Below are 62,493 nucleotides of genomic sequence, written 5' to 3'. Positions count from 1 at the left end.
AAAATTTTATGTATTAACTATTCAAATTTAGAAGATTGGATTTAATATTATTTCAATATTATTTTAATCAACTATCACTTATCCTTTTGAGTTTTTTTAATCTATATTATAATGGAGATTCCTTGTTTTGATGTATTTGTTTTTTAATTTTATATTTTAGATAACTGTTTTTTTTTTTTAATTTTAACTGACTTCTTCGATTTGATATTTTCTAAAATCAACCATTTTTCTAATTATAAAACTACCTACAAAATAAATAAATAAAAGTTATTTATAATAAAATGACACAAAATATTTATATTTAATCTATACTTCTATACTTATATATAAATTCTATACTTAAGAGAATTTTTTATTTTAGTGTCCACAATTGTTTCTTAATTTAGCCTTTTAAATAATTTTTTTAAAATTAAAATAATTATTTTATCAATTTAAGTAACTATTTTTTTTAAAGTTAACTGAATTCTTCGGTTTGATCCATCTTTTAAACTCAACCATTTTTCTAATTGCCTATCTACCTACATAATAAATAAAAGTTATTTATAATAAAATCATACACAATATTTATATTTAATCTATACTTCTATACTTATATATAAAGAGATATTATCATACAAAATATTTATATTTAATCTATACTTCTATACTTATATATAAAGAGATATTCTCATTTTATTATCCACAACTGTTTTCCAATTTTGTCTGTTAAATATATATTTTTAAATTAAAATAATTATTTTACTAATTTTATCTTTCTAAGTAACTATTTATTAAACTCAACTCACTTCTTCTATTTGACCATTTTTAAATTACAAAGCTACCTACAAAAAAAAACTACTTATAATAAAATTATACAAAAATATTTATATTTAATTTTATAATAGTAATACTAATTTTGTTATTTATTATTATCTAAAAAAAAGTGAGCACAAATGCGTGTAACAATGTGTTTTCACTAATATTTTATAAAAAAAATAAAATATCATGAGTAAATGATTCTATATGTTTTGAACTAATTTCTTATTTTTAATTAAATTTACAATTTTTAACTATTTTTTAATTTTAATTTAATCCTTATTTTAAATTTTTTAATTTAATCCTAATATTTTTTTTTCAATCATATCGTAATTTTATTTAATTTATTTTTTTCCGTAACGTGATTTAAGTAGTTAATAATCGAAAAAAATTTAAATTTTTCAACCGGCCGAGCTTGAATCCGTGGTGATTCGGGTTGACTCACGTGTTTGAGCTCACTTTGACATGTCTAGTTTCCTTCGTGATGGCACAATAAAATAGAGAAAGACGAACCAATTGATGAAATTATATTAGTGCTTATAGTGAATGTCCATGAGACTATCAATTAGTTGCTTGATGTTTTAACCATATTGATGGTCTCCAAGAGCTTAGAAAAGAAATCACCTTAGAAGAAAACATCATGAAACTTCTAAATAATACCTCTTCCAAAAAAAGTATGAGTTAAAGAATTCAAATCATGTAGAAAGCATGTGATTTGAGTTTGTCATAAAGATGGACAAATTACTTCGGTCTCTCATGTTTTATAAAAGTTATGTTAATAAGAATACATCCATTTCCAAAGCATTTACTTCTTATTTTATTGATACAATGTTTTGTTACATTAACCATTATTTCTCCCTAAGCGTTGGTATGAAATATTTTTTTTTATTTCAATAAAGAAAACAAATCTATAAGAACCAATAAGGAGTTCATGTTTAGAGTTAAGATGAACAAATGAAGAATAAGAACCTTAAAGCAATGAAAGTGTAATTAAACAAGTATGCATAGATGGAAACTCCAAGAGAAACATGAGATGTTAAGATGGAAATTAATGACCAATGATATGAAAGGAATGCCTACTTATAATTGATATTCGATTTTAATAATGAAGGAAGAAGCAAAGGTTGAAGTGACCAACAAAAACACAAAGGAACAAAAGCGCCTAAATGATGCATTTTTGTCTTCAAAATTACAAAAATAGTATAATTTTGAAGTCGTGTTAGCTTGACATGACTTCAATTAAAATTAAAAATAAAAATTATAGTGAAATGAAGTCATACCCAATAAAAATTAAACTTACTTTGGTTAGCACTAGATTGTCCAAATAAAAAAGGAAAAAAATAACTCACTATATATAACAAATAATATATAATTGGGATAACTAATAAAAAATAACCAAATAAAATTTTCATACTCATTTCTAAAAAAAAAGTGTGGAAATAAAATAAAAATTCACATTTTATCAAGAAGCAAATCAAGAAATACCCTTATTTACATTATGTAGTAAAAAAAATCATATATTTTAATTCATGAAGTAAATCTCATTATTTCTAGATTATGAGTGAAAAGTGTAACACTAAGAGTCTTTTCTTAAAATTAAAATCTCGTAAAGTTTCATTCTTTGATGTTTAAGAAATCACCAAATTTAAGTCTTTTCTTAAAGTTTCATTTATGTATCTCGAAGAAAGCATCAAATTTTCATGATAGGTATTATTGATTAGGTCACTAAAGAAGTTTGACCCATTATATTATATTATTTGTTGTTCCTACCGCACCCAATTGTCTCATACTATTTAGAAGTCGAGGTTTAAGACAGTTTAAATACTCATTCTTCCTTCCACCCACTAAGACGTCTTTTAGGAACAAAATTGTGTCAGACAAGCTCCAAAAGAAAAATACATCGAATGTATTTTGATTGACATTGATTTTATCATCGGACTTGGGATCAAAACATTTGTCATTATGTATTCAAAATTTGCAAAACATTTAAACTTGATGATGGACACATAACCACTCAAATCACATAACCCAAAGACTTTGGAATCAAGTAAAAATAAGGCTTAAATACAACTTTGGTCCCTATTTTTATCTACTTTATTTAATTTGGTCCTTTTTTTAGATGTTCAATAAAGTCTCAATTTTCGTCAATTTTGTTTAATTTGGTCTTTTTTGGTAACGCGGTTTAAATCGCTAACGAAAGGTGAACAACATGTCACATGTCACTTCGTGGGTTTTCTTTAATATTTTTAATTTTAAAATTTTTTAATTAAAAAAAATGTTGTCTACATGTCTAGTCAATATTGTGCCATGTGATAGTGTTAGTGCCACTTGTTTAGTCAGTGTCAATGCCACATGTCAAGTCGCTATCAATGACACGTGGTAGTCAATATAAGTGTCACATGTCTTATATTCAATTTAGTCTCAATTCTCGTTAATTTTATTCAATTTAGTCTCAATTTTATTAATTTTGTTTAGTTCAGTCCCAAAATTGTCCATCTCCAAATTGAGACTAAATTTAATTTTTATATAGATGATATATTGAAATTTTTATTAAAATTCATATTTTTATTAAATATTGCTTTCATTATTTTTTAACCAATTCTAACTATATTACTGGAATATAATTATTAGATTTATTTTTAATTTTTACTATATGTAAAAAACAGGGTTAGAGTTAGTTTAGAAATAATGAAGAACTTTCCTTTTAATTTCTAAAATGATGAAGATTTTTTCTTCTAATTTTAAAAATAGTAAAGAATTTTTGTTCTAATTTTAAAAATAAAAATTCCTTCTAATTTTAAAAATAAATTAGAATTTTCCTTCTAATTTTAAAAGTAATGAAGAATTTTCTTCTAATTTTAAAAATAACTTGGAATTTTCCTTCTAAAATTAAAAATAATGAAAAAATTTTCCTTCCAATTTTAAAAATAAATTAGAATTGTCCTTCTAATTTTGAAAATAGTAAAGAATTTTCCTTCTAATTTGAAAAATAATGAAGAATTTTTCTTCTAATTTTAAAAATAATGACGATTTTTTCTTCTAATTTAAAAAGTAATTAAGAATTTTCCATCTAATTTAAAAAAATCCTTATAATTTAAAAAATAATGAAGAATTTTCCTTAAAAAATTCTAAGTGTAATTATCTTAAGAAGTGTTAAGAGGTTTAACAATAATTAAAGTATAATTATGACAATATTATTTTCTATCATATATAGTTTACCCAAATATACAATATCATTTTTGACAAACCTTTTTGACATGTCCTATGATCAAGAAAATAAAATACTTTGTATACTGAATTGTCTGTCTCTCATAAATATTCTCTACAAACAAAAAAAAAATGTTTCATAGAAGACTAGAAAAACAATTATTCAGTATCTATAATTATATATAAATGAAATTATTCTTTTTCGTGTAAACAGTTTCTTTCAAAATTTATTTTTTGAGTAATTGTTATTTTAAACTGAAATAATTACATTTCAATTTTTAACCTTTAAATGATCAATAATTTAAATTTATTTATTTTTTAAAATTAAAATAATTATTTTTATCATTTTATCCTTTTCAATAACTATTTATTTAAATTCAGTTATCTCATTTTAAATTAAAGTAATTGTCTACAATAAAAGAAAAGGACACACATGTGTGCATGTATTTTCACTAGAAAAAAAAATTACATTAAATTACTTTTATTACTGTCTTAACTTTATAGTGTGAAAGTAATATATAACTTTATAAACTCTAAAGACTAAAAAATGTTTTAATGAATAAAATTAGATGATTAATATTTTTTCCTTGAGAATAAATGTAATTTAAATATAATCCGTGTAAATTTATATTAAAATGAAATGTAAATTATTATTTAAAATATAAAAAGAAAAGTAAAAATTGATGAAATTATATTAAAATAAAAAGGATTCGTAGAAATAAAGTTGAGTTAAATTTTGTTAAGTAATAATTTGTATATTATTATTATTATTAATAGTATTATTATAACTATCATTATTATTATTTATTATTTGGTTAAATATGTTTTTAATCTTTGACTTTAAGTGAATATTGGAATTAGTCTCTCTTATAATCCAATTTAGTCATCTAACTCATCTAACTTTAAAAAATACGTAGATGTAGTCATTTTAATCAAAATTTGTTAAGTTTATTTGACGTTTCAAATGTCTTTTCTCAGCTAACATTGAAGCAAAAATGTATCAAACAATATAAATAACTCAAATTCTATAAATAAACGCGTTTGAAATGTCAAATAAACTTAATATGTTTTGGTTAAAAGAACTAAGTTTATGCATTTCTAAAGTTGGTGGGTTAAATTGTGCTTAAGTTTAGAAGAAAGACTAATTTTAATTTTCACTAAATGTTAAGGAACTAAAACCATATTTAACTCTTTATTATTGTTAATGTTATTTCAAAATAATGTTCTTATAATAAAATGTGAGTTTTTATCAAATTAAAAAAAGAATTTATGAAATTATATTTAATTAAAATAATATTGGTTTATATTAAGTTTTAATTAAATGCACGGGATAAGTTTAAACAAAAATAAGTACTAATATCAATTTATGAAATTATTTTAAATTTAAATGACGTAGGTCTAAGTTAATGTAAATTTATGAAATGTGGTAATTATTATTAATATTAATATTATTATTATTAATATTATTATTATTATTATTATTAATATTATTATTATTATTATTAATATTATTATTATTATTATTAATATTATATTATTATTATTATTATTATTATTATTATTATTATTATTATTATTATTATTATTATTATTATTATTATTATTATTATTATTATTCAGCTTCTTATTTCTCAAGATTGCTTCTTCTTCTTATTCTTCAACCTACTAATCACACATAACCAACCACCATAACACGATAAGCAGGGGCACCTCCACCACCTCAAGATCACCAACAACACAGGATCACTATGCCAACAATACCATAAGATCGAATGCATTACCATATCAGGGCACCAACAACTTGAGGTCACCACTATGGGAGATACACGACCTTCTGCACAGTGAAAATGACATGGACACGAGAATAACATTGAAATGATGTAAAATGGAGACGATAATTGATTCTAAAAAGATGAGAGTCTCTTATACTTAATAAACACACATGAGAGAATCAATTATCTTCAAAAAAATAGATAGATGATAATTGATTCTTTGAGAATACATAATTGATTTTAATGCGTTTGGTCAAGAATTTTGTTACCAATAAAATTGAGGAGAAATGAATAATTTTATATGTTATGAGGTAGCTTTCATCCTATTTTCTCCTCATTATAACGAGTGACATCTTTAAACATTCTTCCTAAATTCATGCTCTTTTTTCTTTTTAAATCATACAATTGTTTATCTTTATTTAAAATTGTAAATCATACAATTCCTCACACACTTTTTTATCTTTATTTTTTATCCTCGAGCACAATAAATTATGAGAGACAAATATAAGTTAAAGATCTTAAAAAATATTAGAATATTTTTTAGATAATTTTTATGAAGACCTTTATTACTTTGTAAAAACTATATTATTACTTTTTATCCAAACATATCTTTTACAAGTAGAAAAGATTAAGGTCAATCAAGTAGAAAAAAAATTATCCAAACATATCTTTTATAACCATCATATAATATTTTCATTCGTCTTTAATTTTTTCGTCATTTGATTGATTTATAAATTTTAAATTATCTATGATAATTAGAAAATGTTTAAAAAAGTTAATTAAAATAGTTTAGTATTATTATGAATTAAATTTTTAGCGATGGAGACGTGGGCCAAATGCAAATAATTCAAAATGTTTGTGTTCATCTCCCTTAGCCCACAGGAAAGAAACATAATAAAAAAAGAGTTTGGCACCAAACGAAAGAGAAGTAAGGTAATGTATAATGGTATTGGTCAGCCACAGGTATACACCCTGCAGCCATACCATACCAATACCATTACCATACTTCTTCTGTACACGACCTTCTAAATCCTAATTAACATCTCCAAAGCAAATCAAAGCAAATCAAATCAAATCAATTATATTAATCAAGGGTTTGGTTTTTCTTCTCGAATATCCTCAATCCTCATCCTCTCTGTACTATCCTCTCCTCCATTATCCACAACTTCCATCCAACCCTTAATCGATCAATCTCCATATCCATACCTCAGATCTACGTCGTTTCGATCTATCCCTTGCCGTTTCCCCTTACAGTAATTTAGATCCCCTGATGTTACATTAGAACCTAACCTCTACATCTCCCAAAGCCTAAGCAACAGAACAAGGAATCTTCCCAGATTCTTTTTCTGTGCTCATTAGCCTTTCAGGGATAAACGAAGAAATTCCTCTTCAGCTCATCTTATATAACCAATCTCCGATCGATCGCTTTACCTCAACCTCTTTGCTTCGGTCCACGCCCTCGCTTCGGATATGGATTTGGACGATTTCCGATCCATATTGGACACCTCGGGCGTCGACGTCTGGATGTTCATCGACGCCGCAATCGCCGTCGCCTCCGCGGACTGCGCCGCCGAATTGAAGCGCCGCCGCGACTCCATCGTGGAGAGCCTCTACTCCGCCACGGCCGCGCCTCCGCAGTGCCGCAATTGTGGCGACGGCCACCGCCTCAGGCCCAACGGCCACCAAGTCGCGAAGCAGAACAGCCCTAGCCCTAGCCCCGAACGGCAACCTCAGCGACGCGCCGCCGCCGCAGCTGCCAATTCCCCCGCTACGCCGCAGTCTCTGGAAAACGATGACGGCGGCGAGGAGTTGGATCCTTACGGTGGTTTGTTTGACGACGAACAGAAGAAGATTCTAGATATTAAAGAACAACTCGAAGAGCCTGACCAGGTATTGTTAATTATTCAGTTCAAGTATTTTTTTCTTTTCATATTGAGAGTACAAGTTAATTAATGTTTTCTTTTAATTTGGCTTGCTTTTTTTCTCCTTTGTAGTCTGAAGATTCATTGGTGGAGTTGCTGCAAAGCCTCGCGGACATGGATATTACATTCCAAGCTTTGAAGGTAAGTTAATTTTCTTTTGAAACTTTTTTATTTTTTAATTTTTTATGATTCATTTAACGGTGTTTGGATTTTGATTCCTGTAGGAAACTGACATAGGGAGACACGTGAATCGGTTACGGAAGCATCCTTCAAACGACGTTCGTCGATTGGTGAAGCTGCTTGTCAGGTTTAGGAAGAGATATAAAAATAATTTCATTTTTTTGCGGAATTTGATGTTGTCGTATTGCAAGAGTTTCAATCGATTGACTTGCTTTTTTTTTTTTTTTTTCTTTTTTTGTATTTGCAGGAAGTGGAAGGAAATTGTGGATGAGTGGGTGAAGTTGAATCCACAGGGAGGAAGCAACACTCTGATGGGTAATCTTGATTATGGATTAATTATTAATTATTAGGTTAATATTGAGGATTTTCTAAAGTGCATGTGAAATTATTAATGATAATTAATGATGATGTTGGTGGGGTATTGGCAGCTGATGGAGACTCGCCTGTGCAGAAAACCACCCAAAATGGGCATCATCATCAGGTTGAGGTCAAAGAAATCTTTTTCGCGTAGTGCTTTAATTTTTTTCTTGGAAAGTTGAGCTAATAATATTCATTCTTCTTCTATTCCTTTTGCAGATTCCTGATTTTGCATACTCGCCAAATCCACACAGTGAGTATAGTATAAGCATATTGGCATCTGATTCAAATCTTTTTGGATACTGTAGTTCACTTCTGATTGATATGGTCTATATGCTGACGCAGATGGGAGCTCAGGCTCTGACCGTAACAACTCAGAAGCAGAACACAAACCGAAGGTAATTCCGCGCAGTGAACCTCGGCGAAAACCCACGCCGGCACCGTCAGTTTCAACCCCTGCATCTGCTTCTCAAAACGTATGGATATGATTTCTCAACCATTTTGGTGTTCTCTAAAATATGAATGTGGTGGTGGTTTTATCTGTCAAGGTAAAAGGGGGTCTTAAGTGGTCCTCACATAGTGTTGAATGGTTGCAGAGACAAAGGGACAGCGGTTTTGACGCGGAGAGGCTTGCTTCTGCAAGAAGGCGGCTTCAAGAGAACTACAAAGAGGCTGAAAATGGTGGAATTTTCGTCTCTATAATTTTCATTTTCATGCTGTGATTTTTCTTTATCTCTCTATAACTGACGTGTAATTTGGTGTGTTTGTGCGGTGTATAGCCAAAAGGCAAAGAACTATTCAGGTTATGGACATCAATGAGTTACCAAAGTCAAAACCCAAGAATGCCTTCTTTGGGAAGAACAAAGGTGGTGGTGGTTCTCAGGGAAGGCACTGGTGATGATAGTGAAGCATGTATCCATTGTTGGTGGTGCCATTTTGCGTGTAAAAAAACACAGCCTTGTGGCGGTGCCGGATAAGTCCCAAACCCTGTTCATCATCCCTGTGGATTTTTCCTGCGCTCATAAACTTTTTTTTTTCCTTGTGGTTTTTATTTAAGTCAATAATAACCGAAGAAAAGAACTCCTCAATATTTTTTTCTTGAAAGGGGTACCCGTCGAACCCGCGTTTGTCGGTTTGTTGAGGAGCACGTGATTTCAGGAAACAGGATAGGGATGGTACGGGGGTAGGGCTAAAAGAGGGTTTTCCTTATGGTTACAAAACATCGTTTTTGAAGGTGAAGTTTGAATTCTGGTACATTAGGTTTTAGGGATGGTTTACTCCATTAATTGCAATTTTTTCTTGAAGAAAAACAAGAAACGGAAGTCAAGAAGTGATAACAGTATATGCATTTGTTCCGGGTGGGTGGGAATTAGTTGGGTAGATTAATGATGGGGTATTGAGTCTTAAGCTTTAGGATGTTGACACCTTCACAACCTGCTTAATGAGTTGGAATCCTTTGCCGTAAAAAATGTGTTTTATTTGGTGCAGCAAGCCATTTACGACCTTTGTCTAATAATTGAAACACCACAAATGGACAAAAAGCCTTGCGTTACGGGGTACTTCTGTCAATAGAAAATTCTTCTAATGACCTATTGTTTGTTAAGCTATACACAGTTAGGCACTTATTAGTTATACAAGTTACGTAACATGTTCCTTCTGTTACACAAATTCGGCTTCATGGTACTTTCATTTTATTCCATCAGATTTTGCACTTTTACTCGGAAAGTTGAATTTGGTGCACAGAGACATATTAGGTGGTAGGTAATTAGTATAACAAATAAATCATTTACTGCATTTAATATTTCACACTTACAACCAAAAATGTCTTGTGTGTCTTTTCAGTACGTCGTCACTTTTGGGCCTAGTACAATGATCATTTTGGGCTTTGTTATACATTACACCACTATCCCAGTTTCTTTTGGTGTCTCCCCCATCCTTCATGCAAATTCATAGATGTGAAAAAAAAAAATCAATTTTTTTCTTAAATTGCATAATTTAAAAATTTATTCTGAATTATAAAGTTGGAAAATCTATTTAGAACCATCCAGTCCAAAGCTTTATTAGAAAATTTAGTGTAGATTGTGTATACAATTAAAATACATTTTTGGATTCTTAATATTATAATTTAAAAGTTTGGAGTATATTAATGGATTAGAAAATGTATTTTAAGTTATGTAATATGAACTATATTTTAATATTGTGAAATTAGGAATATGTCTTCAAAATTTTCAATTTGAAAATGTAATGCATAGAATATTTTAGATTTTCCCAAATATCCCATGGAAATCCATGAGCATGAGGTGAAAAAGAAAAAAACCAATTGCACACACTTGCACTTATTTTCAGTCAGGCTTTTCATATTTAAAGCAAATGTTAGATATTATGCTTTATTTGGTGAATTTAGTTATTTTGAAACGGACCAATTCATTCCATATTTGTGTGATTCATTTTTGGTGAATGTCTTGTGAAAAATTTACTCTATCAATTGAGGTTTTCTAAAGCTTGTATTATATGATATGATTATCCTGACCCACTAATAACATTGTTTTTTCATTTTGATGTTTTTTCATTTTGAAAAATAATACATTAACGAAGGATAAAATGTTTTCCACTTTGTCATGCTTGAATGACTGCGAATAAATTTTCAGGTGATGAAATATTAAATGATACCATGTTCTGAAGTCACAACTAGTGCTATAGGAAGGTAAGATATGTTAAAACTCATTAAATTTGGTAGCTTTAAAAAAATCTTCTTTCTATTTTTTATTATTTTAAAGATAATTATCTGACTATGGGAACAGTTTTTGTAATGTCAACATCAAAAATATTTTGAGTCAAAGGATATGTAATAGTAATGATAGAAGACTTTTTTTTTTTTTCAAAAATTATCTCTAGAAGACAAGAGTCAAAAGTAAGTTTATAATAAATTCGGTTTTCTTTAGAAGACACAAGAAACACAAGTGTTATGTACATTAAAACTTAATTAATATCTTAAAGTACATGTAATATACTCTTCGAACAACTAAAGTTTTGATTAAGAAAAGTAATTAAGAAATGAAGATGAAAATAATAAAAAGTAAAAAAAAAATTCAATATTTAAAATATATAAAAAATAAAATAAAAATAAAATAAAAAGTAAATAAAAAGAATAAAATCTGTAGAAGCAAACATTTAAAAAAATATTTTTATTCAATGTCAATTCTTTAAAATGTTTTCATTTTAATAATATTCAGATATATAAGAGGTGCAAGTTGATGGCATACTTTATTTAATTGTACAGTTGTATATAATATATGTAATTTAAATAAATATACACTGGTTATAGAAAATAAAATGGCTAAACCAATTAGAATAAAAGAATTCTATTGAAGGATGGAATAAAAGTTAAAAAAGAATATTCATGCTTTTCAATTGCTTTATATCATATTAGGGAAAACAACCTCAATGGCCTATGTCACCACATAATTTAATTGTTGTAACAATTTTATTATGTTATATATTAATTTCATTTTAAAACATATTTATCTGTATAATTTGTTTCTTTAAATTTGACATATTATTTAAGAGATTTAAATTTAAGGATTTGAAGTCACGACATGAGTTTAAGAGAAAATTATTAGGAATTAAAGAGAGAAGATAATTTAGAAATTATAAAGAAGTTGTAGGTTGGACAAGGAGATATGACAAAAAAAGAAGAAGAAGCTAAATAAATTGATTTTCTAGAAATTAAAAAGTATATAAAAACAATGTGTACATAAGAAAAAGAAAGAATCTCTCTTCTGCATGTTTAAAGACAATGGAATAAAATTATAATTTAATCGAAATTCATTATTTAATGTAGTCCATGGAGAATGTTTTCAGAGGCACCAATTGGAGCTCAACCTTTTGGGGCTTCTCATCTACAACGCCAACGTGAAGCAGAGGCAAGGAGATAAAGGTGAAGGTGTTTGAAATGCTATTAAGGATATTAGAAATATTTGAAATGAACTAGATTGACACTGAACTTAATTAATTTATATAAAAGATAAATTTTTAAGAAATTACATAAATTATCATATTAATTTAGTTTTTAAAAATAGAATCATTCTTAAATATGACAACTTTAACATATCTTATTATACTAAAAAATAATTTTTAAAATAGAATGTTTGTTAACAATAATTCAAATAATTGAGATACTTAAAAAAAATTAAAATAATTCAATTTAATTAAAAATTATATGTTTATCTCAACCATTATATAATTTTGAAGAGTTTTTTTAAAGATTTTTCCTATTTATTTTTAAAGTTAAGTTTGATACTAGTTGAATTAAATATTACTCATAAAATATGTATAATCTGTGTTTGATTCCTATAAATCAACGCCAGAATGTGAGTGACCCGAGGAATACAGATAAAACTTTTAAGACTTACAAGGATGTAAACAAAATATAGTGATGGAAAAGCAATAAATAGTCATATAAACAATAAAATATATAATCTTAGTCAGATTTTTAAGGATTGAGAAAATTAAAATTTAAAATATTACATACAAGATATAATATATTTGTTTTCAATATAAAAATATATATTTAGAGGATTGATTACTTTTTTTTGGATGCACTTGTCTAGGAAATATCGACAACATAGCACAAATGCTACAATTTGTTTTACTATTTAAATTTAAATATAAGCTCCCCTAACTGTTTCTATATTCCTAGACAGCTATTTAAAAATTGATAGTGAAATTTTTTTTCTCCCTCTTACGAATAAGAACAAATTAAAAACCAAACAAATGAAAATTTAAGAGCGTAGAAAAACTACTTTCAAAAAGCTGTTTTTGAAAATGCATTATTAAACAGTTACATTATGGAAGACTATTTCGTTATCACAAAAGCAATACAAATTTTGTATTGTGTAAAAAAGAAAAAACGGCATCAACACAAAATTTTGAATTTTAAAGGGGTTTATTAAGAGAGATTAGAATAATCTTCGGTAATTTATTTATACACATAGTAGGAGTTTCTTACACCTTTGGTAAGTGTCAGAGGTTTTTTTAATGAATATCCACTTGGTTTTTTTATCAGTACCACGGTGATCATAAATGTTTCGATTCCAAGTATGATAATAGAATCTTTATTAATCAGTATGCATCCAAGGTATTGTCTGCTTTGGAGTGTGTTTCATCATGATTTTTTTTCTTAAAAGGTGCATCAAATAATGAAAGAAGTATTTAAGCTACCTTAAGTTTTGACTTTCTAAGCGATGTGAGACTATTAGGTAAAATAGAAACATCTTTCAATCTCAGTTAAAAAACTTTCCTTTGCCTTCTCTCAATCTCAGTATAAAATCTATCCTTTCTCTCTCTCAATCACAACTTCAATTTCTACGCATTTCTCTTTTCGAATCTTCATTTGTTAATTGCAGGTTCAAATTGATAATGGTTTTCTACTTATTCTCGTTGGCTTTCAATTTTTTTTTTCACTTTCCTGTTAATTTCTCACTTTCCCTCTTTATTGTTTGTTTATGTGGAGAAGTTTGTTCTCTGGTTCCACATTTTTCCATATATGTTGTCTAGACAGTTTGCTTTGCAAGTTCAATAGCTTTGGTTTATGCATTGTAGGTTCGATAGTTTGTGTTGCTTAACAACTATTTCATGTGTTTGTAGTTGCTTTTTAGGTTTGCTACTTGACCTAACTTTATGCTATTACAATAACTGAACAATAATTATTTTTACTTCATCGGCAAATAACTGTTGTGTCCATAGAATATTTGTACATGTAAAATTATATTCTTATTGTTATGATTTGTACCTCCATTATATACTTGTTTGTTCAATTTGAGTGATAAAAATATTGAACTTATTAAAATCAAATGTATTTGGCTTGTTTTAGTTTTTCAAATTATTTTTTTCTTTCAATAGATGTTACTGGTTTGGTTCGATTCATAGGTTTGTTTTCTTAAAAATTTGAAATTAGAGGTGATTAAAATATATATGGTGAAGTAACATTGATTTTATTAGGTTTTACTCGGGAACATATAAACTAAAGGAAACCAACTTAATTTGCTTGGTTTATTATGGTTTATTGGGTGAATCCAACCCCTTTGACAACCCTATCCTTTTCCCTTTTTTAATAACAGAATAAGCAAGTTTAAGCCATCTTACAATAGATTTAAAATGTATACAAGGATGTAAAAGGGTTTATTGTTTCTTATATAACAATAAGGCCACTGTACATAAGAAGAGTCATTTTGGGGTGAGGTAACTTGCACCTATATTTGTCTATTGAGAGTAGGAATATACTTTGCAATGTTTGTTTTAGGTTTTAAGTAAGTCCCATCCTTGAATGTGACTTCTTCATAGTTGGAAGGTGAAAGGGTATTGATTCTACCCTGAAAGACTTGTAGTAAATGGTTGGTTCACATGAGACTCTTAATTTATACATTTCAGTTTCAATTAGTTATGAACACTATTGATGAAATAGTTAAGTTTGATTATTTTGATGGTTTAGAATTATTGCACCTCAAATATTGAAATTTCTATAATATAAGAGTGGTCTGATTGTAGATAAAACATATTATTTTACAATACTAATGTTTATTATCACACTTGAACTTTGATTATGGCTCATATTTGTATTTTAGTAGCATATAACTAGCATTTGTTTATGGTAATACAAATGCCGAGAGAATGAAAAGCTTAGTAAGAGGAAGTGGGCTGAGTGGGGTTGTTGTTAGGTATATTGCAAAGGACTTGTTCAACACATGACAACTCTTAAAATCAACTCACAAGAATACTCAAATCTCATTCCTAGAGCCTTTGAGCCTATGATTACTCATCAAGTTTCAAACCCTTGAATCCTCATCAAGTGAAGTCATGCATTAATTTTAAGAGTCTAAAATTACTAATGATCCAAATGATCCAAGTTCTATTCTTAGATATAACCATCCATTAGGTATTAAATTTCAAGTCTATATTCTAAAGATATCTCTCAAAACCTCAAGAATTACAAATCAAGCATGTGAACAATCCACATCAAGAATTAAGCATGAAAATCAAGTACCCTTTGAGCATGTGGTCCTTCATTGAGGTTGTCAGAGCTGCATGGAAGGTTGTTGGTGGTGGCTCTTCGACTATGGATTTTGTGGTTGAAGTTCTCTACATATGAGGAACCCAAGTGCAATTTACAGGTTGGAACTTGAATGTTTGGCACATAATAAAGACTTTTGAAGATGAAATATTGGAACCTATTTTTCCTATTAGTTCAATGAAGACTTCAAATTGGGTGTGAACTTATCTCTCTGTGTTGTGATTTTGAAGTATTTGATAGTTAATTTTGTTATAAAAGCTTCTTCCATTCTTATCTTGTGCTTATCAAGGAGTTTGGTACTTATTAATGTGTTATCTTTGTTTTTGAAGGTTTATGGGTATAACAATTAACATAAGTGATTTGGATCTTGTTCAGTGGTCGAATTCTCATTGCATTCTTTCAAGGTGTGGAATAAAACATTGCATTATAGTTAAAGACTATATAGTAGTAATTACTAATTCACCATTATACTCCTTTATTAAATACATTACATAAATCCCTTCTACTATATTTAATTATAATATCTAATATTGTTTCATATAACTTGATATTTCTTTCTTATCAAACATAAGTTTTATTACAGTGTGTTTTGGTGTTCTGTGTTGTATCAATGTTTTTTATGTTTTTCCTGTTCAAAAGAGAAAATGAAAAATATTGAGATTGAATCCTATATTTTATTACCTAAATTTTGATTTTGATTTTCTTTTTCATTCTAGGGGTTACTAAAAACATATTAAGGGTGTTAACTTTTAAGCTTGCATTCCATTACTGGGAAGTGTTTGATGATTTAGGTGAGTAGTTCTTTTTTAAATTATGTTATTATTCCTTTTCTCCATTGAAAGTTTGTTCATTGTGAGAGTGTGCGCATTGTGAAAATGTGTTCATTGTTACAACTTATATATTAGAAAGGTCAAACAATTAATATTCTCTTTTAATAAATTAAATTTATAGATAGAAATTTTTAAAATAAATTGAACAATATGATTAGTAGTTATTGACTATGAATTCTATGTTACAATTATAATGGAGATGTGTAGTCAAGAATTGCCTCCAAGTTCAAATACTCCTTTCATGTTTGAAAATTTCAACAATGATTTTCCAATGTCAAAAAATGGGAGTACACGACAAGCTGACTAGCCAAACATAATGTCCCTTTTCCAACAATACAAAGAACAAAAATCAAAGCTAGTGATAAGAAAACAACTTCTTTTGTTTAGGAACACTTCACAAGATCTCTTGAATCTGTAAATTCAATTGTAACATGTAACAATTGTGGTAAGAGATTTAGATGTGTTTCTAAGACACATGCAACATCTAACCTTCTTAATCACCTCAAAAGGTTGTGTCCTAAATATCCATTTGCTATAATTAATGACCCTAACTAAATAACTATCCCCTTTAAAAGTAGTGACAATAACAATCTTCTTGCAACCACCCAAAAGTATAATTTTCAAAGATAATTGTTATCTTTGTTACTCTGGATAAACAATCATTTATGGTGGTGGAGGGTCAGGGTTTTAAGAACTTATGCCAACAATTACAACTTTTGTTTGTTATTTCATCAAGGTTAACAATAGCTAGAGATTGTTTTCTATAGCTATATATGGATGAGAAAGTTAGGTTAAATTCCTTTTTTAAGTCAAATTTTGTTAGAGTAGCACTCACTATCAATTGTTGGACATAAATTCAAAACTTCAACTACCTAACATGTACTACATATTTCAAAGACAATGATTAGAGGTATAAAAAAAAGATAATCAGTTTTTCAGCCATACCTAATCATAAAAAAAAAAACAATAGGAAAGAAAGTTGAAGAAGTTTTAAAGGAATGGGGAGTTAGGAATGTGTCCATACTCACAATTGATAATGAATAATCTAACAATGTGGTTGTTACATATTTAAAAAAAATGAAGAATGTGGGTAGATTAGTAAAGGATGAGGTGTTTTACTCATATACTAAACTTAGTTATGAGTGATGACTTAAAAGAGTTGCAAACTTCAATAACAAGTATTAGAATGCTATCAGATTTGTAAGCTCTTCACTACAAAGATTTACTAAGTTTAGAGAATGCATAGTGTTTTCGAAAATTAATTGCAAAAAACTATTGTGTCTTGACGTTCCCACAAGGTGGAATTCCATATTCCATATATATGATGTTAGATGCAACAACAAAATTTCAAGTTGCATTTGAAAAGTTTGACAATGAAGACTCTATCTCGATGTATTTTTTTGGTGATGAAGGTCCCCCGACTACTACTGATGAGAAACATGTCCAAGCTTTTGTTAAGTTTCTAAAAATTTTCTATGAAGCCACTAATTTTTTTTTCTATGTCATTGCGTGTGAGTATACATATTTCATTTCATCAAATGACTACTATTCATTTTGCATTTGACAAGATAACTATGAATCTGAATAGTATATTAGCCCTTGCTAGTTGTGACATGAGGCTGAAGTATCGTAAGTATTGGGGTAATGTTGATAACATCAATCACTTGTATTTTGGTGTCATTTTTTATCTCGTTACAAGTTTGAGTATGTGATTTGGAATTTTTAGGAAATGTATAAAGTGAATCAAACAAAGTTGTATAATTAACTAATTGTGTACAAGACAAACTGAATAAATGTATCATTAGTACAAATTAGTTCATGATGAACAACGACATATATCTGAGTAGCCAGATGTTGGTATAAATGTGTTTTCTTCTTAATCTGACATATCAACCATTGATGAATTCTTGAATATTTGGAGAAAGTTGATGCTTTTAAGAAGAATTTGAGAGAGAAAGACTCAATAGATAGAAAAAATGAGTTAGAAAGATATTTAAATGAGTCCATTGTTGATGGTGGTGACCTAATTGATATTTTAGTTTGGTGGAAAATAAATTCTTCATGATTCCCATTCTATCAAGAGTGGTTAGAGACGAATTGGCCACCCCTATTTCCATAGTTCCCTCTAAGAGTGCATTTAGTACTGGAGGTAGGAATTTAGATGCTTTTAAAAGATATTTAAATTCACCAATGGTTGAGGCACTTATCTGTGCTCAAAATTGGTTGAGGACCACTATAGCTCAATTTGATGGTATCAATGTGAATGAAGAGTTTGAGCGTTCTGAGAAGATTTTCATAGGTACAAGTTTGCTTTCTCTTTCTTCTAAAATTCTTTCGTAATTATGTTGTTGTGTATATTACTAATATTTTCTTTTCAAATAATTTTAGAATCTAATGGTTACATAATTGGAGGAGTTGAAGTAACATCGAGAGGAGTTGGGTCTGCAAACGAAGTTGGTTCTTTATCTCAATCACAATAACCAATGTCGTGACTCTTAATCCATCTAAGATGTTTGTCTTACTTTAATTATTAGGTTCAATTACTCATTTGGTCTCTATTTTTGTCCAAAAATGTCAAGTTGGTCCTCCACTTTTTTTTAGTCTCAATTTGGTCTTGATTTGTAAAAAATGATGCAATTTGGTCCTGATTTTTACAAAATTTATGCAATTTGATCATTTTCGTTAAACTTCTTAAAATAGATCATGGATTTTTCTTCAAATTTGACACTAGGACTATGTTAATTAGACCAATAAAACAAATCATCCTTTTTAACAACTTCAATTTTTATGAAAAATCCTTGACCCATTTCAAGAAATTTAACGAAAAGGACCAAACTGCAACAATTTTTCACAAAACAGGACTGAATTTATCAATTTGTACAAATTGAGACCAAATTGAGACTAAAATAAATTAGAGTACCAACTTGATATTTTGGAACAAAAATAGAAATCAAATGAATTAATTATTAATAGTAAATTTGCTTATTATTTTGTTAAGCTTTAATTGGTTTTCTTTTATGCATTTTGTGGTATTTTTTTGAAGACATTTGTTAGAAACAAGTGCAGGATTTTGTAGATACTAAAAGAGTTCAAGGCCAAGGAAGAGAGAGTGGGGGTTGAATTGGACTTGTAAAAACCAATGTTTAGTTAAAGATTATGAAAACTTTACAAAGAACTCCGATTGACCAAGAAATTTCTTGAAAGATAATCAAGAAATTACAAAATCCTTACAAACAAATTTCTCGAAAGATAACTACAAAACAAAATCTTCTTGACTCACACAAGAACCACACAACATAACAATAATACCTTTTTGCAAATCTGAAATCACACTAGAACCCCAAACAATACAATGAAAAATAGTAGTGATAAAACCTGAATGATTAGCTTTCTCTGGCGAAGATCTTCTTGAAAGACAAAGACCAAGATGGAGACAATTGCAGCTCCAAATCCTCACACACAATCAGAAATTGTAGCTCCACTAATATAGGTAACAACTCTTTCAAGCCCACTGCATTACTTAAAGGGTGATGTTCTATACAAAAAATAACTACTAACTATCTATAATTGTCTTGCGTTCATAGGTCAGAAATTTGTTTTCCAATTCGTAGGATTAGTATCGAAACTCAGTGAAGCTCAAAGATCTTTGATAGATAATGTGATGCGTGTGGAAGATCTTCCATCCTTACCTTATTTGGATTTTCACATTTAGGTCAACATAGGCTTCCATCATATTTTCCTGAAAGGTTAAGAGAACTTGATTGTGGCATTGGTGGTGCTGCTGGGTTTTGGCATTTCTTATATTGCAACATTTATCTAGATCAATATATATTCTCATAGTTCTTCTCATCACCTATTAATACTCCTACGCAGTAGAAAAGGTAGTATTTTGTGAAAACTTCTATGGTTTTTATGTAGTTGCCGCCTTTTTTAAGGCCTAACTATTAGTGCCAGCAATATAACCTTGTCTTCATTGTTGTAGATTGTATAGATCTTAGCAAAAGCTTTTTGTATCCAAACATGATAAAGGACTTGGGTCTCACAAAAAGCTACGAGACTACAAATGAAATCAAATAGCTAAGAGACTACAACTTTGATAATACTTTGATAATGAAGATTGCAATTGGATCACTGCTCTTTAAAAATTGGTATAAATACACATTTGGTACCCAAACTTTTTCGGAAAGTTCAATTTGGTACCCGAAATTTAGGAATGTTCAATTTGGTACCCCAATTTTCTAAAGAGATTCAATTTGGTCCTCTCTGTTAAGTTGGAGTTAACACCGTGTCCGTACAGGACACGTGTCAAGCCATGAAATTTTTATTTTTTTTTTATTTTTTTTTCAAAAAAATTATTTTTTTTTTCCAAAAATTTAAAAATTGCCATGTGTCAGTTTATCATCGTGCCACGTGGCAGCTTACAATCATGACATGTGGCAGTGTAATAGTTATTTTCAATTTAGTACCTAATTTAAATTTTTGGTTCAATTTAGTACCCAAATTTTTAAAATGATCCAATTTCGTCATTTCCTATTTGAGACCAAATTAGTAAATAAGTTTAATTATAACTTATATAAACATGTTAAAATAATTGTTTTGAATTTATACATCAAATCACTACACCTAAATATTCAAATTATTTTAATCATGACAAGTGTAAAAAATTTCATGTATAAAAAATTACAAAGGTTAAAATGTAAAAAATAAAATAATTTAAGTATTTAGGTGAAATGATTTGATGTATATATTAGAAAAAGTTATTGTAACATGTATATATAGGTTGTAATTAAACTTATTTATTAATTTGGTCTCAAATGGAAGATGACAAAATTGGATGATTTTAAAAAATTGGGTACTAAATTGAACCAAAAATTTAAATTGGGGTACTAAATTGAAAACAACTATTACACTGTCACGTGTCATGATTGTAAGCTGCCACGTGGCACGATGATAAACTGACACGTGGCAGTTTTTAAATTTTTTGAAAAAAAAATAAATTTTTTTTAAAAAAAATGAATTTTAAAAAAAAAATAAAAAAAAAAATTCATGACTTGACACGTGTCCTGTACGGACACAGTGTTAACTCCAACTTAACGGAGAAGACCAAATTGAATCTCTTTAGAAAATTGGGATACCAAATTGAACATTCCTAAAGTTCGGCTACCAAATTAAACTTTCCGAAAAAGTTTGGATACCAAATGTATATTTATACCTTAAAAATATATTTATTATACTCAATCTTTCATTCTATTTATAATTCTCTAAGCTTTCTTCAGTTATGTCCTTCCTACTTCTCGTTTATTTCCTTTTATATTCCGTATTATCATTCCAAAAAATGTGACTAAAACACTTAATCTCCTAGATGACTATAAACCATAATCATTGAAATGCAAACTCCTAACCATAATACAGTAAGAATTAGTTATTTTGCCACCTAGGCAGAAGACAGATGGTTGTAAATACGCTTGTGCCATTAAAATTGAGTCAAATAGCAAAATTCCAATATTAAATATTGATACTGTGTTTTTTGTGAAATTCAACAAAAGATTATATATTATGAAAGTTAAACCATTCTTTTACTTTCTTTCCAACCCTACCGTTGAAGGAAATTTGTACCAGTTAAAGAAATTTACACTGAATTTGTTGACTCCAATAATCAATTTGATATTGTAGCAAAATCCCTGAGAAAAGATCAAATTCAGTTCGTAAGTTTCAAGCTTAGAACATTCCATTTATATGCTCTAACTTTAAGGGAAAATGTTAGAATAATTTATATTATCTGTTTTGAATTGTATTTATCTCTAACCTAAAATCTTTGGAGAAACTTTTTTCTCTTTCGTTAAGCTTCTACAGGTTCATAATCAAAACTTTGAAGACTTTGGCTTTCTGACATAATTCTGACTCCAGATTTATCGGCTGGATTGATTGATAGAAACAAGACATAATTCTTCCAATTGAGATTTGATGCTATCATCTTTGGGGGGCTGAATCACATAATTCACTGAGTTTGAAACTGCACGAGCATGATAGGAAGTGGTTACTTGAGTTTTTGAGATTAAAAGTTTTCCCTTCAGAGGCACTAACTATAAGTGACTCTACTTTAACTTCTGGCATTATGCCAGCTTCTGTAAATCACGATGATAGCCGTACCTATCAACAAACAGCCTTGGGAAAGAACTGATACTATATCCATCAGGGTTTTCCCTCAATATCTCACCCACAGGTTACTAACAATCTTCTAATATATCCTTTATAGACATCCCCTTATATTTCGTTTCAGTATCAGTTGCAGAAACTCCAGATTTAGGAATACTCTTATGTTCAGATGATTTTTGCAACTTGGATTGTGACGATCTGCTCAGAAAGAGGGACCTCAAACCATTTGCAGCCTGAGATTGGCCCGTCAATGACTTCCCCTGAACTGGTTTAATTACCCTAAAAGGAAATATTTGGGACGGGATTTCCTCCAGCCACTTTTTCTCTGATATTAACAACTCCACCAATTGAAGAATATCTTCTTCAGTGAGAGATCTTAAAACTGGGGGTCCATCATTTAGCAATTTATACGCCATATCCTCCCTGATTCAAACAAATGGGCATGTTAGTAACTCTTTAAAGTGGTAGCTACATAATGATATCATATAATAAATATAAAAATGGTCACACAACTTTCAGCAGAAATTGCTATACAATTAATTTGTTGCGTTTTTTTCCTTTCTTTTGCAGTTATACCATAGCAAAAGAGAAATTTTTTTAAAAGATTTGTGCAAGATTATTGCGTAACCTGTTTTTCGACTGGGAAACAATAAATGATCCTTTGAGCGTGGAAACAAAAGTTTCTATGTCATCCCAAAAGCAACCGCTAGAAAATAACTCAGGCTGGTCCAGCTCTGATAAATTGGGTTCTTTAAAATCACTCACAACCTGAACTGTTTGCTCTACGAGCTCAGATGGGTTAGAATCCTTGAAATGACTAACCACCTTGTTATGACAATCAGCTGAAACATCAGATTCTGCATTTCCTTTCCAAAATTGCCACCAGTTTCTGATCCAGACAAAGAATGTTGGACCATTCCTATTAGTTTTATCACTTCCACTAGGTATTTTGTCAAGCAGAGAGTGATCAGCTTCTGTAGAATATGGGCAGTGACAAACTTCATCAACCTCTTTTCTAGTTGAATTCTCGTATTTGTTCATTGCTCTAACATTAGCAGATTCATAGGTTACAAAAACAATGTCTTCTTTTGCTGTCTGATTATTTCCAGCAGAGTGATTCCTTGAAGTTGTGTACTTTTCCTGAATTCTATAAATTGCATCCTCAGAGCCAACAGTGTCACAACCAGATAATGTTTTAGAACTTGAACTCAATTTTAAGGAATCTGGCTTAGTTTTGGAAAGTTGGTTGTGCCTGTGTTGTGGTTGAAACCCTGACAGTTGTTCAGTAGTCATATCAACAACCTTCCCACTATGCACTGAAAATTTCTGCAACGCATCTGGGCTTTCAACCGATAAAAGTGATGATTTTGAATCATCATCCATACTCCTTTCATGGGATGAGGCAGTTAAGGGTGTCCAATTTGCTTTTCTAACCTTGTTTTTATCCTCACCATTTAGCTTTGGAGTTGCTACAGATCCCTTCTCATCCATCTTTATACAAGATGATACTGATTCCACATCTTTGCCCTCAAAAGGTTTGGGGGATTCTGAGGAGATCAGACATACATGAAAATTACCAAAGCCTAAAGGCTCAAGCTCTACATGCAGTGTTGATAGTAGAAAGCGAGAAAATGTGCCACATCCATAAAACTTTTTACCAAAATTCACTTTACGTTTCTTCAACTCTATAAGAAGATCTCCAATTGAGATTCCTTTTGGATGTGATCTCAATATACGGCAAACCTGTATTACAACTTTTTTTGGAACAGTTTGCAAATCTAAGGAAGGTTTGTATATGTTCACTTTTTGTGAAGATGCAGACTTCTCAACATCTGAGAATGGTTTGTCAGGAATCACATTGTAATTTCCATACCAAGAACTAAACAAACCATCAGGAGGAAGGTTTAAATGTTTTCCAGAGAGATGTTCCCCCTTTATTAATGAAGACCATTGCCATATTATAGTTGCTGCACTACAGAGGACACCAGGAGCATTCCTTGTGCTAGCAAGTAATATATTGTAATTATGCATTCTTAACTGGTGTAACATTCTAGCAAAGTCTCCATCAGCAGATATCAAAAAGAGATGGGCAGGAGGAGGATTTTGAGAAACCCAGTCCATAAGATTCATGAGAATAAATCTATCGGCACTGTTCTTTCCACCTGCAACAAAAATACTTGAAGATATTATAATTTGAAAAGATAAAAGTGTAGATGAATAAAACAAGAAACTACCGAAGCCATATGGACGGCAAGCTGGATAACACGTCAAATTAAAAACTTCCTTCCCATTCATTTCTCACATATTTCCACTCTCTTCCACCAAATCAAAACAACTCAACCTTCCACTCTATTTCTCTTCCTTTCTTTCTTTTCTTCTATTCCCTCATTTTCAATTCACATGGCTAAAACTAGAATTCTTTTTCTTCATAAAAGAAGCAATTCCAATTAAAGTATCACCAACAACGACCAAATGTTTAATTTCAATAACTAGAAACCATCCTGAGATGAATTTTGAAGCCAGCAAAGTTAAATGAGGAGAGGAGTTAAAGAATAGGATTGAAGAGAAACCTGGAATGTGGGTGAAATCAATGCCGGTGTGAGAAAGTGCTTGCTGGTTGGATTTTGACAGCAACAGAACATCACCAAAAGCGTTGATTCGGAGAGGGCCCTTAATACCACTCGCTCTCACCGCCTTCGTGATCGCCGGCGCCACCTTCGAAGCGTCAACCCCCGCCGGCACCTGGCAGTTCTCGAAATCCCACCACACCGAAACCTTCACGTCTCGAGAGTCGTGCCATAACTGATGCCTCTGAACCCTAACCGCCAACAACTGCTTCGTTTGGAAAAGGGGTCTCATCACGGTTGCAAGTATCAAATCAAATGCTTTCAGTTTTGCAGTAAATTGGTTAGTTACCCCATATGGGGAGGGAAAGTTTTACGACTTCGCCAAATTGAAAATAAACCATACATTTTCTTAATCCTAAACCCTAAACTAATAACCAACTCTTCTTCTAACGCAAGAATAACCATTGAAAATTTTCAGACAAAGTTTGCATGTATAAATATAATTATTCATGATATAATAATGAAATGTAATTCAATGAGAGAATAAAATCCATCACGATCTGGCTTGAGTCGAATAAAATTGAATCACTCAATTTTAAATTATTTTTCTAAATAAAACATTTTAATAGTAAAAGTTTCTTATCATATAAATAATATATATTTTTATGAAAATGTATTGATGCATATATTTTTTGTATGAAACGCAGGTTATTTTAAATATTAAACCAAACACACGTTTAATCTTTAAGCAAATATTTAAATTGAAATGATCGGAAAATGCATACAATTTCAAATTATTAGTCCATAAGTACTTATTTTATAAAATTTTAAATATAAATAAAATTTTAATTTAATAATTTTGTAAATATAAACTTAGTTAAATATTTAATATATATTTAAATATATCTGAACAGTAATCTTAAATTATCGAATTAGGTGTTTTTTTTTACCTCAAGCAATATAAGTTAAGGATGAAGATCCAGAACTCGGTCAAACATAATAAATTTATTTAACATACATATATAAACTTTAATTTGTCATTTTTAAAATCAATAAAAAAAATAATATGTTCGCAAACAAAATAGCTTTTTAACAATTTAAGTTCTGTAAATAACCATTTTGAAAGATTCATAAGAACTAAATTCTTGGTAGAGATTAGAATAAATTGTTGTACTGTGAAAATTAAATTCAATATCCTTCAACCACGTTTAGGTTTGAATCTTAAAAGTAGAAAAATAATTGTTGAAAAAAATAGTATTAAAGAATATCAGCCTCTTTCTTTCTTTTTTTAAGAGATAATCCCTATCAAAATTTATAATAAATACTTTATAAAAAACGCTGATGAATTCAAATAATCTTAACAAATTGTTAGTGGAAAGGATCAATTTTGGTCATTTAATTATCGGTATATTTTGTCTCATAGTTGCAAAGTTACAAACTCCTTGGCACTACTCTTGACATGCGAAATTTTGATGGTGTGTTACTTGAAGATTTGATAAAGCTTTGTTAGAGTAATTTTGGAATCATGCCTACATTGATGAAGTTATGGAGATTTGGTATTGCTCAAGTTGATCAAGCCTTATATGCATGTCCTTCATATGGATCAATCATTAGGAAAACAAGCTTGAAGATCGTAATTCAATTTGTAGATGATTTAACATTTATTAGATGTGTAGGGTCTTTATTATGTCATTTAATCGGTTGAAATATTTTTCAACAAGTTAAAAAGTGTCTTTTAATCTGTTGAATGAATTTTTAACAGATTAAAAGGTTAACTGTAGTAGTCTTAATTTGTGACTTATTCAATTAGTTAGTTTATTTTTTAATCAACTGATTTCACTTAAATTAAGTGAAATCAACCGATTGATTTGAAAATCAACCATTTGAATTTCATAATAATTTAACTATAAATGCTTCATTTTTCGAAAAAGATGTCAAAAGACCATTTTTTAGCGCGAAACTATTCTAGAAACTTGAGAATTCTCTCTCTTTCGTGATCATACAAATTGCAACTGGTGAAGGTTGATCTTGGGTCAATTCTTGGAATATTTTGCTTTGTTTTGAAGCTTAGAGAAGGTGTTTGTGGTAGACAAGGTTGTGTTACCATTGATGTTTGATCTTTCTCAAGTTTTGTGTGTGTGCCTAATGATTTTTCAGATCTGCAAGAGGTGTCTTGCTGTGCTGGTGTGATTTTTGTGTGATTCAAGAGTCTTTTGTATGTTTTTTTGCTTATTTTGAAAGTGTAAGGGTGTAAACTTTGTAAATCTTTTGAAATAGTGCAAAGTCAGGCTCGAATTACCTTAACTAACTAGATGTAGCTTAGTTTTGAGTGAACGAGTATAAAAATCTTGTGCATTACAATTTTCTCTAACCCTTCTCTCTTGCATTGTCATTTAAAGTTTAAAGAATTGTGATCTAAACCATCTTTTTGATATTCTTAAGTGTTTTGGCATCATTTGCAGCATTGATCATGCTTGTATTGGAACCTGTCTTGACAGATCTTTTACATTGATCTTGCTTTAAACCACAAATCTGCATTTCTAGATTTTTTCCAATATTTTATTCAACTATTTTTGTGATTCAATCGATTGATTATATCAGTATTGCATTAGGTTAATAAAATCAATCGACTAACTCTGTTTTTGATTAGTTGAAAGTGTACAATCCAGAGGTGTTTGCATCCTTACTTGTTGGTTAGGTTGATTCAATTAAAGATTGTTTTTAGTCTTTAAAGGTTACCTAAATTTTTAACTAACCAATTCAACCTCCCCTTCTTAGCATTTCAACCATTTCAAAACTTACACTAGCAATACTCTAATTGTCTTTCTCCGCATCAAGTTCACTTGATTTTTTCAACTCAGACCGTGATGCTCTCTGCTCAGAAAGAGATATCTCAAGCCATTTGCACCACGAGATTGGACCATCAATGAGTTCTTCTGGAGTGGTTGAGTTTAAAAGGAAATTTTTGGGAGGGGCTTTCCTCCAACCACTTTTTCTCTGATATTAACAACTCTATCAATTGAAGAGTATCTTCTTCCCTGAGAGATCTAAAAACTGAGGGTTCATCTTTTGTAATTTATGTGCCACATCCTCCCTGATAAAAGAACGTGTACTGAATGTTATTAAGCAACTCTCTAAACAATAATCATAAACTATCAAAATGATCACACAACACATCTAGTAAAAATGTTGTCCGTAGTAAAAAGGATTTGCAAAAGTACTATTGTGAACTCTAACCTGTTCTTTGATTGGGAAACAAGAAATGATCCTTTGCTGGTGAAAAATAAAAAGATTCCATGTCATTCCCAAACCACAAGAAAACAACTCGGTTTTCCAGAACAAACAACATTCTGATCCAATTCTAATATATTGGGTTCTTCAAAATGACTAACAGTCTGGTCCAGTTCAGATGAAATAGAATCCTCCAAGAGACTAACCACATTGGCCTGATGAGCAGCCAAATCATCCAATTTTGCACTGCTCTCATCGATCTTAACAGCATACGCTATTGTTGTATAACACTGCTCTCAGAAGTTTAAGGGGATTCTGAAGGGCCCAAACATTCACAATATTCACCATCAACTAAAGGATGGAGCTGCACATCTGGTATTAATAATAGAAAGTGAGAAAATATTTTATATCCATAAAAGTTTTTACCCAAAACATATATTACGTTTAGTCAACTTTGCACAAAGATCTGAAATTGAGATTCATTTAGGATGTGATCTCTATATATATCTAATCTGTCTTATAACTGATTTTAGAAGTATACCTAAGGAAGGTTAACACATCACTGCTTGCTAACTAAATTTTGATTCCATATCACTCTGGTTGGAGTTCTTGATAGAAACAGACTCTAATTCCTCCAATGTCGATTATTATCTTTTTGCAATGTAACAGATAGTTCACCATCTGAGCTTAAGACTGCATGACTAGCATTGATCATCTGAGTTTTGCGGATAGAAGTCTCCCCATTAGAAGCACTAACGGCAGGACCACATGGAAAAATGTAAGTAGACTCCAATTTAACGCCAGGAATTACCTGTAGTAAGGATGACAATTTTTTATGACCAAGCTTCTGTATTTCAAGAGGATAACCAAATCTATCAACAAATAGTCCTCGAAAAGAAGAAATATTATATCCCTGTGAGTGGTCCCGCAATATCTCACTCACAAGTGTATGCAAGTCTTCTAATATATCATTTCTAGACCTCTCAGTATATTTCATTTCAGTGGAAGTAGCATCAATTCTTGTACGAGGAAAACTCTGCTTTTGCTTTTTCACATCATCTTCAAATGAATTCGAAAACTTGAACTGCGAAGCTCTGATCATAAAGACAGATCTCAAACCATTTGCACCATGGGAGGGGATCTCCACCAGCCACTTTTTCTCTGCTGTTAACAATTTCACCAATTGGATGATATCTTTTTGAGTGAGAGATCTAAGAACCAGGGGTCCATCATTTTGTAATTTATGTGCCATATCCTCCCTGATACAAGCAACGTTGCAAAATGATTTCAAGCTACACTTTCAACAACCATCTACATAAGGATCATCAATCCATCGGAAAAGGTCACACGATTTTAAACAGATTCCTTATTATATGATTAATTTGTTAGACTGGTTTCCTTTCTTTGGCAGATTTAGTTCAGATTAGAACAATGAATAACAAAGGTCAAAAGTTGGTTGTTATCGAATATCAATATCAAAAGGAATATTTTTTAAAGATTGGTACAAAACTATCATGCACACTAACCTGGTTTTTGACTGGGAAATAAGAAGTGATCCTTTGGGTGAGAAAATAAAAGATTTCAAGTCATTCCAAAAGGAACCACTAGAAAACAATTGAGGCTTCCGAGAATGAAGAACATTCTGGTCCAGTTCTGATAACTTGGGTTCTTCAAAATGACTAACAGTCTGGTTCATTTCAGATTTTGAATCCTCCAAGTGACTAACCACCTTGTTCTGATGAGCAGCCAAATCATCAGATTTTGCATTGCTTTTCCAAATTGGCCACCAACTTCTAATCCACCTAAAGAATGATGGCCTTGTCTTATAAGTTTCAGCAATTCTACCGAATGTTCTGCCAATCAGAGAGTACTTAACTGGTGAAGAAAATGGGCTGAAACAAACTCCATCAGCCTCCTTTCTAGTTGGACTCTCAAATTTGTTCATTGCTTTAAAATTTCCCAATTCATAATTTCCAGTACCATTTTTTTCCATGGTTGTGTGATCATTTCCAACATGGTAATTCCCTGAAGCAGTATGTTTTTCGACAGGTTTACAGCTTGCATACTCAGACTTCACACTGTCAATGTCAGATGACGTTTTAGATCTACTTTTTAAGGATCTTGTTTTAGTTTTGGAAATTTTGTTTTCAAGTGGCACCTCAAGATTTCTGTACCAAGAACCAAATGGACCATCAGGAGGATGGTTGAAATGTTACCAATAAGATTTTTGCCCTTGAGCAATGAAGGCCATTGCCACATTATAGTTGCTGCACTGAAGAGAACAGCAGGAGCCTTCCCTGGCGTAGCCAGCAAGATATTGTAATTATTCATTCTTAACCGATGTAATATGCAACCAAAATCTCCATCACCAGATATCAAAAAGAGATGTGCAGGTGGAGGATTTTTTTTTACCCAAAACATGATATCAACAAGAATGTTGACACTATTCGTTCCACCTGTAAGAAATTACTGCAAATATCATGATTTGAAGATAAAAAGCAGAGTAATGAAGCATAGAAGAAAGTACTACAGCTATATGGAAGCATGGATGGTGGTTAATAAACTGTAAATGATTTACTAGATGCAAATCCATTTCAAGATTATGAACCGATGAATTGTTTCTGGACTAATAAGAATCAAGCCTGCATCAAGCAAAGACACTACAGTTAAAACTGCAACAAGCATAATTTTTGTAGCAGACACGCAACAGAAGACAGTATCTTTGATCATACTCGTAACTGCTAGCAATTAGAAAACTACTATTCCATTACCTTTCAAATCAAAAAGTCGTCTTTAACTTTTTATGGAAACAGAATCCTAAAATATATAAAAAATAAGGGCATCTTTGATTCCCTTCTCTCTTTTTATTTTAAGAAATTGTCTTCTAAAATAATTCTACACTACTCATCAATCAATTTTTTTCATCCAAAATTTATTAAGTTTTGAAAATTGTTCCCAAAACAACTGCTTCTAAAACGCAGAAACCATGGGAAATGTACTGTTATGTTCTTGTTCTTCTTCTTATTTTATCTTGTTCAATCTCTCCTTCAAATCCACACTTTGTTCTGTGCCACATACCACACTCCAGCACCAATTATCTGAACAACTTGATTTAGTTGCACTTCAAAAACTAAAAACAGTTTTCTCTGGTTATTCGTAAAAACACAAAAATCATGTCTCACACACAAAGAAGAAAATAATAGATCACATTTCAACAATTTTTAGCGAAGAGGGAGAAAAAAACAAACCGCCAGGAATGTGGATGACTTGAATGCCAGAGGAAGCCAGTGCCTCCTGGTTGGGTTTCGGGAGCAAATGAGGGTTGCCGAAAGCGGTAATGTGAAGCGGACCTTTGATCCCATTGGCCCTCACGGCCTTCTCGATTGCGGGGGCAACCTTCGAAGCTTCTACGTCATCTGGCACGGCGCAGCTCTGGAAATCCCACCACACCGAAACCCTCACGTCTCGAGAGTGATTAGGAGCAGAAGTAGAAGAAGATGAAGAAGAAAAAGACGAATGAGATGATGAGAATTCGCACGCTTGAAGCCGAAGCAGAAGCGTGGGTGCTGGGGAACGTGAACGGAAGAGGTGGTCTCGGAGAAGGGCCCTCATCGGTTGGATAACAAGAAAGGAAAGAGTTGCAGTCGCAGTTACTCCATGTCTACAAGTGAAGAATAGAGTAATCACGGAACTAAAACCCTTACATTTTTTATTCTTCACCAATCACGTCATGGGAAAATTAGATCCTCACTATACACCAAAATCTGCATATCTAAAACTAAAATTTTCCTTTTCATCTTTTGAATATTAACCTTTGCTTGCATTCATTGTTCTCCCCTTAATTCAGAAAGAAGAATGTGGAAATTGAATACTGGTGTATGCGCATTTGGATTAAGTAATGTACAAAGAAGTGAAGAAAACGATGTAGAATTCATTGTCATCACTTTTCATCAAATAAAGGCTGGAAATACAAACTGACTTTGACAAATGACACCTTAGCTCCTTCCCTTTGTTGAATGTAGGGATGACAACGGGGCGGTGTGGGTACGGGTATCATGATCTCATCCTCATCCTCATAATAAAAATTCATCCTCATCCTCATCCTCAAACCTAACGTGTATACAACTTTTGACTCATTCCCATCCCCACCGGGTAACGGGTATTTTCTTATACCCATACCCATACCCATTTTTTTATTGTTCCATATATCAATTAAATATTTTTTATAAAAAAAATTTAAAAATCACACCAACGGAATCATGATACTATCAAAATATTCAATATTAAAATAACATACTCTTTTTGATTTTCATGATGTCAAATATTAAGAAAAATATTATAATAGTATAAATCTCAAATTAAAGTATCAAATAACAACTAAATAAAATTCAAATAATTATATAAAAGCTAAAAAATTACACATTACTAAAATTTTATAATAACCAAAATATTTATTAATTTTACAAATGATCAGTGGTTTCATTTGCATTCGATCCACCTACACATAGAAAAAAAAATAAAAAATTAGATATGATATAATAATTGAAATTGAAAATTTTAATTACTAGAATATAATGTACCTTCTTCATCAGATTCATTTTCACTCATGAGAACATCTTTTCCTTCTAATTTTTTAACACCTACATACACCAAATGTAGAATATTAGATGAGAATTCACAAAAAATACTAACAAAAAATATTAATAAATTTGAGTAACTTACCTAGATGGTTTGAGTTCCATATCCAACTTCTTGTACACATCAAAGCCTCTATAGTAATATGATGAAGTCGACTACGGTGAGAAGTTAATATCTGACCACCAGTACTAAAAGCAGATTCAGAAGCTACAGTTGTTATTGGAATAGCTAAAACATCCCTTGCAATTGCTTGAAGGGTTGGAAACTTTAACCCATTTGTTTTCCACCATGATAGGATATCAAATTCTTGTGTAACCGGCAAATTATCTTCTTCCAAGTAATAATCCAACTCTGTTTTCATAACTGTAGTTCTAGATTTTTTCTTTTTTGCCATAAACTCTAAAAATTCATTCGCATCATTATCAACATCCTTTCTCAACTCCAATGATGTAGCTCTATAAGAAGAAGTTTCATTCTTTTTTGATTGATATTCCAAAACCAAATCATAGCACATTTGACGAATCCTACTAAGTTTCAGATCAAAATCATTACCATACAATTTATAAAAATAATATTCTAACATGTCCATCTTGTACCTTGGATCTAAAACTGAAGCAATTGCCAATATGTTATATAACAAAAAACAAAGAGAATGAGAAATATGTTATATATATATATATATATATATATATATTATATTATATTATATTATATTATATTATATTATATATTACTATGTATATATATATATATATATTATATGTGTGGATATCTTATGTTTATATATATATATATATATATATAATTATTTATATATATTATATTATATTATATATTATATTATTATTACTATGTATATATATTATATGTGTGGATATCTTATGTTTATATATATATATATATATATATATATATTTATAGATATATATTTATTTTAAGTATATATTATATTATATTATATAATAATATAAATATAATAATATATATTATATTATTATGTATATATATTATATGTATATGCGTAGATATTTTATGCTTTTATATATATATATATATATATATATATATATATATATATATTTCTTTTAAATTTTTATAAATTTGTAATGTTATAAATTTGTTTATAAAAGATCTCACTAGTTAAATGATTAATTTGTTTTATACGTATATATTATATATATTATATTATATTATTATGTATATATATTATATGTATATTATATTATATTATATTATATTATATTATATTATATTACATGTATATGTGTAAATATATATATATATAAAAGTATATTTTATTTATATGTATATATACTATATTATATTATATTATATTATATTATATTTTATGTGTAAATATATTATTTATTTATATATATTTTTTAGATTATTTAATAAATTATAAATAGTTTAGTAATTTAAGCGGGGACGGGTATTTGGGCGGGTATATATATATATCCCCATCCCCATCCCCATCCCCAGTTGAAAATTTCGGGTATTACCCATACCCATACCCATACCCAGTCAAAGCGGGGATTCCCCGTCAAAACGGGGACGGGTTCGGGTGATACCCACGGGCACGAGTTTATTTGCCATCTCTAGTTGAATGCATGTAGATGAATTTATTTATTGTTTGCAATGGTGTAGCTGTTAAATTATATTAATGTTTTTTGTCCTTTAATTTTAAAATCAAAATTAGAATTAGTTTTTTTTTTAAATTTAAATCAATTTAGTTCATTCATTTTTTAAAATGTGTGAATTTAGTTATTTTAACAAAATTTTATTAAATTTATTTGACATTTTAAACGAATTTTTTGGCTACCATTGAAACGAAAATGTGTCAAATGATGAAAACAACTCATATGTTATCATGAATTTGAAACATTAAATAAACTTAATAAAATTTGGTTAAAGAAACTAAATTTACACATTTCTAAAGTTGAAATATTAAATTAGATCAAAGTTTTAAAGATCAACTAATTCTACTTTTCACTAAAATTTCGGTAACCAAAATTATATTTAATCCTTAAATTAATTCAATATTTGGTCAATGTAATTTATACCTATATATAAAGGGATAACTCATTTTGGTGTCTACATTACTATTCCACAACAGTTATTTCACTTAATCATAGTTATATCACGACTCCAACTTTTTCAACAACAGTCAAGATAAATTCCGTCATTATTTTTATAGTTTCCACAAAGGTTATTTATAAAACCATCATTTTGTGAGTTGTTTAACAGTATAACGACAGTTATTTATAAAATTGTCGTTATAAATTTCACGCTAATTACAAACATGCCACTGTGTTTGTTTTAACTACGTGTGCACTTAACATGTCGTTAAAGTGTGTTGTTGAACAGTAATTTTGCACTAGTGCATGTTATGCTTTTAGGGACTAAAAGACACTTCTTCTGTTCTTATTGTAATATCTTTTGTAACAAAGGCATGTGAGAGGAACAACAACTCCAAACCCTTCTGAGCAGAGTCATTGCCATAAGCAAATGAACTCTCTAGTTCAGTGTTGATGGGTTAATACTTACTTGTTTGAATGACTTGATCACTCATCTTATTTCACTAATTGGACTGAGTTGAAAAACTAATCTTAATTAAAGGTCTAATCAAATCATCTAATGTTGCTAGATGCTAGGAATAAATTTAACTGATTTTGCTTAATAAAAGTCATGTTTGTAGTGCAAGGAGTCTTTCGGTCAGGAATTGAGAAATCGTATTGAGTTTGAGTTCTGAAGTTAAGGAATTGATTTAGATACACCTTATTAGTGTCAAGAGCATTGAGTAACAGATTTTGTATGCAGTGAATTAGTAATAGTACAATAGATGAAGATTAGTGAAGTTCAACCCCAACACGCTTATCATTATCATTTTAATTTAATTCTTAATCAATCATGTTTTATTCTGTTATTTCCAAACCACTTTTCCATTACAAATTCAAATAGATTATAGGTTACTACATTGCATGAACAAAATTTATGGATATGACTTTGTTTGTGTTACAACTAAACAAGTTTTTGACATTATTGCTGGAAATTTGTACTAAGATAATCCAGTAGTTATAATTATGTTCTATGTACATATATTGCAATTTTAAATTTGGTAGTTGATCTTTATGCTCACTTGTTATTAAGTTGTTCTTGTATTGTAAAGAAGACAAATGAAAAGTATGTTATTTGATCCTAAATGTTAGAGATGTCAAAATGAGTTTCAACCCGTGAGTCAAACCGGCTCACCATGGGTTCGAGCTAGGTTGGGTTGAGAAAAATTCAGTTTTTTCAAAAGTGGGTTGAACTCAACCTGACTCACTTAACTCACAGGTTAAACAGGTTCGAGTCAGGTTGAAGGTGGGTTGACCCACTTAACCCACCAACATTTTTTTATATTTTTTTAATTTTTTTAATAATTATTTACTACTCTTAATTATATAGGTTCACAATTTCATATTTTTAAATGCTAGAATGTTGCTTAATAATATTTGAATAGTTTGAATGTTTAATTAATTTGATTATTAAGTTATATAGGTTGATACTTTAATCTTTAATTATAATCTTTATAGTAAATTACTCAAGCAACCGTCTTATAAACAAATTTTTCTAAATTATGATCAAAGTGTATAGTTTTTTTATTTATATTTTGTTGAATAGTATGACAAAATATGTGTAATATTAGTCATGTTTTCTTGGACTATATGACACTTTCTTGAAAATAATTCATCATATATTGGTGGTGAGCATGATGAAAACATTGATTCTTGATTTTACTATGATTGTCATCTCATGAGTTACTTAAAAAATAATTTAAATATTTAAATACTTAAAAATAAATAAATAAATAATTTTTTATGTGGGTTGGTGACCCTATCTACCTAACTTACCAACCCGTGAGGGTTGAACGGATTATAAAATTTCTAGTTCATCATAAAGTGAACCAGGTTAAATTCACTTATTTTTAACCCAACTTGAATCATTCTGTGTGAATATTTTGACTTACTTATGACATATACACCTTGACATGTACACCTTAAAGACATTAAAAAAAAAACACGTTCAATGCAGGATATATGTTAATTAATAAATTATCACGTACATACATATATGTCAATGTGATATTACTAAAATGTCATATTTTGAGAATCGAAAAGAAAAAGTCGTAAATATGAAACTCTTTTAAATAAACATAAATTTTTTATAGTATTTTTTTAATTTAAATTATTGTAACTTAACTTATGTTTAAATTTAAATGTTATCTTTTTTTTACTACTTAATTTCTTTTGAGACAAGATTATAGTTTTTACTCGAAATATGTCAATTTTTTATACGCATTGATTGTTTTTCTATCTATTTGTAAAATTATTTTTATTTTATTAAGGGTACCTTTATTTTATTAAAATTTACACTTACATAAATTTAAGTTTATAATTTACTTATTCAAGATAATATTAATTAATTTAAATTTTAGTGCAATTTATTTTTTTTCTGCCAACATTTTATAATGACTTTTTTGGTATAATTTTAATTTTATTTCAACTTTATTTTATATCCTTACAAATTAGTTTTTAAATTAAATTAAATTATTTTATACAATTAGTTATACTAACAGAATTAAAAATTATATTATTGTATAAGCTAAAATGACTCGTTTAACATATGACTTAAGTTGTAATTGTTTAAATATTGTTTTAATCTTTAATTAAAGTTCACTTTTAATAAAATAATACTTTAATTATTTTATGAATATGTCAATTTACATTTTTTTTTAATTTTATCACACTTATTCATAAATTTTTTATTATTTCTTTTTTATCTTTTATTCTCCCACTTTTCACTCCTTAGTATAAATAAAGGTTTAGGATAGTATCTATATTAAAAAAAAGGTTATATTTGGTATCTTATACTATTTCCACATTATTAAAAAAAATATTATTTTTACGTTTTTTATCAGCATATTTAATAATATAGGAAAATAATATTTTAACAATGATAAACTATTTATTTAAGTAAAAGAGTACTATTTCATCATTTTAATTAAAAAAAATTAATCTATTTTAATTATATTGATAGAAAATTTGTCAAGTTTGTCAAAAAAAAGTTTTGTGAGTAACTCATTTTCCTTTTGGTTATTCAATCTTGACATTTTATATTGCTATTATTTACTCATAACACCATTTTAAACTCGCACGATGATATTTTGATAATTTTATTTTACAATTTGACATGCTATTTTTTAAATGATTTCAGAATATAAAGAAATGAGAAAATAAAAAAATAGAATGTCACCTGTCACCTGAAATTATTAGAGAAAATTATCAAAATTTAGTTGTTAAAAAATTATTTTTCTTCTCAACAAAAATAATTTAAAAAAGTTGATATAATTTAAAATAAAAACTTATTAAATATAACGTAATCAATCACTCATTAGAAAGGAATACCAAAAATTTCCATAGCAAAGACTCCCTTTGAAAAGGTTGGCTTAGAAAGTTGCAAGTTGTTCCTACTAAATTATTATATTTTGGTAGAAAAACCGAAAGATGAGATTCTATAATAATGATTTGATCCAAGTGCTTGGAGAATAGATACACATTTCCAATCCAACTGTAAGTTCATTAGAGCATAATAAAACATGTCATCCACATTTTCTTCTGCACAATTTTCATTTGGGGGGAAAGGATCAATCAGTGAACAACCAGTTCCAAACTTTATATATATTTATAAGTGTGTGTATGTGCACTTGAGTAATGAAAATAAAGATGTGGAAAATGGGTGAACCAAAGCCATATTTGGCAATGTTTGTAGTGCAATTGATATATTCAGGGCTAACCTTGCTGTCCAAGGCTGTGTTCAACAGGGGAATGAATACCTTTGTGTTTATATTTTACAGACAGGTGATTGGTGCAGTTATTTTGGTTCCTCTGGCCTTCATACTTCAAAAGTAAGTGTGTAATTAAGGATCTGTTTTTCTTTCCTACTGTGTTTATGTAATTAATATATCACTGACATGTATTTTATTTATGATATGTTCCGGAAAAAGAGAAGTATCAGTGTCACTTTCCTTTTCAACCTTCTGTAAGATTTTTGTGTCTTCATTTTTCGGGTATGGTATTGTTATTTTTTCTATATGATTTTTCATAAAATGTTTTTACTCTGAGAGGGAACCTTATGCATATGACTTTAATATGTTGCTTTTCAGAGTAACTTTGAGTCTAAATATGCAAGCTATTGCCCTTGTTTACACATCTGCCACTCTGGCCGCTGCAATTGTCAATTCCCTCCCCGCATCTACGTTTTTCTTTGCTGTGTTGCTCAGGTAATATGTGTGATATGTATCAGTTTTTATCTCTTTTTCAGAATGGATGGAACATATACAAAAATCTTTGGTGTATATTACATGAGATTTCTCTTTGCCGATTCATGTGATGAGTGTTCATTGCATTCGAATCTTGCAGAATGGAGAAGGTGAATATAAGGACAAAATGTGGAGTTACAAAGATAGCAAGTGTATTTCTGTGTTTGGTTGGTGTAGCCACCCTTGCATTTTACAAGGGACCACAGTTAAGGATTGCTCATCATCATTACTACAATCATCATGAGGATCATTTTTCATCCACCAAAAGATGGGTATTGGGCTCTTTACTTTTGTTCTTAAGCGTCATCATCTGGAGCCTTTGGCTTGTAATTCAGGTACATCCACTCGTGTTGCATATATTTCTGATATTTCAACTTATGTTTTATAAGTTCATGTATACACACATAATTCTGTTTTTTGTGGTTGGTTCACTATATTTATGATCCCAAAAAGAGCAGGCTCAAATTCTTAAAAGCTACCCTGCAAAGCTGAAGTTCACGAGCCTTCAGTGTTTATCGAGTTCAATCCAGTCATTTTGTATTGCTATAGCTTTTGAAAGAGATATTGAGCAGTGGAAGTTGGGTTGGGACATGAAACTGCTTGCAGTTGTTTACTGTGTAAGTATCAAAAACTGTGATATATAATGTAGTTGTTGAATTCTACATTAATAAAAGTTTAGATGAGTAAAGTTTGAAATGGTGGTGCATCTTAAAGGGGACACTAGTGACTGGACTCATCTACTACTTGCAAGCTTGGGCCATCCAAAAGAGAGGACCAGTTTTTCCCGCGATGTGGAACCCACTGAGCTTTGTAATTGCTACCACAGGTTCCATATTTCTATTGGGCGAACCCCTGCGTTTGGGAAGGTGAGAAACAAGATTCATTATTACTATGATGTTTTCCACTCAAATTTATACATTACTTCATTTATGATCAAATGTACAACAGTAATATATATATATATATATATATATATATATATATATATATATTATACATGATATATGTAATAAACTAATACAAATGTTGAATTCTTAATCTGCAAAATGAAACAAAAATCATAGTGAGAAATAATCTTTTCACACATTAATGTGTTACCAATTTTTTCTTTTGTAGTAGTTATTATTGTTGGATTTAGAATAAATTTAAATGAATTAGTCGTTGGAATCTTAACAGTAGTTAATGAATTAATCATTATGAGTAGTTAATGAGTTAGTTGTTGTGAGTAATTAATGTATTAACCATTGTTGATAGTTAATGTACTAATCATTTATAGTAGTTGTGAGTACAACGGACAGAAAAATGAGTCTATAAATTGTATTATTCATTGTATGAAAACAATAAGAATAACACAAGAGTTAAATAAAGGTTTTTCACAAGTGAAGTTTGTTGTCTACAAAGTGGTATCAAGAGCTAGTTAGCTTAAGTGTCTGAGTGGGACAAAAAAGATAGAGCTTGAGTGTGTGGGTGTTTGAAAAAATGAGAGAGTAAGATGGTCACTCTTATAAACAGTGTGCCCCTGTCCAAGTTGACAAAGGCGGTCAACTATGACAATTGGAATCTCAAAATGAAGGCCCTTTTTGTCTCCCAAGATAATTGGGAGGTGGTTGAATATGATTTCGATGAACCAGTCAACACCACAAATTTTTCAAATGCCAATTGAAAGAGTTGAAAGAAACACATTTGAAGAACAAGGCAACTTTGTACATTCTTTACCAAGTTGTGGATGAGTATGACTTTGAGAAAATTGCAAGTGCCAAATCTTCAAAAGAAGTGTGGGATATTTAGGAGAAGGCGTATAAGGGGGATGACCAGGTGAAGTAAGTGTGGCTCCAAACACTTAAGGGCGAGTTGGAGAGCATGAAGATGAAGAGACAAAAGGAGTAGCCAAGTACATTACTCGAGTTGAAACCGTGACAAACCAACTTACTAGAAATGGAGAGGTTGTCTAGTAGCCGAGTTATGGAGAAAATTTTGAGGTCGATGACTTATGACTTCGTGAATGTGGTGTGTGCGATTGAGGAGTCTAAGGACCTATCAAAGCTCACAGTTAAAGAGCTTGCAGGATCTCTTGAAGAACATGAACAACGAAAAAAGAGGTGGGACCCACTTTATCAATTACTCCAAACGAAGATGTCAATTAAAGATGAGACAACTAAGAACATTCAAGGCAAAGGATGAGGCATAGAAAGCGGTCCTGGAAGTAGAAGTCAAGGACAAGAAGAAGAGAAAGAACAGTCTGATCAGGAAAATTGACATGGAAGAGGACGAGGTCCATGGAGAGGAGGTTGGTCGAGCACCTCAAATGTTGAGTGCTTCAAGTGTGGCAAGTGTGGCAAGTATGGCAAGTATGACCATTACACAAAGGATTGTTACTCTGACAAGTGTTTCAGTTGTGATAAGGTCAAACATTTTGCTAAAATTTTCCATCTAAAGTAAAATAATAGATGATCAACCTCACAAAAGAAGTAGAATTGTTGATGGTGGCATGTAGCTCAAGGACTGAGCATAAGGGAGTAGAGAACTTAGCAAGTAAACCAAGTAGGTTGGAGAGGTTGGTAAGATATGTAGATAGCCCAAATACCGCGATGGAGCATATAAAAAGCTTGAGTAGCTCGATGGAGTAAGTGAATATCTCAAAAAGCTCAGTGGGGAGCCTAGGTAGCTCAATAGATCATGTAGATAGCTCAAAATTTGAAGAGTTTGTAATCCAAAGGTCAGATATTGTAAAAAGTGATTTGCAACAAAGAGTTGAAAAGGAGGTTAGAGGTAATGCAATTTTATAAACAAGTTTAGAGAGAAGGAAGCAAGTTTTGCATAAGTGACACTTGGAACTTGAACGAGATGTCTCAAGTTTGCAAAAATAGTTGCAAGTAGATATGGCTCTGAGAGCTACATTGGAGGTGCAAGATGAAGAGTGGCGACTTGCAATGGTAAGCAGATAGATGTAATTGAGCGCAACAATACGTGAAAATTTTATGATCCCTCAAAAGGAGGTCAGCCTATTGATAAGAATTTGGTTGAGAACAAGTTGACTACTAAGATAAAATGCAAAAAATGAAAGAGTAGAGAACAAGTTGGCCACATTGAAAGAAAAGTACAAGTTGGCCCTAAACAAAGTGAAAGTGAAGTCAGTCATGAAGAAAGTGAAGAACTTGGCTATTCATGAAAGCGATAAGCACAATGTGAGACGAGTTATTGCATGTGGAAAGTCGGGATGAAGATTAGAGGAACCAAGATGAAGGATAAGAGAAACATTTAAGTTTACTGGAGAGTTTTGTTAGGTTTAGAATAAACTTAAATGAATTAGTCGTTGGAGTCTTAATAGTAATTAATAAGTTAACTGTTTTTGGTAATTAATGAATTAGTCGTTGTGGGTACTTAATGTACTAACCGTTGTTAGTAATTAGTGTACTAGCCGTTTATAGCCATTGTGAGTACAACGGACAGAAAAATGAGTCTTTAAATTATATTGTTCATTATATGAAAACAACAACAATAACACAAGAGTTGAATAAAGTTTTTTCACAAGTGAAGTTTGTTGTCTACCATTGTTAAGACACACTTTTAACATTAAAACACTTTTTAACAAACATACTTACAACTTAAATTAATTATAATTGTACTGATAAAATAATTTACGGTTGAAATAAATAGTGGATAATTTCGTGAATTATATTTTCAAATCTCATAATCATTTCAGTAGTGTACAAAAGTTTTTCAAATTTAAAAACTAAACTAAGAAATGTAACACCCCATTTAATTAATAACGCTAATTAAAGGAATGTCACGTGGAATAGTATTAGAAACAAAGTCTTGGAGTGTAGACAATACTCCTCACGATTATCCAAGAGAAAACCCGAATAAGAAAAGGGCACACTACGATGCCACAACAAAGTATAAAATTTTAAGCCTAAAGATCAGCGGTACACGGGCCATAGCCCTAAAGGAAAGTCCAAGTAAACCTAGATCCAGTCCAAGCAGACTATGCAGCGGAACCTCCATCACCCTGATGATTACGGGGAGTTCTCACCTCTACTCACATCAACAAGTTGATGATCATTGCAAAAGAAAAGACCACACCACATAACATACAACAAACAACAGAAGGGTAAGCTAGAGCCAAAATTAGTTTTATCATGCAATCATATATACTTTCACCGTTCATGAAGAACTGGTTGTCGTAGAAATCACTAGGTCATGAGTAAGATAGTTCTTTCCACGCACCTCTTACCATTTCTAAGCATCATCTGCCACTATCCCGCTGCGCTACTCTGATTCATACACAAGGTCACTTGTTTGTTTACTCAGAATAATGATCCTTTCGTGTCCGCCATGACAAGGAAGCAATCGCCGTTGAGAAACCTTCCTCGAGACCCCTATAAAACTTGCAGAACCCCTTTAAACTCCTCTTTTGATAGCCTTAGCGTTCCATTTTCTCAACAATGTATCTATCCTTTTAAAACCATATTCCTTATTAGTCACTCCAACCTTAGTCAATACTTTTCTCTAACGACTTGACACACCACAACTTCTTTTTGAAGATTCACCAAACTTACAGTCATCTTGGTGATTATACCAAGTTTATACCATTATGTCTCCAATAACTCTTTCACTTGTTTCTTTTACTTCACAATCCCAGCATAAATCCTCCAATTAGAAGCTATTAACACAAGTTCGACTTCAAACCCAAATGCATAAGTGAACTTCACCACTCCAAAGCGAAAATTCTAATATTTACTTCAGAATAAATCTATAACTCTTCTACCACTGAGATTCCTTGCATCTATTTTTTGCTTGCCGTTGTCGTATAACTCTGATTCACATGACACCCTGCCCTCATCTTTCAGTTTGATCCACATTTGTTACACTACTACTGACTTATCTCTTTAAATCAAAGGATACTACTTCGTTGGGGATCACATCTCCTAAGAATGAGATTAAGAAAACAACCAATTCACCCTTGAGATTATGTCCCAACCTTGCAAAGGAAACAATTCAAATTGGCTTTGAATTTAAATCCTTTGGTCACCATGAAACATGAAACACACCCGAGTAAACTTCACTTGATCGCAATTGTAGCAAACCACCATCTCAACCCCAACTCCCTCTTGCAGGCACCCATGACTCCTCTACCATATGGGCGATACCAAGAGGTATACGATCCCAAACAAAACCAAACCCATATCCCAAGCACCACTTTTATACCTTGTATCCTCGAATTTGATCATTTGTCCTAATCACTCTAGCACCAACTATCGTATACACCATTTCAATTTCTTCAAACTTTTCTTCTCCTTTCATTCTTTAGTGTATTTTGCCCCCACTAGTTCTTGCCATTCCTACAAGATCCAACACTTAGGTTTCTTGGTCTCAGTCCAAGGTCAATTGTTCTGCTCATGTGAACTACTTTTCCTTGAAACATCCTTCTATCAACTACAAAGACCAATCATCTCCTTCTGACTATCCAACCTAGTACAAAACCTTTATGCCACTTCATTTTTATCCACATATTATTTTTCCCTTTACTTAGGAAACATCATCTCACTTGACTGATCCATAAGCTCTGCTCCATCTTAGCCTCCAACTAGGGATTTGTTGTCTTTTTACACCCCATGGTCTTTATCTTTCTCAGCTTGCTCGATGCCAATCAATTTCATTATTTTCTGGAACCCAGGATTTTGCCAATTGCTTCTCTTCCACCAATCCAAGAAAACACTAGATATGGCCATACGACCATATCTAATGACACTTCTCTTAACATCACATGTATCTGTAGAACTTTGAATCCTGGTATTGCCGGAATGTAGAACCAATTTTCCTTAAACGTTGTTACACTTGCATGCACTGATATCTCCCATATGTTCTAACCTCTAGATTCAACTCATTTTGGAAAACTTGCGGTATTTGATCCCAAACTTGTCCTTGAAGCTCCCTTATTCCAATCGTTGCTAAACTCCAACATCTTTTCTCAAATTATTAACCCAAACTTAGCTTTCCTTGCTCAACAGTATACATCACACATCAACTTCCTATCTTTGAGGCAAGAAGTTGTCTCTTAGACCTCATCCAACACTTGTAAAGGAAAGCAGGCCAAGTTGACATTGGATCTACATTCCCTTATTTCTATAGACACCAGACACAAAGTACAGAGGCATAACAAGATAAACTAGAACATATGAAGCAACACTCCATCATCTACAGACAACCAAACCTTTTTGTCTGTCACCCTTCTTTACCCAGCCAGTAGAATTAAGAAAGGAAAAACAACCTTTAATATAGTCATGAGTGTGCACCCTCATTACATTATCAAGGCGTTTTTCTGTTCTTAAAACTTTTGGTTTTAATGACACACTTGCCTAGACATGACTACTCACACCTGCGAGGTATGACAAACCCACAACCTCGGGTCATCCTAAGGACGAACTGCTCTGATACCATAAATGTAACACCCCCATTTAATTAATAACGCTAATTAAAGGATGACACGCGAAATAGTATTAGAAACAAAGTCTTGGAGTGTAGACACTACTCCTCACGATTATCCAAGAGAAAATCCGAATAAGAAAAGGACACACTACGATTTCATAACAAAGTATAAAATATAAATCATCAACATTTAAAATTTTAAGCCTAAAGACTAGCGGTACACAGGCCATAGCCCTAAAGGAAAGTCTAAATAAACCTAGATCCAATCCAAGCAGACTATGCAGCGGAACCTCCATCACCCTGATGATTACGGGGAGTTCTCACCTCTGCTCACATCAACAAGTTGATGATCATTGCAAAAGAAAAGACCACACCACAGAACATACAACAAACAAAAGAAGGGTAAGCTAAAGCCAAAATTAGTTTTATCATGCAATCAAATATACTTTCACAGTCCAATATACATACATAATCCAAGCATGTTATGAACTTTCAATCAATACACTAAGACTCGACTCGACTCATCCGGATACATATAATCTAGTCGGATTCAGCAGATGCTTGCACTTGTGGTGGATACCTCTGCTCACCCCCGAGCTATGTGTTACAAGTGTTACAATGAATCAATCCCTCACACACAAGGTTAGCCCTTAGTGAGTTTCAGGCCTCCTGCTACTCTCACCACAAGAGTCAATCCGCTCTAAGTGAGACTAACTGACTCCTTAGAGTGTCAGGATGCAACCTTACCTTGAATCCTTACCAAATTATATAGATGGGGCACCACCATGGACACCCACTAACATGGGCCATGGAATTACGTCCCGACCACTGAAGCACGACCCTGAAATCCCACCTAGAGATCTCAAGGAATTATGCACTGACCCTTGACCAATCATGCTCAAACAATCAAATAATATTTATCATGCAAATAATCTCAGACCAACCTTTATAAACCATACTCATTCATATTCGAATGTAGAATCAATACCAACTCATCCTTCCCAAACCATGAATGTAGAATTTCATCTCATACCAATACCATGCCACTTTAATTACCAACCATCTCATACATGCCACATGCTAAGGTCATATTAAACTTATCAATCACAGACCATAAACCATTATACTCATACCCATTCGCCCAATTCATGATTTTAAAAGTAATTGAATCAATCCACAAGTTCAAGTTAAAGTAAGGAATTAAAATTCTGCAGCAATTCTCGCTTAAGCTAGACTGGTCTCGCTTAAGCTAGAAATTCTCGCTTAAGCTAGACTGCTCGCGCTTAAGCTAGAAATTCTCGCTTAAGCTAGACTGATCTCGCTTAAGCTAAAATCTCTCACTTAAGCTAAACTGACAGCTTTTCACTGGTTTCAACATGTAAAAACACAAAATCTCAAACAACAAAAACTAAAGAAAACACAAACTCGTTGCATAAAACGTTGGCATCATATTTTCATGCTTTAAAAGGGTAAACAAATCAATCATGGGAGCATACAAGTATTTAAACAACTCTGTCGTCAATCTCGCTCAAGCTAAGGAGCTCTCGCTCAGGCGACAGGGGTCCCTCGCTCAGGCGACAGGGGTCTCTCGCTCAAGCGAAAAGCTTTCGCTTAAGCGAGATTGAAAACAGAGAGCACTTCGAGTTCTCACTCAAGCTATCTCATCTCGCTCAAGCGAAAGGCCTTCGCTCAAGCACTCGAGACCAAAGGGGGGCGAGTTACTGCCATTCTCGCTTAGGCGAGAGCTGCTCGCTTAGGTGAGAGCTTCTCATTTGGGCGAAAAACAGCTCACTTAGGCGAGCATAGCAGATCTCACCTGCTCTCACGCATGGCAAGCCAAAAATCCATCCATAAATAATACACAAATTATTTTCACACCATAAAAAACAAATCAAATCATCAAGAGCACCCAATAGAACCAAATCAGGCACATTATTTATAAAAGTATAAAAAAAATCCTAGCTTCCCTTACCTGGGAAGGAGCTAATATCGGGCTTCGACTCTTACACCAACGGGACTGGCAGCTCCAAGAGCAGATCTAAGAAGTGAAGACGAGCTGAGTTTAGAGCTAGCTTGACCAAGATTGGGGCTAAACCCTAGCAGAGCCTCTGTGGGGTAAAGGAGAGTGTGAGAGTACTGTTTCTGCAAGAATGACAGAAGTGAGAGGGGTTTGGCTGCCTTAGGGGCCTTGGACACCCTATGGGCCAGCCCTTAGACCCATAAGATTAGGGGCAACACTTTAAAAATTAAGGCAGAATAAAAGAGGATTTTACAATAAATAGTTTAATTCTCAATAAAAAATAATTTAATTTTTGTATGCAATTTAATTTAGTTCAATTCTATTTTTTCTGTTGAGTTTGTTTTTTTAACACTCGTACACCTTCACTATTGTATGATTTAGAATAAGGTACGTGTCTTATAGTTCTTTAGGTGCTTTATCTACTTTTATTCTTTTATTTGTAACTTTGTCTACTTTTAATATCACTGCTCATCCCAGTGGGTTTTATGGGACCATAGCACAATTTCTTAATCTAAAGTCTTTCTTTTTGTAGTTAGATTCTAACATAGGATTTGCTCAAGAATCGACCATTTAAGGTAACCATGTAATTTTTGGGACATATTCTTTTTAAGGGACAGTAAAAAAAAAACTTAATTAATAAAAATATAAAAAAATGTACACAAAATTGATATATTATTCTAGAATATGAATATTAAATCGCCAAAAAAATGAACAAAATTGAGGTTCAATAAATATTGCAATTCAACCAAATGTAAGAATACATAAGTATCGTAAAATTAGAAATATTAAATACATAAAAGTGTTTTCGTTTCTTTCAAAAGTATAATTCTTCAGCAATATCTAATTCATATTTTAAAAAACAGTACTCTAACATGATTAAAATAACTAAAATCGTAAGATACAGCACGAGTAAAAAAAACAGTAAAATCGCTGAAAACAAACAAGTTGTAAATTGAATTTGACCGCTATTGATTCCTTTCTATATACGAACAAGTATTGGAACACTTGATTACTATGTATAAATGTAAATATACGATTCTTTCCATTTGCATGTTTACCAGTTTGATGTGTGTAATTATATTTTTTTTTTTTGTCATATTCCTCTGACATCACATCAGTATACTTTCATATGAAAAAAGTTAGGTAATCTGCATTAATATAATCAACAAAAGTTATGAAGTACACTGTGATCAAAAGCAAAAAGTAAAAAAAGAAAAGAAAAGTAATTTTATACTCCGTTGCCCTAATCCTCTAAATTTTTGGTTTCAGTGTGTTGGGAGGTATTGTGCTGATTATAAGCCTCTATAGTGTTCTTTGGGCAAAAAGCAAAGAAGAAGTGAGTCATCATCAGAATTGTTTACCCATAAAAGAATGTGCAGAGGTGAAAACTGAGGGCAGTAGCATGGAACCACACAGTAACACTAATGATTTATTCAAAAATGTTCATTAGTGGTTTCTGTCTGGTTTTTCTTCTTGGGACCCAACCATGTCATTCACAATAAAGCATGACCTTTTTGTACCAGTTTACACTATACAAGAAATTGGAAACAATGTGTTTGATTGCGCATGGAACTTATCTTAATACTAAATCCAGGAAAAGATGTTGCTTAAGGATGTGAATAGCTTCATGGTTTTATCCAATAATAAGGGAAAGGAAGATATCCAAACACACCTACTTCTACTATATATGCAAACTACCCTTCAATCATTTACGTACCATACTAAGATAACAATGAAATCTCTATCAACTTTTGTAATATTACAAAATCATTTTTGTTAGACTTTACTCACTAACGTTAGACTTGTTTTGTCCATAATCGGGAAGAATATTCATTTGCAACGAGTTTACTTTTTAGATTCCGTGTATCTTTTTGTTAAAAGGAAAAAAAAGAGAGAGAAAAACGAAAGTACGATCTAAAGCTTTACGTGGAGAGTTTTTGATGGGTTTGGTCCTCAACACCACTTATTTGAAAGACATGATTGGTGGAAATTAACATATGCATGATGAGGACTTTATGTTATAGAATCGTGTTAACTATGATCTATGGGAATTATCAAATTGGATAGATTAATTGAACTAATTACTTTTCTTATAATGGTTGTGGTTTGTTAGGGAAATATGAGATTTTTTATGCACGAGGAACTAATAAAATTTAATTAATCATTGGAGTTTTCTCCGTTACTTCATATGCATGTGCATGTTGATATTTTCTATATCAACAAATAAATTTTGATAGAGAAATAGCTTTCGTGAAAAAAAAAAAAAGAAAGAAAAAAATATTACATATATAAACACTCTTGTTTGAGGAGGCACAATATTGGGCACATTTTTTCACCTTCTACACATAAGCATATTTTGATAAAAAAAGAATTAACACTTCTTTGGTGTGAAATATGCATATCACTCGTAAACGAGTTGATAGAGTGACATGCACATGAAAAGACCGATAAGAACGTGAAAACACGAGAATCACGAGAATATGATAATGACGAGAACAAACAAGAAGAGATGAGGAATGACTCATCACAGTATCTCTACTTTAAATTAAAAATAATATAATAAACTTATATTTTATTACAAAATTATCATCTTCTCACTTTTATGGTGATTATAATAATAATTGACATAATAAATTTTATCATATTTATAATTATATTACCGCTTCATTTATTATGTTGATGAATTATAATTGTCATAATAAATTCTCATTAAATCTACTTTTTGCACCAATGATAATTGGAATTATCATTAAATTGATCAAATCATTAATCATAAAAAAGTCTAAGGATGTACATGAATAATAAACTTGAAAAAAACACTAATGTACACTTATTTGTTATGACATTTGATGAAACTATTCCGTTTTCACCATAAATGGATTCATACATCCTAAACCTTCTCAACTTATTCTATCTAGTGATAGGTCTTTATCATGGAGCACCAAAAGAAAAGCTCCTATAATGGATGTCATTTATGTCTCAACTTAATCCATCTTAATGGTATGTCTTGGTCATGGAGCACCAAAAGAAAAGTTCCTATAATTGATATCATTTATGTCCAATTTAAAAATACATATATACAAGACTAAATAACAACAAAGTTGATGATATATTGCATGGAAGAAATATTTATATTGAAATTTTATCATATGCCAAAGTATCAACTTAAAAGTCATATTTTAACAATTAAAGAAAACTTGTGAATAAACAAGTAAATGTAACTTTTTTTTTCTCTTTGAATAAATATTAGATAAATTATGAAACTCCTTTGAATAAACATGACATTGTGGTATTGTTTTTCTTTTACTTTGAATTATTCTGTTTGCATGTTATTTATTTTTTTAATGACTACTTTAGTCTCTGGTAGACATGATTATAATTTTTGCTATGTATTAATTATATTTTATTTATTGTGAATACTTTTTATGTTATTAAAAGTTACACATATATTACATCAAGTTTGTTATTTGAAGCAATCTAATTATATTATTTACTCAAAATAATATTAATTAATTTAAATTTTGGTGTTTGGGAAGGAACTTTGTTTTTGTTTTTTGCTGAACTTTAATTTTATTTTCTACTAACGTTCTATAACGAATATTTTTAGTCTAATTTTACTTCAACTTTATTTTATATTTTTATAAATTAATTATTTTCTAAAGTTACTGCTGGCTAAATGAGAAGATTGTGTTGTATGTTGAATTTGATATCCGAGTTGAGAAGTTGAGAAATGGATATGTGGAATAGTGTTTTAGTCTCTAATGAGTCAATTTTGATATAACTAGCTAAATTGATAAATTTATATACAAATGATATATTTATTTGGATAGTTAATTAATTGTGTTTATAAAATGTTAGTCATGAGTGTGTAATCAATTTAGTATCCTAGGATTCCTTCAAAGATAGGTGAGTTTGATTCAGTTGGTATTATAGAGTGTTTTTGATCATGTGAAATATGAGTTTTGTTGTTTATAAGAACTTCTCTTTGAAATCTTGGTTGTCTAGATTTGACACTTCTTGAGCTAAAAGTTTGATATATAATAAGTGAATTAAAACTTAGACATTATTGCATTGTCGTTGGGCATTAGTTGGACATGAGTCACTAGCCAGCGTTGGACAGTACTTTTAGTATTATTGGACACAATCAAGACAGTGAATTCACTAACTTTTTGGCGCTGGATGCCACTTCTATAAAGTCGAGCCCCACCTTGTTTACAACCCTAAGTAGTCTTGGAAAATTAAAATTCATGTTTTATTAACCGTTAGATCAAACTGGAATTTTGACAACTAGTCCTATATCCATGAATATTTATTTTGACTATTGGTACCTTTAATTTAAGGTTTGTGATTAGAGTAATGTTATTCACATATTTGATGTACTTAATGTAGATATTGTATGTAAAAAGATTAGACTAATTTAATAGAAAATAAATGATGAAATACTAATTTGTAATTTGAAATAAGCAATAAGTGATTTATGTGATGAGATGAGCTTGGATAGGTAAATTACATATGTAGGACATGGTGTGATGATTTAAGATTTTATGAGAATGTGATGAATGAGCTAAATTTGATATTTGTGGTTACTAGTTTTCTTATGATTATGCTTACTATCTTGGTAATGTTTATTGTGAATTATGATGGTTATTGGCATGTGAATAAGCTATGAGAATCTTTATGTTTAAATATTGATTGTATGAATTGTGAAAGCTATGTGGTCATTTTATAAATTTATAGTATATTCTTTTTTTATTTAAAATTTGGAAGTTTTAAATTATCACTAGTTTATCCTTGTCTCTTGTGACTATTGTGGTTTATCCATCTATAATGATAGTATGTTATAGATAAGCAAAGAATAATGCAAGTAGGAATTCTCATATGTGAGATAGCTCAGGAATGGTACAAGTAGACCATGACTGCATATATATATATATATATATATATATATATATATATATATATATATATATATATATATATATATATATATATATATATATATTCTTAAGCTTGTGTTTGGATGAAGCATTTCAACAAATTGAAATGCTTTGTATTTGAATTGATTGTAATTAAATCCCCTTCATTTTCTAAATAATTTGTTTGGATAAAGAAATTAAAATACATTACATTTCAATTTATTGTTTGGATAAAACAATTGATTTTTTTGTGAAATAAAATTTCATTTTAACAATATTTATTTTAGGCTTCATTACATTTTGAGTTCATGATAAATTTGAAAACAGGCTCAACGCCTAGGTCGTCGGGCCCATCTAAGACGTTGGGTCGGCGGGCTAGTCAAGTCCATCTGAGTTGTCAGGTTGGTCGGGCACGTACGAGTCGTTGGGTCGATCGGGCCCATATGGGTTGTTGGGTCGATCGGGCCCATATGGGTCGTTGAGCCGATCTGGCTTGCTGATACCTCTAGGTTGTTTGGCCCGCCCGACCCGTGTGGGTTGTCGGGCCTGCCTGACCGGTTTGGGTCATTGGGCCCGCCCGATTCGTCTTGGTCATTGGGCCCGTCCGACCTGCTTGGCTCATTTTGAGGGTAAGGTTGAGTGAGAAGAAATTCAAATTCCACATATTTTGAGGGTATTTGAATTTCTACTGATTTAGCTAATTGAAATACTTTAAAAAAATGCTTGCATTTGAAATGCTTTTTAATTTCTCCATCCAAACAAAGTATTTCATTACAAAAAAATTTAAATTCTTCAAAAAAATGAATTACTTCGTTAAAATACCTCCTCCAAACACACCATTAATGTTTTACAAATTTCCTCTAATTTTGAATATATTTATGTGTTGTATTAAAACTTTATTACGTAACCTCTTATGAATCTTGTAATACATAAATTATATACTATATTGTTTTTGCTTAATGTGAAATTTGCAATACTATAGATTAGTAGAAATTCTACTAATCCGGGTCTTAAATAAAGAAAGAAAAATAAAAAGATAGTGATAAAAAAAGAGTTGGTACCAAATAAACTACCATTAAACCTAATTTAAAATATAAATTTATAAAATATTACGTAATCAAGGAATACCAAAATTTCCCATTTCAAAGACTGCTTTGAAAAAGTTTCGGTAGAAAGTTGCAAGTTGTTCCTACAAAATTATTATATTTTGGGAGAAAAACCGAAGGCCGAGATTCTATAATAATGATTTAATCGAAGTGCTTGGAGAATAGATACACACCTCGACATTTCCTATCCAACTGTAAGTCCATTAGAGCATAGTCAAATAAGTCTCCGTAATTCTTGTGCACAGTTTTCACTTCAGGCAAAAGATCAATCAATGAACAACCAATTTGAAATTTTATATGTATGTGTGTGTGCACTTGAGTAATGAAAATAAAGAGGTGGAAAATGGGTGAATTAAAGCCATATTTGGCAATGTTTGTGGTGCAATTGATACAGTCAGGGCTAACCTTGCTGTCCAAGGCTGTGTTTAACAGGGGAATGAATACTTTTGTGTTCATATTTTATAGACAGGTGACTGGTGCACTTATTTTGGTTCCTCTGACCTTGATACATGAAAAGTAAGTGTGTCTTTAAGGATCTGTGTTTCTTTCCTACTGTTATGTTTGATTTTCCACATAGTACTGTGTTTATACTTTATATATCACTTATGATATATGTTCCAGGAAAAGCGCAGTGTCAGTGTCACTTTCATTTCCAACCTTCTGCAAGATTTTTGCGAATTCATTTCTCGGGTATGGTTTTATTATTTTTCTGTGATTTCTCATGAAATGTTACTCTGAGAGGGAACTTAGGTATATGACCTTAATCTGTTGCTTTTCAGACTAACTTTGAGTCTGAATTTGCAAGCTATTGCTCTTGTTTACACGTCTGCCACTTTGGCTGCTGCAATCATCAATTCCCTCCCTGCATTTACGTTTTTCTTTGCTGTGCTGCTCAGGTAACATTTGTGATATGTATCAGTTTTTATCTCTTTTTCAGAATGGATGGAACATATACAAAAGTCTTTGGTGTATATTACATGAGATTCCTCTTGTTGATTCATGTGATGAGTGTTCATTGCATTCGACTCTTGCAGAATGGAAAAGGTGAATATAAGGACAAAATGTGGAGTTACGAAGATAGCAAGTGTATTTCTGTGCCTGGTTGGTGTAGCCACCCTTGCATTTTACAAGGGACCACAGTTAAGGATTGCTCATCATCATTACTACAATCATCATGAGGATCATTTTTCATCCACCAAAAGATGGATATTGGGTTCTTTACTCTTGTTCATAGGCGTCATCATCTGGAGCCTTTGGCTTGTAATTCAGGTACATCCACTTGTGTTGCACATTTTCTGATATTCCAACTTATGCTACGGTGTAGAATGATGAAAGCAAGTGTTAGTTTATAAGTTTACGTATACACGCACAATTCTGTTTTTTGTGGTTGGTTCACTATATTTATGATCCGAAAAAGTGCAGGCTCAGATTCTTAAAAGCTACCCTGCAAAGCTGAAGTTCACGACCCTTCAGTGTTTATCGAGTGCAATTCAGTCATTTGGCATTGCTGTAGCTTTTGAAAGAGACATTGAGCAGTGGAAGTTGGGTTGGGACATGAAACTGCTTGCAGTTGTTTACTGTGTAAGAGTGAAACAAATGGTTTGTCATACCTTAAAAGTTGTTCAGTTCTAGATTAATGAAAAGTTTAAGATTTGTTAAATTTGAAATGGTTGTGTAATATTAGTATAAAGTATGATAATGTGGAGCATCTTACAGGGGATACTAGTGACTGGAGTGATCCACTGCTTGCAAATTTGGGTTATCGAAAAGAGAGGACCAGTTTTTCCTGCGATGTGGAACCCGCTAAGTTTTGCGATTGCTACCACAGGTTCTATATTTCTATTGGGCGAGCCCCTATTTTTGGGAAGGTGAGTTACACTACAATGCTTCGGATAGTGTTATCATCATTTATAAATACAAATGAAATGCAAGAAAATTAATTATTTTCATTTTAATTAGAGAATATCAACATGCATTTATGATTTTTTTTTAAATGTTATCATTTAATTAATTAATATAAAATTATAATTATGACTATTATCTTATTTTTTTAGTATTGTTTAAAATCATTGCAAATTAGTTGTTTGTCGATTAATGCTGCTAGGTGTTTGAAAATAGCTGAATAGGAGAATCATTACAAGTGTTGCTAACTCTTTCTATATTTATCAAAGAGGAAAATTATTTATCATTATAGATGGTTGATTATAAATGAATTTGTGTAGGGGTGATTTCATATATTACTTACATGATGCTTACCTAATAGACTATTTGTAACTTAAATGGTATATTAAGTTGTCAAATTCTTACTTAAAACGGTTTTTCAATTTGAGGTCATAAAGTTTTTTTTTACAGTTTCTAATTAATTTATGAATTATTATGTTATATTATATTATATCTATTAATATTTAATTAAGTAATGTAATCTCAAAATTTATGATCATATTGAAATTTTTTCATTTAAATTATTTATATTCATATATTAATATAAGATTATTTAATACCTTATTTATTATATAAGTTAAAATACTTGTTTACTTTACAATGTTGTTTGAAAAGATGTCACTTCTTAAGAAATGGTTTGTTTGGATTGGATTAAAGCTCAGAGTGGAAGAGAGACGAGAAGTGGAGATACGGTATATGAAAACTAAGATTTAGATAGTGGGATATGAGTGGATTTTTGTAGATAATTTAATTGATATGATAAAATAAAATAAAAATTATAAAATAGTTTAATATAAGAAATAATTTTTAGAAATAGAAATAAAAAATAAAATAAATTTAATTATAAAAATATTATAAAATCTTAGTAAAAATTTAAATTTTAAATGAGTTTTAAATAAAAAAGCAGTTATTATAAAACTTAAAAAAATATTTTATTTGGTTCTTTAAAAATAAATTTTTAATAAAATTAAATGTACAGACAATTATCATTTTAACTGTAATTGATTATATCTGATTTGTAACCTTTCTGTGATGCTATTAAGATATTTAATAAAATTCTCTATAAATTTTAAATTCTTTTATTTCGCAACTTTGAACTTTGATTAACATAAACTGAAACTTTTATTTATTTGTTCAAACAACTTAAATTTAAGATTCAAAATTTTATAATTAGATCAAAGTGTGCGTTACTTCACAATAATACTTGTCTAAAACAAGTTTATCTACAAAAACAAGTTTTTTTTCCAATAAAGCAAACACTAGTGCAGTTTTGGGATTTTAACTCGCATTATATGTCTTGGTTATTACAAAATCGAAGTATAAAATGGTGCGGTGACAATTTTGTAATCATTGTCAACGTTTCTGCCCTGGTTCACCTCAAACCCAAAGTAGAATATGAGTTTATGCTTCGGTTGATAAAAACCTGGTGCCAAAAAGCCTTATAGGCTTCACTTTTTCAGACCCAAAGCAATAATGCCACGGGGAGAATGCAATTTGGCCTCGGGTGATTGCTGAACCGAGGCCATATGGCAAATTAGGGATTTCAAAAACGCGATTGCACAGTTCTTCCTCTTCTACGTTGAGTGTCGTTGTTCGCGCCTCTCTCTTTTCCTCCATCCATGCAACATCGTCCAACTTGGTTCCATGGTAGAGATCCGTGAGGTGGTCCGTTGGAGATCAACGCGACAGACTACGCAACGGGGGAGGGGCGCAGTCGGAACCTGTAGGACTTGGATAGGGCGGCGCTGTCGCGACCCTTGGACGAGATGCAACATATTTGGCTCCTCGGTCCTAGTCATTAGAAGAAGAAGAAGTACATGGATCTTGATTGCATCATCGTCAACCGCAAGTACTTCACCGCATTCCTCGCCGAATTCATCGCTGGTTTCATGGAGGAATGCAGTGACATTTACAGCAAATGGCGTAGGGATTTTCTAGAACAGTGTTTGCGGGGACTTAGGTTGGAATTTCAAACGCCTAACAATAACGACGTTGAGAATTGGTTAAAAACGTGCAAGGCAACTGCAAAGGTACTGTTTCCCAACGAAAAGAGACTATGCAATTACCTCTTTTCAGGGTTCTTTTTCACTTTGGATGTCTACTTCGAGAAGGTTTGCAAGGAACTGACGATTGCTCTACTGAGTTTTGTCGATACCACCATAACAACCGACAACTATTCGCCCTTCACAAGGCCCTGATCTTCTTCAACGGTAGAGATGTAAGAGCAACTAAGATCCATCATCGAGTAATCGTGTTTATGCCATCATTTTTTGTCTAGCAGAGGTAACTAACTTGTGTGAATGACTTGTGTTTGTGGGTGTTGCAGCAGGGAATTTGGGGATCTGGTTGATGGAGAAGAATTTGGGGATTTGGTTGCTAGGAAATGAAAAGTCCTTGATGACACCATCAATGAACAACTTCTGTTGTTCAATTGGGAGGAACTTGGTGGTGGGAACTTATGTTGTTCAATTGGGAGGAACTTCTGTTGTCCACCATTACTGCAAGGTGTTTGACAAATCATAGTTGGGAGTGCCACAGTTGTTCAGATCCTTCTGTTGAGATGGTTGCTAGTTAAAAAACTGGTTAAAAATTTGGACATACGGCCTCGGTTGCTACACAAACCCAAGGTAGAAAAGCGACCATATGGCTTTGGTTATCAGAAGAACCGAGGCAGAACGTGGGATTTCTACTTCAGTCCACACCCGAGACCAAAAGTTGACCCTTTTTTGCCTCGCTTTAATATGCTTCGGTTCTAGAACCGCGACAAAAACGCAGAAATAACCGGGGCCAAATCCCCTTCCTGCACTGGTGAAACCCAAAAAATTTTATGCATCCAGATCAACATTCATAACAACATTTACTTCAATAAATAAATAAATAAATATACATGAATGATCATCGCAATGAAACACACACATGCAATGCAAGGATGAGCTAAGAGGAACATCAAACATCAATAATAATATAACAACTCACCAAGATCTTTCATAATTATGGTGTCTCCCAACACCATTCAATTTCATCATTCGTCTCACACAATCAAATACATATCTTAGTTGTCCAGGGGCCATGGCCCCCCAATAATTTTTTAAATATATATTATACTATGAAATTAAATTAGATAATTTTTTATAAAGTATAATATTTAATGTTAATAAATAATAAAATATAAAATTAAATATAATAAAGAATAAAAAAATTATTAAGGTATTTTTTTTTATGTTCTCTCATTATTTTTTAAGTTTTTCACACATTGTATTCATCTTCGACTATAATAGTGTCATTTTTGTTTTTGAAAATAAAAATAGAAAGTTAGACTCAAATTCATTCTTTCTGCTCTCATTTCCTAATTTCCCATATGCTCCCTTCCATATTTTAAGATAAAAAAGACAACTCTCTCTTGTAGGATAGTGAAATATTAGTTTAATAGTTTTTTTTTTCATGTCACGATTATATATATATATATATATATATATATATATATATATATATATATATATATATATATATATATATGAATATATAAGGAAAAATTGTGTTATATGTTTTTTTATAACCATTTTTAATTGTAACTTGATTACCATATATTTTTTTTTTTAGTAATTATGTCTCTCGATTTTCGATTAGATTTGGATAAATTATTTGTTAGTCTTAAACCTTTTTTTTCTAAGTATATTACTGAGGATTAAAATAATAAATTTATTTATTTTTAAGTGATAAAAGAAAAGATATCGTAAAGAAGTAAATTTGTCTTCTTTACATCTTTTCTTAACATGATACTAAGATCCAATTGTTGAATTAGAAAAACCCTTCCTTAAAATTCAAAGAATTAGAGATGTAGAGTTTCATATTAATTCTTTAGAAAATATTTCAAAAATTTGTTCTCAAATATAGGAATACTCAATGAGTGAACGAGATGAAATTAAAAAGCTTATTTTGAATTTCATATCAAATACAACTTCAAAACCATCATTTTTCTAAGGAGAAACATGTAAGTGCTTTTCAATACTAAATTATATATACTTTTGTTATATTAGTGATAATAATTAAATATATAAATTTTGAGTATATTATTATGACCCATTCAAAAATTTTAATCAAGATTCGTCACTGCACACACCATTCACAAATCCTATTGTCTCAAACAACAGTTTGAACATATCATCATAGGTTCAAAATATGTCATTGCAACAATTAATACAACTACCAGTGATCTCAATATCAAGAACCAGCTTATAACTCTCGCACACAGCTTACCAACAATCACTCACCACTAGAGCAACCACCCTTCTTGCTTCTCTCAAGCCTTATAGACAAGGTCTACTTCCCATCGCTTTTCCTAGCAAAGTATACAAGTGTCACTTCTCGTCACTTTCCTCAAGAGCTTTCCCAGTGGAATACACATGTGTTACTTTCCATCATTATCATTCTCTTTGAAAGTTTCCCTAGTGAAGTTCACCTACGGTACAATCACGCAGGGTTACCTTTCTCGTCGCTCTCCTAGAAACTGACAAAGTATCCATCTCTCGTTCAATCATCACACACATTCACCATTTCAAACTAGTACATATACGTTCATTTCATCTGGTCACAACACATAAAATCAATCCACCAAATCCAAAATGCTAGAAAAAAAAACTTTCATCTTGTTGGAAGTCTCATATATCAGTGGGTGCAAACCTCACCTTACAAGCCGATTTTGTAAAGTTGAGTTAGGCTTAAAGTCCACTTCTTAGTCATTGTTATAGTTTATCCTAGCAAGATTAATTATTTATTGGGAATATTGTCTCACCCACACCACTATCGGATCGCTATCGAATCATCAATTAATGTCTAGTCTCACACACGAGATGTATATACCTCGATGTGAGGAGGTAAGGGGGGTGTTTTGGAAATTTCATATCTAATGGAGATAAGACAATTTCAAGATATATAAGTGAGTGCAACCCTCACCTTATAACACAATTTTGTGAGGTTGAATTATACTTAAAATTCACTTATTACCGTATCTTATAATAAAACCCAACAAGTGGTGAGACACACTCAAATGCAACATTTATTTATCTTATCTTAATTTAATAAAAAAGTAAATAAATAAACTGCACACCTTAAATGCAAATCCACAATTTTTCTTAACATTATAAACTGCCACTGCCCAACTACACCAAACTTTAACTTTTATATTATTTGTTTAAAAATCAAATAAACACTCACATAATTATAGGATGTCAAATAAAATAATACTATTCAATATTATAATACACGTGCCCAAAATTTCAAGAACCCACATATATACATTTTGAGCCATATATAAAAGCGCATCACATGGTGTGAAAAATACCTCAGAGAAACGCTCCATGCATAATAAAGCGCGTCCAGAAAGTATAGGCTAATTACCCAAAGATAACATCAACCCATTATTGAACTAAACATAAACTAAACAAATTCTTCACAACGTAATGCTATCCACGTTATTTCGACAAAACCAAAATAATGAAACAACAACACTTCAAATTCCAAACCAAACCACTTTAACTTTAATATACATTATGGATTATAATAATATAAAAGCCAAGATATATACATAAAAACTAGTTAACTCCATTACATCAAACTCCAAATTGTCTAAAAAAGTATATCCTACCCAAATCTTAATCACTAATAAAAATCTTTCAGATTCAATTTTAGAAAATCTCAAAAATAAAAATGTTCATTGCTCGTGGGTGTTAAAATCAATACATTTCATAACAAGGTCGCATATAAGGATTTATTATTGACTCCCTATAAGTTATATTCATCACCATGTGTCTAGAAATATTTAAAACAAATTTTAAATAAAGTTGGATGTAAAATATAAATTTAAATGAAGGTTAAAAATATCTATTATCATAAAATATGATTGTAAAATTTATATAAAAATTAAATTTGGTTTTAATTTGGAAGGATGAAATTACTCAAGTTTTTTTTAAAGGATTAAATTGAGGCAAAATAACAAATACAGGGATCAAATTGATATTTTTCATATAATAATGACAAGTGGCAGAACCCTAAATTTACACGTGACAGGTTTTTTTAGAAAATTAAAAAAATTAAAAATTAAAAAATCATGAGCTGACATGTATCAGAATCTTAATTTGACATGTGATAGTTGTTTTTTTAAATAAAAATAAAATAAAATAAAAAAGAATAAAAAAATCATGAGCTGAAACGTGGAACAGACCTAAAGTTGTCAGTGTTGTACTAACAGAAAAGATCAAATTAGAACTCATTTTGATAAATAAGGATCCAATTGAACGACTTAAAATCTGAGGACTCAATCAAGATTTTGAAACAAAAACGAGAAGTTATGAGAAATTAAAACTATTAATAAATGTACAATAAATATATATATAAATATATATATATATATATATAAATATATCTAATAAATTAATATAAGTCAATATGTTGAATCAAACAAAAAAAATCATAATGTGAAATAAACTTTTGACGCATGAATTTATAGTGTGTTGCCCTTTTGTTACATTACTATGCGTTTTTTTTTTTATCTGCAAAAGAATAAAATTAGATTAAAGAGAAGTCATAAGAGATACTCTAACTCTTAATATAAAAAAACATAAGAGATACTCATGACTCCAGCAACACAAAGCCATGATTATGATCCACAGACAAAAAAAAAAAGGCCATAAGTATACATCTCTATCTATTCTCCTAGTTGTGTACATGCAAAGATGAAGCAAGAACCATGTTCTCCTTTTGCAGTCCTATTGATGAGTTTTGTTATGCCTCCTGCTACTCATAATCTCAACCCACACAAACCGTAGATGTAGCATGGATATAGTCCCTAAATTGCAATCTCCTTACAGTGGCATCTTATTAGAAATTAAAGAGCATATGGGCAAAGCAACGTCTAATAGGTAATTCCAACACTAACTTTGATGCAGAACAACATAGCAAGAATGGATATAACGCTGGAAGCATGAGAAGGAAATCCTA

General features: G+C 30.9%; 4 protein-coding genes and 1 pseudogene across 7 annotated transcripts in view; 3 read left to right on the top strand and 2 right to left on the bottom strand.

Moving 5' to 3' along the window:
• Positions 1–6,741: 6,741 nt before the first annotated feature.
• LOC114163839 (probable mediator of RNA polymerase II transcription subunit 26c) lies at positions 6,742–9,932 on the top strand. Of its 2 annotated transcripts, none has more exons than XM_028048194.1 (9): positions 6,742–7,664; positions 7,769–7,837; positions 7,921–8,003; positions 8,124–8,191; positions 8,305–8,363; positions 8,453–8,486; positions 8,579–8,709; positions 8,830–8,914; positions 9,013–9,932. In XM_028048194.1, the coding sequence occupies exons 1-9, from the start codon at positions 7,245–7,247 to the stop codon at positions 9,129–9,131; spliced, it is 1,068 nt and encodes a 355-aa protein (XP_027903995.1). In that variant the 5' UTR covers positions 6,742–7,244; the 3' UTR covers positions 9,132–9,932. The 2 variants fall into 2 exon arrangements, with proteins under 2 accessions (XP_027903995.1, XP_027903996.1); XM_028048195.1 differs by having other exon boundaries at positions 6,750–7,664; positions 8,305–8,357.
• An 11,645-nt stretch (positions 9,933–21,577) lies between these two features.
• Positions 21,578–25,312, bottom strand: LOC114196141. Its single transcript, XM_028086685.1, has 3 exons — positions 24,859–25,312; positions 22,917–24,450; positions 21,578–22,711 (listed from the first exon to the last, which is right to left on the bottom strand). The coding sequence occupies exons 1-3, from the start codon at positions 25,145–25,147 to the stop codon at positions 22,360–22,362; spliced, it is 2,175 nt and encodes a 724-aa protein (XP_027942486.1). The 5' UTR covers positions 25,148–25,312; the 3' UTR covers positions 21,578–22,359.
• A 3,155-nt stretch (positions 25,313–28,467) lies between these two features.
• LOC114162583 lies at positions 28,468–32,026 on the bottom strand (annotated as a pseudogene).
• A 6,352-nt stretch (positions 32,027–38,378) lies between these two features.
• LOC114162729 (WAT1-related protein At5g64700-like) lies at positions 38,379–49,101 on the top strand. Its single transcript, XM_028046692.1, has 7 exons — positions 38,379–38,671; positions 38,771–38,833; positions 38,930–39,046; positions 39,186–39,420; positions 39,544–39,702; positions 39,800–39,951; positions 48,804–49,101. The coding sequence occupies exons 1-7, from the start codon at positions 38,478–38,480 to the stop codon at positions 48,982–48,984; spliced, it is 1,101 nt and encodes a 366-aa protein (XP_027902493.1). The 5' UTR covers positions 38,379–38,477; the 3' UTR covers positions 48,985–49,101.
• A 4,589-nt stretch (positions 49,102–53,690) lies between these two features.
• The window catches only part of LOC114162763 (WAT1-related protein At5g64700-like), a 12,022-nt gene continuing 3,219 nt past the window's right edge, over positions 53,691–62,493 (top strand). The window contains exons 1-7 of one of the 3 annotated variants that reach the window (XM_028046737.1): positions 53,691–54,072; positions 54,178–54,246; positions 54,336–54,452; positions 54,591–54,825; positions 54,979–55,155; positions 55,273–55,424; positions 62,442–62,493. The exon at positions 62,442–62,493 is cut by the window's right edge and continues 299 nt beyond it. In XM_028046737.1, the coding sequence (XP_027902538.1) occupies positions 53,879–54,072; positions 54,178–54,246; positions 54,336–54,452; positions 54,591–54,825; positions 54,979–55,155; positions 55,273–55,424; positions 62,442–62,451 (954 nt within the window). In that variant the 5' untranslated portion in view covers positions 53,691–53,878 and the 3' untranslated portion in view covers positions 62,452–62,493. The remainder of the gene's footprint in view (positions 54,073–54,177; positions 54,247–54,335; positions 54,453–54,590; positions 54,826–54,978; positions 55,156–55,272; positions 55,425–62,441) is intronic. The other 2 variants (XM_028046735.1, XM_028046736.1) reach the window with 2 other exon arrangements.

This window comes from Vigna unguiculata, chromosome 9 (genome assembly GCF_004118075.2).
Source record: "Vigna unguiculata cultivar IT97K-499-35 chromosome 9, ASM411807v1, whole genome shotgun sequence".
Taxonomy (NCBI): Eukaryota; Viridiplantae; Streptophyta; class Magnoliopsida; order Fabales; family Fabaceae; genus Vigna; species Vigna unguiculata.
Note: the sequence above shows the minus strand (reverse complement) of the source record. Positions and strands in the feature narration are given on the sequence as shown.

Excerpts from the sequence above, each read along its gene's own strand:
- LOC114163839 (XM_028048194.1), top strand. The coding sequence starts at position 7,245 with ATGGATTTGGACGATTTCCGATCCATATTGGACACCTCGGGCGTCGAC. Across the intron at positions 7,665-7,768 it reads AACTCGAAGAGCCTGACCAG|TCTGAAGATTCATTGGTGGA; the intron begins GTATTGTTAATT and ends TCTCCTTTGTAG. Across the intron at positions 8,364-8,452 it reads GGCATCATCATCAGGTTGAG|ATTCCTGATTTTGCATACTC; the intron begins GTCAAAGAAATC and ends TTCCTTTTGCAG.
- LOC114196141 (XM_028086685.1), bottom strand. The coding sequence starts at position 25,147 with ATGAGACCCCTTTTCCAAACGAAGCAGTTGTTGGCGGTTAGGGTTCAG. Across the intron at positions 24,451-24,858 it reads TGATTTCACCCACATTCCAG|GTGGAAAGAACAGTGCCGAT; the intron begins GTTTCTCTTCAA and ends TTTTTGTTGCAG. Across the intron at positions 22,712-22,916 it reads GTTTCCCAGTCGAAAAACAG|GGAGGATATGGCGTATAAAT; the intron begins GTTACGCAATAA and ends TGTTTGAATCAG.
- LOC114162729 (XM_028046692.1), top strand. The coding sequence starts at position 38,478 with ATGAAAATAAAGATGTGGAAAATGGGTGAACCAAAGCCATATTTGGCA. Across the intron at positions 38,834-38,929 it reads TTTGTGTCTTCATTTTTCGG|AGTAACTTTGAGTCTAAATA; the intron begins GTATGGTATTGT and ends GTTGCTTTTCAG. Across the intron at positions 39,421-39,543 it reads GCCTTTGGCTTGTAATTCAG|GCTCAAATTCTTAAAAGCTA; the intron begins GTACATCCACTC and ends CAAAAAGAGCAG.